The 72,089-nt window shown below is 39.7% G+C and overlaps 2 protein-coding genes across 7 annotated transcripts; one reads left to right on the forward strand and one right to left on the reverse strand.

Annotated features, from left to right (window-relative positions):
- The first annotated feature begins 24,115 nt into the window (after positions 1 to 24,115).
- On the forward strand, positions 24,116 to 27,520 carry LOC104245089 (uncharacterized). 6 transcript variants are annotated; one of them, XM_009800656.2, is made up of 3 exons: positions 24,116 to 24,539; positions 24,649 to 24,768; positions 24,928 to 27,520. In XM_009800656.2, the coding sequence occupies exon 3, from the start codon at positions 25,098 to 25,100 to the stop codon at positions 27,294 to 27,296; it is 2,199 nt and encodes a 732-aa protein (XP_009798958.1). In that variant the 5' UTR covers positions 24,116 to 24,539; positions 24,649 to 24,768; positions 24,928 to 25,097; the 3' UTR covers positions 27,297 to 27,520. The 6 variants fall into 6 exon arrangements, with proteins under 6 accessions (XP_009798958.1, XP_009798956.1, XP_009798960.1 ...); XM_009800654.2 differs by having other exon boundaries at positions 24,931 to 27,520; XM_009800658.2 differs by having other exon boundaries at positions 25,092 to 27,520.
- A 9,660-nt stretch (positions 27,521 to 37,180) lies between these two features.
- Positions 37,181 to 47,467, reverse strand: LOC104245087 (flowering locus K homology domain). The gene is made up of 7 exons (XM_009800651.2): positions 47,301 to 47,467; positions 44,652 to 45,098; positions 42,634 to 42,886; positions 39,655 to 39,803; positions 39,245 to 39,574; positions 37,794 to 37,988; positions 37,181 to 37,594 (listed from the first exon to the last, which is right to left on the reverse strand). The coding sequence occupies exons 2-7, from the start codon at positions 45,087 to 45,089 to the stop codon at positions 37,418 to 37,420; spliced, it is 1,542 nt and encodes a 513-aa protein (XP_009798953.1). The 5' UTR covers positions 45,090 to 45,098; positions 47,301 to 47,467; the 3' UTR covers positions 37,181 to 37,417.
- Between the last annotated feature and the right edge of the window lie 24,622 nt (positions 47,468 to 72,089).

The following is a 72,089-nucleotide window of genomic DNA, read 5'->3' on the forward strand; positions in this document are numbered from 1 at the left end:
ACGAAGCCATTTGTCACTATTTTTATTTTCTTTTGGAGCGAATGTCCGTAAAGCAAAAATCACGTGCTTACAGCTGCCCCTCTTTGCACGGAGACACGAAGGGTTTTCGCGCAAAGATAAAGCGAGCGATTTTTGCCCGTCCGAATACTCCGTGTGAAGCATTTTTGAAAAAGATTTGACCGAACCTTTGCTTCGGAGGTTTCCTACATATCCTGGGCTGAACAGGAATCAGGTCAATGTAGTTCGGGAAATTTTGGTAGCTGGGACTACCATGTGACTGTATTGCTTGCTGTTGTTGTGCGCTGTTGCATGCTGCTGTAGGATGCTACTGCTCAACCGATCTCCCTATTACATTGCTCTAAAAGGAAAAACAAGAAGTTAAGCTAGAGTATGAGGTCTCATCTATCTCCCACTTGTTCTTGTTGTCTTGCTTTCTTGTCGGCTAATGCTTTCCTCTGACGCCTGTATTTTGTGAACTTGGAGATGATGCTGATCCTTCGCTGACGTTTGAATGCCAGTTTTCGTCACTTTGCTTGACCCGCTGGGGATACGACTTTCTTCTTTAAATCTTTCAATGGTTTCCTCAGTGGTATGGCTTTTCATCAGAATTGTTATGTTGGGCATGCCATAGCGTTCCCAAACTGCTCTTTTGAGACGCGTTCCTTCTTCCCTTTGAATGTGCGCTTGCTTTTGCAGTTGTCTGCTTCTTGGTGCTGAGGATTTTATTGTTTCCCGTTTGGGGATCTCTGTCGTAACCTTCCGTCTTCAGGTGGGGTGACTGATTCCAAAATCTAGAGCTGAATGTATTCCCGCATTATACTGGTGGGCGACCTAGAACTTAAATGTATTCCCGCATTATACTGGTGGGCGACCTAGAAAAAGTATTCCCGCATTATACTGGTGGGCGACCTAGAACTTAAATGTATTCCCGCATTATACTGGTGGGCGACCTAGAACTTAAAAGTATTCCCGCATTATACTGGTGGGCGACCTAGAACTTAAAAGTATTCCCGCATTATACTGGTGGGCGACCTAGAACTTAAATGTATTCCCGCATTATACTGGTGGGCGACCTAGAACTTAAAAGTATTCCCGCATTATACTGGTGGGCGACCTAGAACTTAAATGTATTCCCGCATTATACTGGTGGGCGACCTAGAACTTAAAAGTATTCCCGCATTATACTGGTGGGCGACCTAGAACTTAAATGTATTCCCGCATTATACTGGTGGGCGACCTAGAACTTAAAAGTATTCCCGCATTATACTGGTGGGCGACCTAGAACTTAAATGTATTCCCGCATTATACTGGTGGGCGACCTAGAACTTAAAAGTATTCCCGCATTATACTGGTGGGCGACCTAGAACTTAAAAGTATTCCCGCATTATACTGGTGGGCGACCTAGAACTTAAATGTATTCCCGCATTATACTGGTGGGCGACCTAGAACTTAAAAGTATTCCCGCATTATACTGGTGGGCGACCTAGAACTTAAATGTATTCCCGCATTATACTGGTGGGCGACCTAGAACTTAAATGTATTCCCGCATTATACTGGTGGGCGACCTAGAACTTAAAAGTATTCCCGCATTATACTGGTGGGCGACCTAGAAAAAGTATTCCCGCATTATACTGGTGGGCGACCTAGAACTTAAATGTATTCCCGCATTATACTGGTGGGCGACCTAGAACTTAAATGTATTCCCGCATTATACTGGTGGGCGACCTAGAACTTAAAAGTATTCCCGCATTATACTGGTGGGCGACCTAGAACTTAAATGTATTCCCGCATTATACTGGTGGGCGACCTAGAAAAAGTATTCCCGCATTATACTGGTGGGCGACCTAGAACTTAAATGTATTCCCGCATTATACTGGTGGGCGACCTAGAACTTAAAAGTATTCCCGCATTATACTGGTGGGCGACCTAGAACTTAAAAGTATTCCCGCATTATACTGGTGGGCGACCTAGAACTTAAATGTATTCCCGCATTATACTGGTGGGCGACCTAGAACTTAAAAGTATTCCCGCATTATACTGGTGGGCGACCTAGAACTTAAAAGTATTCCCGCATTATACTGGTGGGCGACCTAGAACTTAAAAGTATTCCCGCATTATACTGGTGGGCGACCTAGAACTTAAATGTATTCCCGCATTATACTGGTGGGCGACCTAGAACTTAAAAGTATTCCCGCATTATACTGGTGGGCGACCTAGAACTTAAATGTATTCCCGCATTATACTGGTGGGCGACCTAGAACTTAAAAGTATTCCCGCATTATACTGGTGGGCGACCTAGAACTTAAAAGTATTCCCGCATTATACTGGTGGGCGACCTAGAACTTAAATGTATTCCCGCATTATACTGGTGGGCGACCTAGAACTTAAAAGTATTCCCGCATTATACTGGTGGGCGACCTAGAACTTAAATGTATTCCCGCATTATACTGGTGGGCGACCTAGAGCTTAAATGTATTCCAATTGTTTCCCCGTTCTTCCGAGAAAATTTCGACAATCGGCAGAAAATTTTCTGCCCCGGTTTTTGGTAACTTCCATGGCATTGCATCTTGTTGCCGTCATCAATTCTTTGCTCTCCTGCAAAAGACAAAAGGTTTTAGTCAGTTTTAATCGTGGGGGTAGAGGGTGCCTTTCTGGCGAGCCATTTTTCTCTCTCCCCTTTTCTTGCTCTTTGTCCCCATAATGGGTTGGCAGGCAAAGTTGCCTGTTGGGGATCTCTAGCCTGCTGGGGATATGGTTTTCAATTTATCCCCTTTTCTGCTTTCTTTTAAAACACATGATGTGGGAGTCTGCTTCTAACTCCCGAAACCACTCCCTTTGGAGCTTACTTCTTCCAACATTTCCGAGCACAGTCCCTGCATCGCCTGGGGCCGGCCTTTTAAGACTGTTTGTATTACCCTGCATTGGGTGAATTTCCCTTCGGTTTCTGGTAGTAAGCTTTGAAAAATCCTTTAAAGAACACTTTTTTAGGAAAAGAAAATAAAGATATGGAAAAGAGAAAATCTTTCTGAACCAATCTTTTGTGGGAGAAGACAATCAAAAGAACTTATCTGGATGACACAACTGGTCCCCGTGATCATGACATGCACCATAGATTCCCGACCCAGTCTATTTGTATCAATTGATTTGTCCGACGGGCTGACTTGCTGGGGATGATAAATGGATGTTCATCTTGTTGCGAATGTGGTAGGTTTCGCTGCTCTATCTTGTCGCCTCATAGTGCCCTTCGAGGGGTTTTCACTAATGAGACTCTCTCTTTTCTCTCATCTCCCGGCGCCTTATGGTGCCTGTGAAGGTTTTCACCAATAAGACTCTCTCATTTCATTTCCCTCATCTTACATCGCCTCTCGGTGCCTGTGAAGGTTTTCACCGATGAGACTCTCTCATTTTATTTCTTTTCGAGGAATCGGGGTGTTGTAGATATGATCCTCTCTTCTGGAGATTCTTTTGACTATCAACTCATTCCCAGTCTTACGATCCTTTTCTTTGCTGGGGATCGGTGTATCATTCTCGGCCTTATTTGCCGGATTTGGCATCTCTCGAACATTGATCGGGAGGTCTTTTGGATGTCGATGTTGGTTTTGGTGTGGGATTGAAGGAAGGCTGAAAACAACTTGGAGGGTGATGTGCTACAACTTTTGGAATCAAACCTTTGTTGGAACTTAAAACATAACTTCTGCCCCAGTTTTCTTGCTTGGGGAATTTATTTATTTTTTACTTTTATGTTGTGCTACGTGCATTACGCACGCTGTGTCTATTATGCATACTATGTACATTATGCATCCTATATTTATTATGATGCATACTATGACCGAGCCGTGAGGCGCCTACGTATCCTCTTTGAGGAATCAGGTCAAACGTAGTTCCCACGGTTTTGTATTTCTTTATGATTTCATCTTCTTTTTCTTCTTCTTTTTCTTTTCTTTTTTTTTTTTTTTTTTTTTTCATGTCCTTTCCATTAGTGATTCCAAAAGAGGGGTATGAAAGGATTACTTAAGGCTCAAAGGGGGAAGCAAGGGTTAAACAGTGTTTGGATAGAAGAAAGAATTGCCTCCGTCATCTCATTATCCATCAAATGCCAAATACAAACAAATAAACCAAAAATTGCCATAATTAAAGAAATTACGCATAATATCTCTTGACTGCATCTGAATTGATAGCCATGTCGACACATCTACCTTCGATATCTGTCAAACACAGAGCGCCGTTGGACAATACTCTGGTCACGATATAAGGCCCTTGCCAATTTGGGGCGAATTTGCCTTTTGCTTCGACCTGATGTGGGAGGATCTTCTTTAACACCTGCTGCCCTACCTCAAACTTCCTGGGGCGCACCTTCTTGTTATATGCTCTTGCCATTCTCTTCTGATACAGTTGACCATGGCACACTGCTGCCAATCTTTTCTCATCTATCAGGCTCAACTGTTCCAATCGAGCTTTTACCCATTCATCATCATCAATCCCGGCTTCAGCGACAATTCGGAGGGATGGAATTTCGACCTCCGTTGGTATCACGGCCTCAGTTCCATACACCAACAAATAAGGAGTTGTGCCTATGGAGGTCCGGACGGTAGTGCGGTACCCCAACAAAGCAAAGGGTAATTTCTCGTGCCATTGTCTGGACCCTTCCACCATTTTTCGTAGTATCTTCTTGATATTCTTATTGGCTGCTTCGACTGCTCCATTCGCCTTGGGACGATATGGGGTGGAATTGCGGTGTGTAATCTTGAATTGTTGGCACACCTCTCTCATCAGGCTGCTATTAAGATTCGCGCCGTTATCCGTAATGATCACTTTTGGGATCCCAAATCTGCAGATGATATGGGAGTGAACAAAGTCCACCACCGCCTTCTTGGTTACCGATTTGAAGGTTTTAGCCTCCACCCATTTGGTGAAGTAATCAATGGTCACTAGAATGAACCTATGACCGTTGGACGCTGCTGGCTCGATGGGCCCAATGACATCCATGCCCCATGCTACAAACGGCCAGGGTGCTGACATCGTATGTAACTCTGTTGGCGGAGAATGAATCAAATCTCCATGTATCTGGCACTTATGGCATTTCCTTACGAAAGTGATACAGTCGTGTTCCATGGTTAGCCAATAACACCCTGTTCGAAGGATCTTTCTTGCCAATACATATCCGCTCATGTGTGGCCCACAAACTCCGGCATGTACTTCCGCCATAACCGTCGTTGCCTGCCCGGCATCTATGCATCTCAACAACCCCAAATCCGGGGTTCTTTTGTACAATACTCCTCCACTGAGGAAGAAACCATTCGACAAACGCCGAAGGGCTCTTTTTTGGTCTCCAGAGGCATGTTCTGGATATATCCCCATTCTGAGATATTCCTTGATATCATGAAACCAGGGTTCGCCATCTGCTTCTTCTTCTATGGTATTGCAGTAGGCGTGCTGATCACGGACTTGGATATGCAGAGGATCAACATACATTTTGTCAGGGTGGTGCAGCATTGATGCTAAGGTGGCTAAAGCATCTGCAACCTCATTGTGAACTCTCGGGATGTGTTTGAACTTCACCGATCGAAATTGCTTGCTCAGATCATGCAAGCATTGTCGGTATGGTATGAGCTTCAGATCTCGTGTTTCCCATTCACCCTGAATTTGATGTACCAAGAGGTCCGAGTCTCCCAAGACCAAGACGTCTTGGACATCCATGTCAGCAGCCAAGCGCAGACCCAGAATGCAAGCCTCATATTCGGCCATATTGTTAGTGCAATAGAAGCGCAGTTGGGCCGTAACAGGATAATGCCGTCCTGTTTCAGAGATGAGTACTGCCCCTATTCCCACCCCTTTTGCATTTGCCGCTCCATCAAAGAAAAGCTTCCAACCCGGTTCCTCGGGTAATTCCAACTCATTTGTATGCATCACCTCTTCGTCAGGAAAATACGTTCTTAAAGGCTCGTATTTTTCGTCAACGGGATTCTCTGCCAAATGGTCTGCTAGTGCCTGGGCTTTCATGGCCGTCCTTGTTACGTAGATGATATCAAACTCTGTGAGCAGAATTTGCCACTTTGCCAACCTTCCCGTGGGCATAGGTTTCTGAAAGATATACTTCAATGGGTCCAAGCGGGATATGAGATAAGTAGTATATGAGGACAGGTAGTGCTTCAACTTCTGAGCTACCCAAGTCAGGGCGCAGCATGTTTTCTCGAGTTGAGTGTACTTGACCTCATGCACTGTGAATTTCTTGCTAAGATAGTAGATGGCCTGCTCCTTCCTTCCTGTGTCATCATGTTGCCCCAGTACACAACCAAATGAATTTTCCAAGACTGTCAGGTAAAGGATTAGGGGTTTCCCGGGCTTAGGCGGGACCAACACGGGTGGATTAGACAGATACCCTTTGATTTGGTCGAAAGCCTCTTGACACTCTGTCGTCCAACCTTCTGCAGCATCCTTTCTCAGTAGCCGAAATATGGGCTCACAAGTTGCTGTGAGTTGAGCGATGAACCTGCTGATGTAATTGAGTCTACCCAGCAAACTCATTACCTCTGTTTTGTTCCTTGGCGGTGGCAAATCTCGGATGGATTCAATTTTGGATGGGTCTAACTCAATCCCCCGTCGACTGACGATGAATCCTAGCAACTTTCCTGATGGAACCCCGAATGCGCATTTGGCCGGGTTAAGCTTGATATCATACCTCCGGAGTCTTTGGAAAAATCTCCTTAGGTCTGCCACATGGTCCTCCTGACGCCAAGATTTGATGATCACATCATCGACGTACACCTCTATTTCTTTGTGTATCATGTCATGAAACACAGCAGTCATTGCTCGCATGTACGTTGCCCCAGCGTTCTTTAAACCGAACGGCATTACCCGATAGCAGTAGGTTCCCCATGGCGTAATAAATGCTGTCTTCTCAGCATCCTCCTCATCCATTAGGATCTGATGATAACCCGCATAGCAATCCACAAAGGATCCGATCTCGCGCCCAGCGCAATTATCGATCAGGATATGAATGTTGGGTAACGGGAAATTGTCCTTGGGACTTGCTTTGTTGAGGTTGCGGTAGTCGACGCACACCCTGATTTTTCCATCCTTCTTTGGGACTGGTACCACATTGGCCAACCATTCGGGATACCGAGTGACCCGAATGACCTTCGATTGTAATTGCTTGATCACTTCTTCTTTGATCTTTACACTCATTTCTGTTTTAAATTTCCTTAGTTTTTGCTTGACCGGAGGGCATGCCGGGTCAGTGGGCAATTTGTGAACCACTAAATTGGTGCTCAATCCAGGCATATCATCATATGACCATGCAAAAACATCTTTGAATTCCCTGAGAGTTTCGATCAATTCTGCTTTGACATTTGGCTCAATGTGGATGCTAATTTTGGTCTCTTGGATGATATCAGCGTCTCCTAGGTTCACAGCCTCAGTGTCATTTAGGTTAGGCTTGGGTTTCTCTTCAAATTGGCACAGTTCTCGATTTATTTCTTCGAAGGCTTCTCCTTCGTCACATTCGGATTCATTATCACAAACGACCTCTTGCATTGTTGAGTCAGATTCAGATTGATTTATTAGACTAGGTCGAAGATCCGCTGTGCATGCCATGTCATTAGGACCAGTAAAAAGAGAACTGTTCAGAAAGAAAAAGAACAAAACCAGAAATTAAAATGGGACAAAAGAAAAGAACTTTATTAAATTTGCAGGATAAAAAGGGTTCACACTTTTACAAAACGAAAGTAAAATTGGGATTACACCCTTGAATAATCCGATCAAACAAACAAACAAACAAAACATTAATCAAAGCCTACTACCAAGACTCCCCTCGGACAGGAAGAGGAGTAACCGTCCAATTGTTGGTCTTGGCCTCAGGCCCCACAAATTGTATCTCTGCCCTGCTGGAACCCTCTCCAGCTTCCACCACACTGACATCCGCGAATAGTCTCTCAAAACTCTGATTCAGGTCTTCATTTATGCCGATCAAAGGTCCTTGAATCTTTGGGATCGCTGACCCCTTGGCACTAGCTTTAACAAAAGACCTCGAGAGTCGTGGTACTGGTTTAGGCAGAAACCAGACCCTCTTCTTCATTTTTCGCGCTTGCTTCCTGTCTGCTGGGGTTGGTTTGAACCCCAACCCGAAAGTTTCCAGATTCTTAGGAAGGGAGACAGGTTGGACTATCCCTTGAAGTTCAACTCCCAGGCCTTTTCCCGGCACAAACCCATTACCCAGCATCTCCGATACCATCATGACTGTCGCGGCAGCTACCCTAGGGTGCGGGATGATTTCTCCTTCAGAGATTTTGTTGGCCGACCCTGTATCGAGAATCTGGTAGACCCAAGGACCCTTGTCATCAGTGGTCTCTATGAAAGGCACAATGGTTCCGCCCATGGTGCATGTTGTATCCTCACCGTGCAACACGACCTCTTGTCTTTCCCACTCGAACTTCACTGCCTGATGTAGGGTGGAAGGCACCGCTTTAGCTGCATGAATCCAAGGTCGTCCTAACAGCAAATTGTAAGATACCGTGGCGTCCAATACCTGGAATTCCATGGTAAACAGGACCGGGCCAATGGTTAGTTCAAGTACAACATCCCCCACAGTGGCTGTTCCGTTTCCGTCAAACCCTCGGACACAGATGCTATTCTCCCGGATTCTTCCATGGTCAATCTTTAACTGGTCCAGGGTGGATAATGGACAAATATTGGCGCTTGAGCCGTTATCCACTAATACTCGGGTTACCACCGAGTCTTCACATTTGACAGCTAGGTATAGAGCTTTGTTGTGCTCTGTACCTTCCACCGGCAGGTCATCATCTGAGAATGTCACTCTGTTCACCTCGAAAATCTTGCTGGCAATGGTTTCCAGGTGGTTTACAGAAATCTCACTGGGTACATGGGCCTCGTTCAATATTTTTAACAGGGCTCGGCGATGTTCCTCGGAATGGAGGAGTAATGACAATAGTGAGATCTGGGCAGGTGTTTTTCTCAGCTGCTCAACCACAGAATAGTCTTGCACTTTCATCTTCCTCAGGAAGTCTTCGGCCTCTTCTTCTGACACTGGCTTCTTGGTTGCCACTGGGTTGGTTTTCCTTAACTCCATCGGAGCAAAACATCGACCTGATCGAGTCAGCCCTTGCGCTTCACAACTGACTTCTTCCACCTGTTTTCCTTGGTACGTTACCACTGCTTTTTCATATTTCCAGGGGACAGCCCTGCTGTCAAGCATTGGCAGTTGGACCACCGGCTTTATGGTTACCCGTTCTCTACATACCCCTATCAACACGACCGCCGGTGTGGGCAGGATCCCTGGTATTACCAACTTGCTTGGCTCGGGTTTGCTTGCTATGACGGACGGGTTCTTCCCCCATAATACTACCGGCTTGACACCTTCTCCCTGCGACTGTGCATTTGTTCCTCCCCTGGTTAAGACTTCTTTTGGGGCAGCTTGGATCATCATCACTGTTTGTGAGGGTTTTCTTAATTCACCTCCCTCACATACCAACTCAATCATGTGAGCTTCGTGGTGCGCTGGCAGTGGATTTTGGTTGATGTTAGGAGTCTCCGGTGTCTGGACCTCGATCTTATTGGTGTCAATAAGATCCTGTATGGCATGCCTTAACTTCCAACACTTCTCGGTATCGTGCCCGAGCATCCCTGAACAGTATTCACAACTGATTGAACGATCCAAATTCTGAGGCGGGGGATTTGGTTCCCGAGTATGGACGGGACTAACCAAACCCAATTGCCGCAGCTTGTGGAACACAGCGGTGTAGGTTTCTCCCAGTTCGGTGAAGGTTCTTTGCTTCCGCAACCTGTCATTTCTGGCATCTGGATTTCCCCGGAAACCTGCCCCTGAAGGATTTCTATATGCCCTTGGTGGAGGGTAAGTGTTTTGTGGTGGTGCATATATGTTCTGGGGAGCCGGTGCGCGCCATTGTGGGCGAACCGGAGGCTGAGTGTATACCTGGGCTTGGTGTACGGAACAATGTGGTTCTCGAGGTGGATAGAAATTTTGTGGTGGGTTGTATGGATAGTTTGACCTGTGAGGCCTGGGTTGGTTGTAGTGTGGCCTGCCAGCCCTGGACCAACTGCCTGCCTCGATCGTGGCAACCTCTTCTTTCTTTCTTCTTAGCGCACCTCCCGTGCCGCTTTGAATAGCCTGGGTCGTGGCCTTAAGTGCCGAATAGTTTAAGATCTTGTCCGACCTCAAACCTTCTTCTATCATGACCCCTATTTTGACTACCTCGTTGAAAGATTTTCCAACCGTTGTCACCAAGTGACCAAAGTAGGTTGGATCCAATGTCTGCAAAAAGTAGTCTACCATTTCTCCCTCTCTCATGGGAGGATCGACCCTAGCTGCTTGTTCTCTCCAACGGAACCCGAACTCGCGAAAACTTTCCCCGGGTTTCTTCCCAGTCCTCAATAACGTGAGACGGTCAGGGACTATCTCTAGATTGTACTGGAAATGACCTGCAAAAGCCTGTGCCAGATCATCCCACGTGTACCACCTGCTGAAATCCTGCCTGGTATACCATTCCAGCGCAGATCCGCTCAGACTTTGGCCGAAGTAAGCTATCAAAAGCTCATCCTTGCCTCCTGCCCCTCTCATTTTGCTACAGAACCCCCGCAAATGTGCCATGGGATCACCGTGCCCTTCATATAAATCAAACTTGGGCATCTTGAACCCAGCCGGGAGTTGGACATCTGGGAAAGGGCACAGATCTTTGTATGCCACGCTGACTTGATTGCCCAGCCCGTGCAAGTTTCTGAAGGATTGCTCCAGGCTTTTGAACTTTCTTAACACTTCATCCTGTTCTGGGGCCTTAACAGGCTTCTCAACCTCTGCCGGTACTTCCAAATGGGGATTGTAAACCTGTGGTTCCGGTGCGTGGAATGTAGGCTCAGGGGGATAGTACTGTGTATCGTGAGCCTGAAACAATGGCTCACTGGTCGTTCGCTGCAAAGGGGCTGATGCAGGTCCCACAAAAATGGGAATATTGGATGTTGGGAGAGGTTGGTGGGGTGGTGGAGCTTGGGAATCATGAGGGCTTCTCTCTTGATGATAGAGGGGGTTTGGGCGGCTTGTGGAAGGGCCAGAGTGAGGGTACTCCGGTACGTGTCCCAGTGTCTCAGGGCTCTTTTGCGTTTTGGCCAGGGCTAGCTGCATGGCATGCATCTCCAGTCCCATCCTCTCAATCTTTTCCATTGCCTCTTTTAGCAACTGGCTCATCGGCCTTTCTTCCTCATTACTATTCTCAGAAGTGGTCATGCTTGTTGCTACCGGTCCTTTGGATCTGGTTTGGTATGAATGTGTTGCCAGAATTCTTTAACAACTAACTGTCTGGTATCAGACAACAACAAACTTTGTTAGTGTTAGAGCTTAACAGATTTGATCATAACACATAGAGGATGCAATGCACCTAGGCAGTTGACCGTTTCTACATGCTTTGCTTCAAACCACATGCGTCATCCCGGTTTGTTCATTCGTCTCTTTTTTAGAGTATTATGCGAAACCCCGCGTTTTTATTTTATTTACATTTTCTTTTCTTTATTTAAAAAGCGGTCGAATCTTATGGGGATTGCCTACGTATCACGTCCCCGCGTGAATCAGACCAGGCGTAGTTCTGCCTTAAAGTAAAGACACATAGAAATTCTTCCGGAGTCACTTAATTTCATTATCAAAATTTGCTATTACACATTGCTTCAAACAACATAGCAACAGTACAGACTCCATGGTTCTTTGACCCTATTTGATTGAAGAAAAAATGGAAAACAACATATGGGAAAACATCAAAGCTTAACTAAAACAAGACTCGGCCGGAGGTTAATTTTCCAACTTAGGGACTCGCGAGGCATCGTTCGGCCTTTTCGCGGTTCTAGGTGCGAGATCCCTTTCGAGCTGCTCCAACTCGTGCATGGTCTGTTTGACATAACCCATCACTACTGGGAGAACGGTAACACAGGTCATGTTTTCACACCGTCGACACCTTCTGATGATGGCATGGGCAATGGCCCTGATCTTGTCTCTGGTTTTTTTCTTCTCTATGAGTAGGTGTCTTATCTGATCACTGCACGTCTTGAATACCTGTGAGTCCTGTATATGCTGATCCCTCAGCTGTCGCACTTCTTCCTTCATTTGGGCCAACAAGTCGTAACAGTATCTACTCTCCGATTGGAAATCCCCGGCCTGCTTAACTGCTTTAAACTCGAGTGTAGCCATCTCCCTCTTTATTTTGGCCACAGTCTTCTCGTGGTCACGTTTCAATTGGTTCAAACACCGGCGATGCTTATCTACTCTTGTTCCCCACCGTGCCTTGAACTCTGTCATGACCTTTTCGGATTCTTCTAACCTGTCTCGCCATTCCGCGATCTCCCTTTTCAAACCCTTTATCAACCGCTGGTCTGATCGACTTCTGGGCTGCTCGTCGAGAGACAATCTCAATTTTTGGATTTGGGCCTTAAGCTCTTCGTTCTCTTGGATCAATCTATTCTTTTCGCTTCGATCCGCCGCGACTTGTACGCTATTATCGAATTTCAGACTATCCATTTGTAGCTTCAAATCGCCAATCTCTGCCCGATAACCCTTCTCTTTTGCTAACCAGTTCCATTGCCCTTGGGATGATTCTACGAAATCTTTGAGATGCGGCCTCTTAGCCGGTCTTTCGTAGGACAGGCTACCTCTAAACCAAGCGTGATATTCTGGGGCGACTTCCCCTTGTGCCGTATTAATCACACAAGTGTTTGCTGTCAGATGTTGGCATTCACTCCATATTTGGCGGACTTCTTCTTCAGGGAAATGACCGTTCGGACTGATTTCAATCACTTGGGTACTCAAATCTTCATCTTTCGGTACCACTTGGTACCTCCCAAGTTGCCTCAAAACCCGATATGGTGCATAGGGTTGGATACTTTTCAGTCCCATCAACAGAAAGTGAGGCCGGGTTGCCGGCATGTATATGATTTCCTCGATAGGTGACCATCCGAGCGTCCACTGGATTTGGCTGGCAGTGAGAGTTCGGAGAAATGCGGTCCATGATGTGACTCCCTTAGGTAAATTGAGCCCTTTGATTCTCGTGTAGAATTCTCCAATACAAGTTTTTTCTGGCGAACCATAACCCAAAAGTGAGGAGCGATGGCATAAATGATCGGTCATCCACATTTGCAACAGTAGGTTACATCCTTCGAAAAAGTCGCCCCTGGCTCGACAAGCAGTGAGAGCCCGGAAAATGTCAGCCATAATCATAGGCGCCAGAGTACTTTTATCTTGGGTAAGCAAAGTATTGACAACCCCGGCTATCCTTAGATCAATGTTTCCATCTTTCCTAGGGAACACTATAAGTCCCAGAAAGGCTGTCATAAAAGCCACTAGCCTGTGTTCGTCCCACTTTTGTCGGTTGCCTCTACTGCATAGCTTGAAATCCGGCTTATTGAACCCGCCCATGTGACCGTATCTAGCATATATGAGGTGGAGACTGCAGAATCCTTTGGCAAGATCTGGATGGTGGAATGTCCGAGGTATTTTTAGGAAATCCAGAAACCTGTGTACCGTGACAGCTCTAGGTGCAATTAAGTATTTGAATCTAAAAGGGGCTTCATCAATCCCGATGTACCCTGCTATTTCTTCCAACGTCGGGGTGAGCTCGAAGTCCGAAAAATGGAACACGTTGTGTGCGGAATCCCAACAAGTGACCAATGATCTGATGATATCACCCCGAGGCTGAATGTTTAGTAGGTCCGGGAGACCTTTCAGATATTTCCTTACTTTGTCTTGCCCTTCTTTGCCTAAGTCGTTCCACCATAACCGCAACTCAAACGGGATCCTGGTCATTATTGAAAAGGGTTCGTTTTGTACCGTGCTCATCCTGCACATTTATTGGGGTGATTATGCCTAAGTGAATAATAAAAAATAATAAAAAAAAAAAAAAAATAATAAAACTTTATTTAGACGTCTACTTTTATAAAACTTTATGAAAAACCCTGCACATTTATTACTTTCATGACTTTTGGCAAAACCAGTAATTTTGCCACAAATAAAGGCGTATTTTTATATTTGTATATATATATGTAGAGATATATATATATATCAAAAATAAGACTCTTTTCCATCTTCATTTTTGCGACAGGACAAACCATATATATATATATTTAAAAGTATATAAAAGTAGAACGACGACCCCTTTTTTCTTCTTTTCTATTTTTCCTTTGCAATTAATTAAAATAAAACTAATAAGACATTTTCCTTTCATTTTCTCAAAATTTCAGCAGAGTTTTGACTGTATTTTGGCATTGGCTTTTTTTTTTTCAAAAATAAACAATTAACTCCTTAACCGCTATTCCTTCCCCTTTTTTTTCGATTTCCATTATTCAAACACTGGTCAGCATGCGGGCTTGAGACAAATAGATGCACGGAAAACAAATGGGATGCATTAGGATGGTCCTTTCATACCAGGTTGCTAGTCCTAGACGGACCCAACCCCTGTGTTGAGTCCCCTAAGTCATATGCAACATGATGCAAATAAGCGCTCCTACTAGGGATCCGGCATGAAGTCACGTTATTCTATGTTCAAAACCTGGGTCAGTGTTCTAGACAGTGTACCCGAGCAGACAACTCGGGCCGAGGAGGGGCAACTTACCGGGAACCAAAAGGCCGTCCGGCTTCGTAACTTATCCGTCCTCTTTCTTATTTCGGGTATTGACACTAACAGAATAGGGAGTCTCGACCAGCGAGCTTCTCCCCGGAGGTAAGAAGAGAAGGGTTTCGGCACAGTTTATATATACAGTCCAAATAATATCAAAGCAGTAAAAGCAGCATTTAGCACATTAGGCTCAAACACGTAAAAAACCAGATAATAAATAAAGCCAAATAATAACAATTATTTTAAGCTCGAATTCTTAACCCTGAACCAGTGGTTCTGGGTTACAGATCCCCAGCAGAGTCGCCAGAGCTGTCACACCTCCTTTTTACGCGCCCGCGGGGGCGCAGGGGAGTTTTTTCCAATTAAAGGACAATCGAAACGGGATTGGTTTAATTATTCAGAGTCGCCACTTGGGAGATTTAGGGTGTCCCAAGTCACCAATTTTAATCCCGAATCGAGGAAAAGAATGACTCTATATTATGGTCTGCGTACCAGAAATCCGGATAAGGAATTCTGTTAACCCGGGAGAAGGTGTTAGGCATTCCCGAGTTCCGTGGTTCTAGCACGGTCGCTCAACTGTTATATTCGGCTTGATTATCTGATTTTATACAAGTGTGAACTTATGTGCAAAATTTAACTTTTAACCGCTTTTATCATTTACTGTTTTTATCAAGAATTGCAACGTTGTGAAAATGTATCTCGAACCGCGTTACAATCAATGTACCCGTGGTCGTCGACACACTTTGACTCCGTTGAGATTTGGATTTGGGTCACATCAATGTGCACCCGAGTTTAAGGAAATTAAATTATTAAAGGCGCGCCTAAAGCGACTAGCGTATTTATTTTGGGTAGGACCGTGGAATTTTACTAAACGGTCCATCCCGAAGCCTAAACAATTTTTAAAGCAATATTTATTGAGGGCCCCGCAATTTGTATTTTTATTTGGCGAGGCTCACCTCGTTCTTTATTTCTAATGAATTTGCAACGTCATGGACATGCATCTCGAACCACGTCACAGTCAATGTACCCGTGATTAGAGAGGCATTTCGAATCCGTCGAGATTTGGATTTGGGTCACATAAATGTGCACCCGAGTTTAAGAAGGTAAAGTTTATTAAAGCGTATCCTAAAGAGACTAACGTGTTGTCATTTTAGGAAGGTTGTGAGATTTGCTAAACAACCCGTCCGGGAAACTAAATGCTTCAATGATTTACATTTAACAAGGGCCCCGCATCTGCGTGTTTTGTTTATTTTCATCGAGGCTCATCTCGTTCTTATTTTAAAAGGATATCCTATAGCAACTACGTTTCTTGTCGTGTTCGTCTCTATCAATTGAAAACGGTAGACAGTCCTAATTAATTACATGATTGCGAGTTTACTTATAACAGGATTTAAAATGCTTTTACAGAATAATAAAATGTGACTGCGATTATGGATAACTAGCCGAAAATTATGGGCCCAAACCTAGCTCATGCGAGATGGCCAGACTTAGGCCCCCTTTTTCGATATGGGCCTAACTGATTTGTTTCGATTTGGGCTCGGCCTTCATGAGATTGAGGCCTAGGACTGATTCTTTGTTCTGTGAAATGAGTTTATCAATTTATATGGGACAATCTGGCAAAAGGAGAAAGAATTTTAACTAAAGTGGATAGTTTTCCTATTTGGCTTACATTAGAGAATATATTACACCCTCAGACTAAGTCTAAAGGTACAACTTATTACACTGGGAATGTTTTTTTCACCTAACAGCACACATACATGACTAGCATGCATTAACCTGCATTGATACACTAAGCATGTAGGCTACTTCTATTATCCAAACAAAAATGTAACTACTATATACTACATGACATTTAACACAACAGTCCACGTGTATATAAACAATCTGCAGGTCCTCTCTTTTGCATTTATGTTCAAACTCTCAGTTACATTAGTGGTATCGATTGTGTACCTGGTAAGGAGGACAAAGAAGAAAGGAATGATCAGCTAAGCAATATGCAGTGAATACAGCAACAGCAGATAACACCAACAACACAGCAACAACAACCAGCCACAATGATGAAGCTCACAAGTGGTCGAGCAACAAACAAGCAGTCCCAGAAACAGAATGATGAACCAACAGAAAACCAGAGTATTCAATATAACAGCACCAGCAGTTCAACAATCACAAACAGCTCGGCAAATAACCAACAACAATTAGCAAAGACAGCTTGGCTAACTTGAACTCCTAAGCAGTTTTCAGACAGTGTTTTGTTACAATATTCTGAAATTTTCTTTTTGTTTTTTTTTTTCTTTCTCTCCAGACTCAAAAATGTCCAGCCTAAGACCCTTAAACTTCCGCCCCTGTTTTAGTTATCAAATGGCCTATTTATAGGCCAAATGCACCATTACAGCTGAGCTGCCCTGCCTGCCAATTGGCAGAATGCCCATACTCTTTTAAGCCCATGCTCAGCATGCTTGGTGTCAGCTCCCTTTATTCCCCACGCCTGGTTTTGTTTAATCCAGAATTATGGGCTCATTTGTTTATTCATTTTGAGCCCCCATACCCTTGTGTCTTGTTCCCCCATTGGTATTAGTTTAATCCTAAGTTAGTACCCTTTTTGTCAGCTCACTTAAACTAATTACTTCTGTTCTTTTTAAACACCCCAGAATACCCCCGTTAACCTTGATTATTACTGCCCCTGCCTATTGCAGCATTAGGGCATTTTTGCACTGATGAAAACTCGAACTCAGGACTGCCTAGACTGAACCCTTTTAGTCATTTTTATAATGCCAACAGACCATTTCAAACATTACTAGGTCATCCAGCCAGTGTCCGAGTTTAATTAGTTATGTGAAACTCCTAGCTCCTTCGATCCATTAGTTATAGAAAACTAATCGACGACATTTATCGAGTCGACTATACTAATTATAGCAGGTAATAATCAGTCGCTCATATAAACAACACGTTCGGGGACCTAAAGGGTATCAGACAACTTTTATTAAATTACTGGGCCTATATGAATTAGTTCCTTTGACGATTAATCTAACTGACGATCATGTTTATCACAGAGTGTATTCAGAACAAACAGAAGACAATCGACCAAATAAAGGGTCTTTAACAGAGATGAAAGAAATCTGGAAGAAGTAACAAAATAACAAACAAACACAAAGAGATATGCTGACAACTTATTTGGAAATAAAACAAAAGAACGGAAAACTTACCAAAATGTTTAAACCAAACAGACCCAAATCAAACTCGACTTCGAACCTTTGAGGCCGAACAAACCTTAATCAGGGTGTTCTCACATGAGAACACCTTGGTTAAGGTCTATTAGACCTCAAACCTATGTCAAAACTGGCCGGGTTCCCCAGGTGCATGTGCTTCAGAAGTCTGGATTTCCAGATCTGGATTTTTGGGAGTTGTGGGTGGATTCGGACCAAACCAAGCTTGGTTTGGTCACGAGGAAGGTCAGGAGAGTGTCTAGCATGAAGATGGGGTGGTTTGGCATAGGTCCAGGTTCGACTCAAATCTTCAAACGAAGATTCGAGACGAACGGAAGTGATTCGAGGCTTGTGGTTAGTGGATTCGTGTTCAGGATGGTCGGGTGCATCGGGGGTGTTATTTTGGTGGTCATCGGAACTGTGGTTGCCAGGCTTATGGTGGGAAACCTAGGCTGCTAGGGTTTGAGAGGAAAGGGAGCCTGGGGAAGATGGTGAATAGTGGCCGAGGGGGGGGTGTGGCTTGGGGCGTGGGGTAAGGGGGTTAGGTTTATATATGTATTGAGGGTTTAGATCCTGGCCATTGGATCAATTGAGATCAAGGGCCAGGATCTAACCATTGAGGAGGGACGACGTCGTTCGGGAGATGATAGTGGGTTATGACCGGGTAGGGGATTGGATCGGGTCATGTTGACGGGTTTAGAGGAAGGCCTGGATCCGTTGGATCAATGGGAATGAACGGCCCAGATTAACTTGCCTGAAACGACGTCGTTTCGACTTAGCAGGGGCTGTATTGGACCGTTTGATTGCCATGAATCAACGGCTCAGATTGAGGCGCTGATACGACGTCGTTTGGGACGTGTCCGGGCAGCCTGTGTTTGGACTGGATCTGTGTCCTGGTCTTGGGCCTATTTTGTTTCATTTCTTGGCCCAAACCGATTTTCCCTACTCTTTTGCTTTTGTTTTCTTTCTTATTATTTTTTCTTTTCTTTTAAACAAAATAAAAATAACAAATAATAAGGTAACGGAATTAAACAACAATGCAACATTTTAACACAATTATCACAAAAATATTTACGTAGGTTAGCTAAGAGCCTAGGGCGAACGGTGCACATATATATTTTTTGAATTTTCTTTTACTGACCGAATTATGGTTTAACCATCCTAATACATATATTTTGTATTTTGTTTGTTAATGATTAAATGCAAAAAAAAGAATGGACAGATCCACAAGTGACTAACAACACATGAAAACTCGAACAATTGTACAACGAAGCCATTTGTCACTATTTTTATTTTCTTTTGGAGCGAATGTCCGTAAAGCAAAAATCACGTGCTTACAGGTGTAACCGCACCTGCAAGGTTAGGGCTGCAGGTGTGGAGCCGCAGAAGCGGCCATGAGGGTCGTAGAAGTGACTTAGGCTAGAGAAGACTGGGACCACAGATGTGGCCGAGTTCCATAGAAGCGGGACCGCACCTGCGCATGGGGAGCCGCAGAAGCTAAGGCGCAGAAGCGGATGGCAATCGCAGATGCGGAATCGAGGGGTCTGGTGGAGGACCGTAGAAGCGGTATTTTATCCGCACCTATGGAACCGCAGAAGCGGTAAAGTGACTGCAGGTGCGAAGAATCGTTGGGCAGTGTGTTTATTTAAAAAAATGGGTTTTTGCCCATTTTCTTTCATTCTTCTCTAGGTTTGGGCGATTCTTGGAGGGTTTCAAGAGGGGGTTTTCATCATCAATGACAAGGTAAGATATCCCCATCTATTATGAGTTAAATACATTGATTATGTATAGATTTTAACATGAAAATTAGTGAAAATTTGGGGGGTTTTGAAGAAAAACCTAGAAATTGGTATTCTTAGATTTTGACCATGAAATTGGACATAAAATTGGGAATAAATTATATATTTGAGTTCGTAAGATTATGGGTAATGTTTATCTTCAAAAAAATTTGGAATTCGGGCACGTGGGCCTATGGGTGATTTCTATCGACTTCCCGAGCGAAGTTGGAAATTATTGTAAAAAGAATTGTTATGAGTATTAGATGTATTTTAATTTGTTTGAGCATTGTTTGGCTAGTTTTGGAGCGTTGGACACCGGTTTGAGGTGTTAGAGCAATGTTGGAGCTGGTGATGGAACTTCAAAGCGAGGTAAGTCTCCTTTTTAACCTTGTAAGAGGGAATTAACCCCGTAGGTGAACTAAATTATTATGTGCTTCTATTTGTGGGGACTATGTACGACCGAGGTGACGAGAGTCTGTACGTAGCTACTAGCTATGCCTATGTCTGGGTAGTTTTAGGCTTATATCATGCCTCGTTGATATTGTTATTGATTTATGATATTGTTTGTTTTGAGAAGGAGCGAGATTGAGTTTGCTTATTAAATGTATTGAGAGGAGTTGAAATTGAGGAAGTATTTGGGATCTTAAATGTTTTCATTCGAACTTCGTATTCCGTAAAGAATGGAAAAATACTAAATAATAACTTAATAAATCTATGTGTAACCGCGTCGCAAGTATGAATCCGCGAGCGGGGTAATTTTTTAACTATATATTTGACCGCGTCGCAAGCATGATTTGCAAGCGGGGTAAGTCCTTAAACTTATATTTGACTGAGTCACAAGTATGATCTGCGAGCAGGGTAACTCCTTCTACTACTCTCATGAGAGTGGGTCGATCGCCTCGGCAGGTTAGTTGATGCATCTATGGTTCGCGTCGTTCGACCCTCGGCATTGCACAATTTACTTTTATGTTGGATCGGGCCGTACGGTTCGGCATTTTCTATATATAATATCCTCATGGAATTGTGAGTAATATTTTGCAAGAAGCTAGTGTATCTGAGGGTTTTTTCCCGATTTCAATTATGACAACCTCTTTGATGAAATTCACTATATCTATATATATGCTCTGGTTACGGAAGGAACTTGCAAGTTGAGAGCTTGAGTAAATTATAAAGAGGAAATTTTTACCACGTATTTTATACTTGTTTGTTTCATATATTTACTATGTTTCATATTTATTCACTTCTTTACTATACCTGATATTATGGACCACTAGTGAGTGTCGAAGTCGACCCCTCGTCACTACTTCTTCGAGATTAAATTGGATACTTACTGGGTGCGCGTGATTTTCGTACTCATACTACATTTGGTGTACATTTTTGTTGCATAGACACATGTACGTCTAGTGGCCTTGTGGGCGCATCGGCGTGACTGATATGGGGATTTAGGTGAGCTGCATCTTATGAGACGATCCGCAACCAGTAGAGTCTCCTTCATAGTACTTGTATTTTTCTTTTCTGTCCAAATTTATATTCCAGACAGTTATTGTATTTTATTTTAATTCCTAGTAAATGCTCATGCACTTGTGACACCGGGTTCTGGGATGATGATGAGATATTCAGTATTGACATTGGAAAATATTATTATTGTTCTGTAAAGTTCATCTTTTACTAGTTAAGTTGAAGGAAATTTATGATCTCAAAAATATAAAAATGAGAATTTAATTAACTATTTAGTGTTGGCTAGCCTGACAGTGGTGTCCGGTAGGGGTGTTCGTCGGTCGGTATGGTACGGTATTTAGACATTTCGGTTCGGTATTCGGTTTCTCAAAATCCTATACCAATACCGTACCTAATTAAATTCGGTATGGTTCGGTTTTTCTCCTTTCGGTTTCGGTTTATTCGGTTGTGTAACTTCGGTTTGAATACTAACTAATACATAGAGCCATATACTCTAATATTCTTAATTAAAGTACTCAAAAATATAAAATTAAAAATGTTTGTTGACAAAAATTTTGTCCAAAACTAGCAAATATCGACCCAAATAGAGAAAATTGTACATAAAAGAATATTTTATCGTTAGAAATGTCTTGTTACTTGTTTAGAGTTAATTGATGAACTTTGAGAATAAAGGAAAGTAAAATTTTAGATTTTTTTATTTATGTTATAATTGATAATATGTGTTTTGTGTAATAAAATATATATTTCGGTACGGTATCGGTATTTCAGTATTTTATCTTAAAATACCAAATACCATACCTAATACCAATTTTTTTTAAAACTTAAACCAAATACCATACCAATTACCAAAATACCGTATACCGTATACCAAATACCAAAATTTTTGATTTCGGTACGGTAATTCGGTATTTACTAAATTATGCCCAGCCCTAGTGTCCAGCGTCATCATGACCTTTAATGGATTTTGGGTCGTGACAGTATTCATCATTTTCATAAGCTCATTTTAATTTTATCTATATATCAAACGTATTATTTAAAACTCTTTATCTAATTTTCATAATCTTATACTCATTATCATAGGTTCATGTGTCGCGCGCGTACTCTAATACTAGTAGTAATAATAATAGAAGAAAAGAAAATCAACGTATTAGTTCTGATTTGATAAATCTCATATTCGCTTAATCTATACTATATTAAAAGTATGAACGTTCGGCTTTTTTATCCTTTAAAAGTTAATGCTGGAAAAAATAGTAATTTAATTTATTTTCCTAATATTTAGGATTTAAAAATTAATTACATTTTGAGTGTTTAATTATTCCTTATTTGAACTAGGTAGGGGTTGTATAGTTTTGGCAAATCCAAGCTTCAAACCGAAATCTGAATTTTTTGGATTTTTGATTTGGATTTTTCAATTGCGGATTGGATTTTGGATTTAATTTTTAAAAGTTTGGATTTTGGATTGGATATTAGATTTGGTACTTCAGATTTTTGGATCCGAAAATTTAAAATGTTTATACTTATATTTAGTCCATTATCCACATGCCGGTAGTAATAAGTTCAATACTCTACCCATTATATATTATCTCATATATTCAATATTAGTTATTAAGTTACTGTCAGAATACTTTCTATTTGGACATGATTCTACTATTGCTACTTCTTATCGCCCGTATTAGTGTCTCCGTTGTATTTTTTAATAATAATTTCATTACTTGAATAATTTACTTGGATGATTGCAGCAAGAATGAGGAACTTTTCAGTAATTTAACATGAGTACTTCATTTAGATATTCATTTTTGTAAAAAGTAGAAACATCTCAACTTATACGTTCAAAATCGAAAATTCATAATATTTAACCCGATTAATCCGAAACAAAACTTTAAAAATCTGATCCAATCCGAACTTATTTGGATTGAATTTGAATTGTCATTTCTTCAATCTAAAAATCGAAAATCTAAACCAAAATTCTCATACCCAATCTGAATTCCCCAAATGCCCACCCCTAGAAGATATGAAATCCTAATATTTAGGATTTCAAGTTCAATTATAATTTTACCTTGTATAAATCATTAAAAAGACTAGCTTTATGTAATAGAATTAGTTAATGAGTGAAAATTTCATATTTCTACCCAAAAAAACAAGAGATACATAGTTTAAATTCTAAATTACCAATAAAATACTATTGCCAATAAATTAATATTTACGTAGAACAGAAAAATAGAACTTAAAACTCACGGCTTTTATCTCATTCAAAGTTTATCTTTATAAAAAAAATATGTAGTTCATTTAAATATGGGTAAATTATTATAAAAAACACTTCATATAATGGTCGTTTAATTACTTTTTTTAATATTTAGGAGTTTGAAATTAATTAAAGTTTTATGTATTAAATTTTTCTTATTTGAACTAAAAGTCCTACTATTTGAAACTTTAAAACATTAAAAAATTGCTCTATACAAATCTATGTTTAAGGGTTTAAAACCATATTAGTATATTTTTTTCTTATTTAAACTATATAAAAAAATCCAAAAAATTAAAAATATTAAGAGTTTACTTATGTAAATGTACACCGAGAAATATTCAGTAATTTGTTATGAAGGAAAATGTGACACCATAGTATTTTATTTGTACTTGTGTTTTTTCCGCAAACGCATAGTTAATATTTCAAAAATATTGTGAGCACTTTTATGAGATAAGATTTATTTCTTTGCTGAGTAGTTTAATAACATAAAAAATGATTATTTTCGGGACTTAAATTTTTTTCTAACTCAAATACATTCTTTTATTATTTTTATGTAGTTTTTAAAAAGTCACTTATCATGATAGGCGTACCTAAAGACTAGTGCGGACAAAGATAAAGTCATTATTTCAACAAACAAAAGTTTAAAATATTTTAAAAACCAATGAAATATGAATAATGTTCCTTTTTGAAGGTGCAGGGACAAAAACAAGAAAATAGGGGAAATAGAGAAAATAAAAAGGGGGTAGTATGGTAAGTACGAAATGGGAAAGGAGAAAAGGGGTACCCCATTATGACCTAAATACCCATCGTTCTCAAGGTAAGCCCATAAGGCTGTAATACCCAACACAACCCTCAAATCCCTTTTGCCCCTCATTCCCTCTATTTCTCCAGCCTCCTTCCATTCCCTTCCTTGCCCTTACTCCTCTTTTCCGATTTTCCCCTTTCTCTCCTTCTCTCTCAGTCTACCCCTTTTACCCGCCATATTCAAATATTTCTCACACCCTTTTCTCTGATTTCAATTTGGAGCCCTTTTCTCCATCCTTTCTCCTCATTTGGATCAATTTTGGGCGAAATCTGTGATGGGTTCTGATGGGTTTAGTGTTTTCCTGGTGTTTTGATTGAAAAAGCTCGAATCTTTGAGTTTTAGTTCAGTTTGGGTTTTAGGGCTGCTCGACGAAGTCTTGATCTTGATTTCAAAGAGTTAGTCTTTTGATTTTTGGCTCTCTCTAAATTGATGGTGAGTTTGGTGTTTTATTCGGTTCCTGTTACTAGTTTGGTTTGTGGTTTTTGATGTTGTGATAAGTAGATTGTTGGGACTAACTCTTTTACTGTATTGTTTGTTTTAGGGATTTGTACAGTTAAATTATATTGAGACTTGTTGGTTTTAATTCATTCTTGTAGCTGAAAGGAGCTGCTATTTCACGGAGTTTGATCAGTGGTTTGGACTAATATAGTGCTGGGAGCAGGTCAGACTGTATTCTTTTAACTTTTGGGTTTTGATTTATCCCGTCTTTTATTTTTATGATTTTGAATACTGATAATAGGTTTTAGGTTATTGTGCTTACTTCTCCCTGCACACTCTCTAGTTCAATTAGCTAAATCATGAATTATGTCCACTTTTGAAGCAGGCCTTAGTGAAGTCAGCTGAAGTAAAAAGTAGCGATATTTGTTAGTCTTGAGTTGATACTTTATCAAGTGAGAGAAGAGTTTATCTTCCGTTGGTACATTTGGTGCCCGCATATTTCTCAGACAGGACAGCATATTGATAGAAGTGTAGCTACTTTTGCAGAAATAAATGGCAAACCATGAGTTGATCCTTGGCCAAAATCACAATTTAGGTGTTGGTGGTGAGAACCAGCAAATAGTGTTTGACCATACTCATGATATGGGCATAAGCCAGAACCATGGATTGGAACTGGCAGAGAACCATAACGATGAGGACGAGATGGGTATAGTGCAGAGCCAAGATCATGACGGGAACCACGAGCATGAGTATGAGCACGAGAATGGTTTACCAAATGAGCGGAAGCCTGAGCATGAAAACCAGGAGTTGCCTAATGAAAACAATGAGTTAGATATTTCTGAACAAGATGAGTTAGGCATCGAGGAAAACCAAGAGCTTGGTGATAACATGGAATTAGCTGTGGTTGAGAGCCATGATATGGGTGTTGAACAACCTGAACATGTATTTGAAGTCCATGATGGCCAGATGGTTCTTGCTTCGTCAGGCCCTGTCATTCAGGCCCGAACTATTTCAGCAACACCTGATTATGAGCTACACGTGGGACAAGAATTCCCTGATGTCAAAAGCTGCCGAAGGGCTTTACGTGACACAGCCATTGCTCTTCACTTCGAGATTCAGACCATAAAATCTGATAAAACTCGTTTTACTGCTAAGTGTGCCAGTGAGGGCTGCCCTTGGCGCATTCATGCTGCCAAACTTCCAGGTGTACCCACATTCACTATCAGAACAATTCATGACAACCATACATGTGGAGGAATCGCTCATCTTGGCCACCAGCAAGCCTCAGTTCAGTGGGTGGCCAACTCTGTGGAGCAACGGCTTCGGGAAAACCCAAATTGCAAGCCAAAAGAGATCCTTGAAGAAATTCACCGGACTCATGGAATCACCCTGTCGTACAAACAAGCTTGGCGTGGAAAGGAACGAATAATGGCTGCTATGCGCGGTTCCTTTGAAGAAGGTTATCGCCTTCTTCCTCAGTACTGTGAACAAGTTAAAAGGACCAATCCAGGGAGTATAGCATCAGTTTACGCAAATCCTGCTGATAATTGCTTTCAGCGGCTTTTTATATCATTTCAGGCTTCTATTTTTGGTTTTCTAAATGCTTGTCGCCCTCTTCTTGGGCTTGATCGGACGTTCTTGAAAAGTAAATATCTTGGTACTTTACTTTTAGCTACTGGCTTTGATGGAGATGGCGGCCTTTTTCCGCTAGCATTTGGTGTTGTTGATGAGGAAAATGATGATAATTGGATGTGGTTTCTCTCTGAACTTCATACCTTGCTAGAGGTCAATACAGAAAACATGCCAAGGCTTACCATCTTGTCTGACAGGCAGAAGGGCATTGTAGATGGTGTTGAAGCAAATTTCCCCACTGCTTTCCATGGTTTTTGCATGCGTCATTTGAGTGAAAGCTTCCGTAAGGAATTCAACAATACAATGCTTGTTAACCTGTTGTGGGAGGCCGCACATGCTCTTACAGTAATTGAGTTCGAAGCAAAAGTTCTCGAGATTGAGGAAATATCACAGGATGCTGCATATTGGATTCGGCGGATTCCTCCACGATTGTGGGCCACAGCTTATTTTGAGGGCACAAGGTTTGGTCATTTGACTGCTAACATAGTGGAACAATTGAATAATTGGATTCTAGAGGCCTCTGGACTTCCAATAATTCAGATGATGGAATGCATCAGGAGGCAGCTTATGACTTGGTTCAATGAACGAAGAGAGACCAGTATGCAGTGGACGTCAATCCTGGTGCCTACAGCGGAGATGCGAGTTGCAGATGCTCTTGAGCGTGCCCGGACTTATCAGGTTCTTCGTGCTAATGAAGCTGAGTTTGAAGTGATATCTCATGAGGGTACCAATATTGTTGATATTCGGAATCGTTGCTGCCTTTGTCGGGGCTGGCAACTCTATGGTTTGCCCTGTGCACATGCTGTGGCAGCGCTACTTTCTTGCCGGCAAAATGTCCACCGGTTTACTGAGAGTTGCTTTACTGTTGCAACGTATCGGAAGACATATTCCCAAACAATACATCCTATTCCAGATAAATCATTATGGAAGGAGTTGTCAGAGGGAGATCCAAATGCTGAAGAGATTGTTATAAACCCACCTAAGTCACTTCGTCCTCCTGGCAGGCCAAGGAAGAAGAGAGTTAGAGCAGAAGACCGTGGTAGGGTGAAGCGGGTTGTGCATTGTAGCCGCTGCAATCAGACTGGCCACTTCAGAACGACATGTGCAGCTCCAATTTGAGTTGTCTCTGCAGACAATGAAATCTGTGTGATACCCTCTTCCTGTGCAGAATTTATCTTATGTTCTGTCAAAGGATATTTCTAGTTAGCTTCTCAGTCCATAGTGATAACTTTTCATCTACTAGTCTAGTAAGCTTTATCTTTTTGGATTTGTCTTAATAATACATTGCAACAGAGGTTGAGTTTGGTATTATAACAATGATAGCATGAAAATTGATTTTCTTAGGTTGTGGATGCCACATGCAATTTACAGTCTTTGCCCCCCCGTCCCCTCTCAATTGGCTGTTAACCTGGTATTTTATTACTAAAAAGATGCCAAGTGCAGGTGCAGCAGTTCCTTCTTTTGCTGTGTTCCAAACGATCGTTTGGTTAATGCTAATGTCTAGTATCAACAGTAGAAGTTTCCATTTTTGTAGTTGGTTATAATATTGTGTATGCACACGTAGACAAGTATTGTGGTCAATGCTTATCACGTCTTGTATAGGATTTCAATGAAGCTAAGGTAAGGTTCATTGAGTTGATTAAATTTAACTTTTAAATTTTGAGTTTTGGGTCAGTGAAACTAGCTATGAACCACCACATTGTTGCTGGTTCTGTATATTTGTAGGGTTTTGGCTATGGCTGGTTGACTGGTTAGAGTCCATGACATTGCCTTGCCCCAGTATTGCTGTTTTCTTCTAGTTGGTTGTCTATTTTCTTTGGCTTTGTCAATCTTTTTCCTTTTTTTTATTGGTTAATCTGTGTTTCAGATTGACAAATTTGAAATGGCTCTGATAGCATTGCATGAAATTTAAGAGATCTTTACTTGGTTGTCATCCACACAGTGTGGTCCAACCTGGATTCTGGACTATGGTTCAAGTTACCAGTTTTATGCCGCACCTAAGAGTGTGGTCTAGTTGACAATGAAATGAAAATGCTATAGGAGACCAAGGTTCAAATTTCAGCGAGATAAAAATCACTGAGTGATTTCTTCTGTCTACGCATTAATAGGTAACTCTATCCCATCGGGTAGAGGTAAGGTCTACGTATACACTATCCTCTCCAGACTCCACTTGTGGAATTATACTGAATCGTTATTGTTGTTGTAAGCATTAATAGGTAAAGCTTTTAGTTACCCGTGTTAGTGGGAGGTAATAAGTGTCCGATAAATTAGTTTGAGGTATACGTTTAAGATCGTAAAACAAAAAAAGTTACAAGTTTGACGGTGAGCAGAATGGCAGCCTCCACTGTCAACTGAGCAAAGTTGTAACTAAAAACAAACATTCGGGTTATAAAATTCTCAATTTCTCAACTGAGCAAAGTCATAAAGCACCATCTTTTAGCCCTAATTAGTCATTTATAGATACCCTTTGCTATATTACTTGTTATAGATACCTTTTATGTTTTTATACAATGTATTTCATGTATTTAAGCAGTTGTATTCATTAATACAACCAAAAAAATAGGCGTAAAAACGGGAACTCCAGCTAATGGGTATCTGTATTCAAGCTGAATACAAATAAAATACAGTAACATTTTTGCGCAAATTCTGGGAAGTTAAACTTGTTAAAAACGGAAGGAAATAAATTCACATGATAGTCTCCTAATTTAACTCAAAGAAATAATACGAGTACTAATGTATTCTATAGGTTGTAAAATTTCCTTTATTTTTCGTTTGTCTCAAAATACTGGACTTTTCTTTTGTGGTTGTCCCAAATAACAGAAATAATTTCTCTATTTGTATATATAGAATGTTGTACCTTTTACATTTGATATTGTATAAATTGAAATTTTCTGCCTTTTTCTTCATCTTATTAAAAATGGACATTGTTGCTTCTTTTTCTTTCGCTCTAGTATATTTCTGTATATGTAAGTTTTCCTCTCAATTTTACACCTTTGGTGTCATGTTTGATGTTTTCGAGCAGTTAATCCTGCTGACGCTGATTTAAAAGTTTTTTAAAAATGCCAAACAAAAAAGTAGAAACTAAAGCTAACTATTGAAGGCTGTAGCAATGAAAAAGTTAAACATAAAGGGGATTTTAACCCAAACAATTGAAGTGTTTTGCATTGAGGAAATAGAAGCCCACATAGCCCAAAATTATAATTTATAGTAACATCTTTTATGTAGCTTCATATTATGTAAACTTCATTTTCAAACATTTAAATATTTATATTTGAATTGAGACTGAAAAAAGAAGTGTCGTCTTTGTATTCTGTCCTCCATTCATTTTTAAAATTACAACTAAGGATATAGTAATTACGTGAGCGACAGAAGGGTGTTTAGGACCTTAGGTAGCAAGTACCCTGAGGTAATAAGAGGTATGCACAAGCGCCCGGACACCATGATGATTATTTATACTGCAAACAGAAGGGGTGTCTTCGTATTCTGCCCTCCATTCATTCTTAGAACCAAGGATATAGTAATTACGGGCAGGGGTGTTAGTCGGTCGGTACGGTATTTAAATATTTCGATTCAGTATTTTCGATATTCGGTTTCTTAAAATGTTATACCAATATTGTACCTAATTAAATTCGGTATGGTTTGATTTTTCTACTTTCGGTTTCGGTTTGAATACTAACTTGTGCATAGAGTCATAGAATGTAATATTCTTAATTAAAGTACTCAAAAGTACAAAATTAAAAACGTTTGTTGACAAAAGTTTTATCTAAAACCAGTAAATATCAACCCAGAGAGAGGAAATTATACATAAAGGAATAAATTATTCTTTTTGGTAACTATCATTTTCATTAATTACCAAGTATCATATTTACAAGCTAGGCTATACAACTCAGCCCCATGTACATAATTCCTACCTCTATTTCACTGAGATACTCCTATACTACTATCATATTGCTAGTTTGGAAATCTATTCTCCATCAATCCATGTAGCCCTTCATCTGTTCGTACATAACAAATATAGGCAATATCTCTAGCAAGGAAATCTCCGGATTTCTCCTTCTTCATGAAGATTCTGGCATTTCTTTCTATCCATATTGCATACACAAACTTTGCATATATCAGCTTCATTAGCCTCCTTGCTTTGACTTTCTTTTCGTCTTCTGTTCTATCCAATCTTGCATTTGTCTCCATGTCTTCGCCTTTTGCCAGCCACTTTTTATCCAACTCATAAGAGTACTCCATAGTCTGTTGCTAAATTCACATTCAGCAAATAGATGTTCCCTTGTCTCCTCTTCTTTTTTGCACAAATGACATGTGATATCAACCTGTTGTCCCCATTTTTGTAATCTTTTTGCGGTGAGAAGTCTATCTTGTAGCTGAAGCCAAGTAATGAAAATAGCTTTTGGTCGAGCTATATTTGTACACATAATATTCTTCCATGATACTCTTGGCAAATCTTTCATCATATTCATATATATTCCATTTATTATGCTCTTTCTTCCTTGTACCATCTGTTCTGCATGCTCTAGTGACTCCCGAGACTTGAGTATTTTCTTCACCATCCAACTCGCTTGTTGAGGAATGACCATATCAGTTAATTGTTGTCCTTTGATATAATACCCATGGATTCATTTGATCCACAGGTTATCCTTCTTACTATGCAATTCCCAATAAATTTGATCATTAGAAATGTCTTGTTACTTACCTAGAGTTATTTGATAAACTTAGAGAATAAAGGAAAGCAAAATTTTAAATTTTTTATATTTATGTTATAATTAATAATGTGTATTGTGCAATATAATATATATTTCGGTACAGTATCGATATTTCGGTATTTCATTTTAAAATACCAAATACCATAACTAATACCTTTTTTTAAAATTAAACCAAATACCATACCGAATACCAAAATATTGAATACCAAATACCAAATTTTTTTGTTTTGGTACGGTAATTCGGTATTTATCAAATTATGCACAGCCCTAATTACGTGACTATTATATTAGTGACAAGAGGTGTTGAGGTAGCAAGTAGGAGTGTCAATGGTTCGGTTTGGCCGGTTATTTTACAAAATTTATATCATGTTATTATTCGGTTATTCTATTATGTATAACCAAAAAATTTCTTTTCAAAACAGTCCCAATCATGTCGGCTTCTTTTCGCTTTCGGTACGGTTCGGTTATTTTTCGGTATTTTTCTTAAATGTCATGTAACTGTCACTACTAAAAGTAGAATGCAATAACATACATACTTTTATAGGACTTGGCAAAATTTTCTAGACAGTTTTATTATTTGAATGGTGATAAATTAAGATAACGTGAAAGATGGCTGGAATATAGTTCCATCAACTACTCTAGAGTAGCATAAAAGAAACTATGCAAAGACAAGAAAAGATAAATCACTCGAGTAGAAAGATATTAATTAAACAAGCTGGGACTCAAAAATAAAGTTTATAAAAGATTAAATATTCAAAAAGATAAATATAAATTATACGAAAGAAAACATATTCAATATATTAATGTAGTTTGCTACTCATAATCGCTAGAATACTTTGTGTTTTGCTAGTGATATGCTAGAAATAATTTAGTTTCAGTAGGAGTAGCTTAATAGGTTTGGAATTAGGATTTTGATTTTAATTACTTATTGGCTTGTAACCATTTTCATAATTTTAAGGCATAAGGAAAAATTATTGCTTTATTATTCTTAAACTTATTATATAAATATATTTTTCACATGTAAATTATTCGCTACGATTTGATATTTTCGGTTTATTTTCATAAAATAAAAAATCTATCCTAATTATTGATAAGGTTGTAGATTCATATAAAAACCTACCATTTTATTAAAATAAACCTAAAAATCGGTTCGATCCGGCACGGTTCGATCGGTTTAGTCGATTTTTAAATATCCATTGACACCCCTAGTAGCAAGTATACCAAGGTACGCAAAAGCGAGAAAAAATATTACACAATAGGAATATGTTACAAATAAAATATAATATTTACTATTTTTATAATATTTATTAATATTTTTTTCTTATGCAACCAATCAAGTACAATCAAACCTCTTTAGAACAGTTTCATTTGTTCCGAATATTTTTGGATGTTATAGCGAAGCGCTATTATAGAGAACATATATTACAACACAATATAAAAATTAGTTACAGAAAAATAAAAAAAATTCTTATGCAACCAATCAAGTACAGTCAAACCTCTCTATAATAGTTTCGTTTGTTCCAAATATTTTTGGATGTTATAACGAAGTGCTATTATAGAGAACATATATTATAACACAATATAAAAATTAGTTACAGAAAAGCTTGGTTTTTATAATGAAAGTGTTATTATATAAGATGTTGTTATAGAGAGGTGTATTTACAACTTGTTTGGATGATTGTTACATATCGTTTTATAATGTATCGTATCGTATTGTCTTGTACTGTACTGTATCATTTGATGAATATAATATTTGGATAAATTGTATTGTTTTGTCGTCGTTTCATGGCATCACGCACTAGTAATATGATGAATAAACTTGCAATATTATAAAGAAAAATTATGATACGGTATATAAAAAGGTAGGGTAAATGATAAAATAAAATTATTTAATAATAACGAAAGGTGAGATTGAGATAAAAAGATAAGGTAACGATGTGACCACACCAAATCGATCGTTACATAAAGTGACACATTTTATCGTTACTTAATAACGAATTTAGCGATACGATATAATAAAATTTAAGTAATAATTAAAACAAATATTATATTTAAAGTAACAATACTATACAATACAACAGGTAACAATCATCCAAACAAGCTGTTAGAGTCAATTTGACTTGGCAAAATGATACTAGTAAATGAATTTGAGAGGCCCACTTGGTTTAGGACGCCTTGGGCAGTGTATTTCTTCTCCCCAATTTTGGAGTCTTTTAGAATTGGGATTAAAGAGTTTTTTACGGCTAGAGAGAGAGAGAGAAGCAGAAGCGGAAGGAGAAGAGAATATAGGAAGAAGGATGATACACAGGAAATGGAGTTTGCTGACAGGCCCCGCAGCTATTCTCGGCGGTATCGTCGGTGCTATCGTCGTCGCCAATTTTATCTTCGTCCAAAATGTATGCTCAGCTCTCTCCATATTTTAATTTTTTTTTTCCCTCTCCTGTTTGTTCTAGTTATTCTTTGTGAGGCCATTTCTGGATTTGTGTATGTCGTGTCATCCTTGCCCACTGGCCGTGCTAATCTTCTCTCTGTTATTTGGAATGATTGTTGAGGCTCTTTCATCAGTTCTTTTAGATCGGGATTAGATTAGGGTTTCTCGATATAGTCAATTTGGTAATCTTCAAAATGAAGAATTTGCATCTCAACCCAAGGGAAAAGGTAAATTTTGGTTTGACCGAATTTTCACAACTATTGTAATAGATCCGAGACCTTCAACCCCCCCCCCCCCTATTTCCCCAAGAAAAGAAAAGCGCTTGGGTGTGTTAAACTTTACTTTGAGGGAAGCACCCATATCCAATATATGTAACTTAACAACACAAACGTGTGGAGGTGAACCTCATTTATAGTTCATTGTGTGCAAAGTCTACAGATAAGCTGAACTGCTGGCAGAGCCGTAAAAACTCTTCAACCTGTAAAAGAAAATTTACAGGGGGATGGCTTTTTCGTCTGGTTAATAGCTTGTCTTGGGTGTGGAGAAAACAGTGGTAGCTGGGGAGGTGAATGGATTTAGAATTTATTTTTGTTCATAGACTGGGATTGAAGCTATAAATGAGCTACTCAAATTATCTAGCTTTGCTCTGCATTTGGTTCCAACTCCACGAACGAGAGGGAATGGAAAGGAGAAAGACAATCATAGTCGTATATTCCTAATAATATACTTTTGCTTCCACTTGCTTTACAAGTGTAAGGGAAGTGAGGGACATATGCGTTTTTTCAATAGATCCTATTTCAAATGGGCTGATATAGCTGCCCAACCCCTCTAATTTTACTCCTTATGAAATAATGGTCCTATTTACTTTTCTGCCTCTTTCTGAATCCTTTCACCTCAAGTAAATATGTTGTTGTTGGATTCAGATGGGGTTTGAGCTTGTTCGAGTAGTTTTCAGCTGAATTTCAGCTCATATCTGTTGAATGAGCAGAATTGGGAGCTTAAATAATCCTAGGTCATATAAATGTAGAAATCATGTCTTGTTATGGATGTATGATGTGTCTCACCTTATTTTCAGAACAAGTACCATGCTGTCTTACTTGATTAGGCCTATGTATAATAATGAGATAGGAGAAAAGACTTCATCAAAAAAAAAAATAATGAGATAGGAGAAAAGTTATTAAAAGGGATGCCCAATCTCCATTACTAGACCAAGTTACTATTTGCTCATCTGTGAATAGAAGGCCATAGGATAAAAGGAGGAAGCCTTAAGAAGAAGAAGCTTAAGTTTTAGTAGGATTATGAGAAAATTTCCATTTTTTTTTGTTTATAGATGTGCGTTTTCTTCTGATCCTGCGGAAGTTTGGTTTGCTTTCGCTATTCAATCTTGAGCTACGCCTGACCCTGCTGGACTATCTTCTGCTTCTACTTTTTCGTTGTTTCTGAAACATTCTACTAGTCTTCCTACTTATTACTGCAACTCTTTTGTCCTTTGCTACTGTTTAATCAACAGTCAACATCTTGATAGCCCAACGATAAGTGGTGGTCAGTTATCATTATTAAAAGAAAAGTGATAGTCAGTTGCTCAGTTCACCTATTTCTTTCTGCAAAATCTTGCAATTATTGTTAATTTTCAGTCATGTGAGACCGTGGAACAGTACTGCTGTGTCCGAGATGTAAGGCAAAAGTCACCCATGGGTTAAATGTAGGGTTTCTATCATTAATCCAGTGCCTACTTTTATTCTACTAAAATGGCAACCTCGTCAATAATGGAAAAACAAAAAAGGGAAATACAGCAAGCAAGGCAGTCTGTGAGTTTTAATAACTTGGATACTGGTCTCTGTTAAGCTGCAGCCTAAAGGTACATACACTGATGTAGCCTGAAGATGTGCTATTAAAAGGTGTAAAGGAACTTGTCATGGAGCAAGTATATATTTAGGAGATGAAAAAATGGAGGTGACTACCCACCTTCTTTCCCTCCCCCTGGGGTGGGGAGAGGAGGTGAGGTGCGTGATGGAATGAATTGAAGGTGACAACTTTTTGTTTCATTGTTGTAGACTCTATAAGCTAGTGGCAAACTCCTTTTCTCAGTTAAAAACTTAAAATCTCATGGGCAAAAGATAATATATATTGCTGCTTTCTGTTATAAAATTTGGTGTCAGGAAGTGTTATTCATTGATAGATAAATAACTGAGTATAACATAGTGTGCTTTCTTTTGCTGCAAGTTTTCTATTGTGTTTCCTTATTTGGTTGCTAAGAAGTTGTCTAATGCGCTTTCTGCTTTTTGATTGCTATGTATTACTATTATAAAGGTGGAGTTAATATTTGGCTGCCTTCTTCGTTTGATGTGTTTTATTCAAATGTTAACTTGCAGGACCCGTTCCTTAAGCCAGATCGGAAGCAGGAGAAAGCACCTTCAAACAAGTGAGCAATGTGTGTTTTTCTCTGGGGGTTTTCTGTTGGTTTGATTTGTCATACATTACGGCCCAATAAACTCAAATTTTGAGCATCAGCTTGAATGTAGGTCTCTTTTGTTGGCTTTCTTTCTGTACTCTTTCTCTTCACAGAATATGAAAGTATGCTCCAAACAAGAGTCTTAGGTTGGGAACTGGTCATCTCCTGTTTCGTGATGCTTTATTCAGGTTATGAATAGAATAAAATGTGGAGATGCGACAAATTTGATATTGTGCAGAAAGTAAGACGGGTGCTGTTGCATTATAGGTTGGCAAAAGACGAGCTTGTTTATTATCAAATTTACCTTTATCGTAATACTTATTTTTTATTTTTGGGGGCAGTTTTTTGATGGGTTTGCTTTTATGTTTGTGTGCGCGCGCTTATGTTGATGCAATGGGGTCAACTTGAATGAAGAATATGGCCATGGAGGGTATTGCCTTCTGCTATCTCTGTCTAAGGGCTTGGTCCAGCCAAATTAGCAAGCAGAGTGAAAGGCTTCATTATTCCATCCGGCCACCATCTAAAAACAGTCTGTGAGAGCTGTGGGATCAGCAAAAATAGAATATAATGGGCCAAGTAGACATGTGCCTCCTTGATATTATTCTCTCTTTGGGGGAGACAAGTTTCAAACTCTACTTCCAAAAAAATAAAGGCAAAAAAAAAAAAACGAGGGAACAGAGATTTGAACTCTAAAACCTTTGGACTTGTCTTATGACTTGGTATAGGTCATGACTTGCCGAGTTTGGATTTGACACGTATTTGAAAATATTCACCAAGAACAGCCAAAAAGAAAAGGTATTTGTTTTTGAAAAATCAAACCCACATGTTTTCCGTAAATTAAGAAAAGTTAGAAGGTAGATTCTAGGTGTATTATTTGGTTGTTAATCGTAATATTTTACAGTTATTATCCAAAAAAAAAAACATCAATGCCAAACGCCATATACTGTTGGGTTCAATTGAAAGTTTATGGGATCTTATTATATTACATCCGATGTAGCCTTAAATAGCTGTAGAAGCCATTTTGTTCCATCAGAACATAATATGATACTAATGTAAAAGAGCTTTCTTTGTTATTTCATCTACAATATGGATGGCTGCTTCAAATTTTAAAGAAAAAAAATAATAGTCCATAAAGCAGAGCATGTTTCATTAGTTTTACCCTCTACCTCATTACTTATTCTTTCTCTTCTTCTGTTAACACTGATATGATCGCCTGTGACCAGCCCAATGCCCCAAGGGAGAAGTACTTCTGTAAGGACGACTTTTATACAATCCCAACTATTTGTGTTTACGCAGCTGCAATACTAGTTGCACAGAGAAACCGCCAAACATCCTCGAACACCATGTAGAGTCATAATTTTTTAAATCCTTGAGCGCTGTGGCAGCTAACCGAGCAAATATGAAAATATTCAGTGTTAAAGATCATATTAGTCTTGGAAAAAGTAGGAAGGTGAGATAGAGACAAATCAGGAGAAAAATGAAATAGACATTTGGTAGGTACATCGTTGTGACGAGCCTAATGCATATACTCTCTACCTATAGGAGTTCCATGTCACTAGGCCTAAATGAAGGTACAACAGTACAAAGCACTCTGATGAAAGGATTATTAGTTTTGTTCACCAAATGAAATGCATAAGGGTCCAGCTCAATAGCCATAGTTGGTACCATACACTGAACCATAGCCCCCTGATTGACCTGGAACGCCTGGATTTGTAGGGGCAGATGAATACATAGAAGTAGGAGGAGCTCCATAGGAGTTGTAGCCTTGGTCAGCTGGTGGAGCTGTCTGTGCCTGAGGCGCCCCTGCATCTGCCATGAAATTCTACGACACACAAATGAAGAATAAACAAATACATTTCAAGATAGGCTATGAGAAGCACGGATATTGGCTAAACCAAAAGTCAAATGGAAAAATAAAAGACTGGCATTTTGCGCTGCCTCAACAGAAACTCATATGCATATGCACATACCAGAGGGAAAAAAGAGTTTAAATCCTATGACAAGTGAAGCAAGAATTTTACCTGTACCAATTGTTGTGCTGTTTGGACTTGAGAAGCAGTTCCACTGATCTCAACAGTCATCTCCCCAGGAACTCCCCTTGTTTCCTGTATGGTAACAGTAGCACCACTAACCCGCCGGATGTAGCTTATGCTCGCACCATTTGTTCCAATCACAGCATCAGCATAGGACAATGGGATCTGCATATGCTGTGTAATCTGCAAAACTATGCCCTCAGAACAAGCAAAAACTCGCACATGAATATCTTTTTTTTTCTCAGTTTGTTTACTAGCACTTCATCGTGACCATATTAGGTTTGCTTAGGATGTCTTGCATATAAATTGCCAATATTTTTGCAACCTAAAAATATTTCTGAAGGGCAATCCTTAATTCTCAGCTAAGTATCCAATTTAATAAAGTATCAGTGTAAGGCCAAGGATATATGCTATTTGTGCGTAATGCAGTGATTCAGATTGGCACCAACTGGAAACAACAACGCCATTACAAGCCCTTACATCTCAAAAAATGCTAAAAGAAAACCATGATACATCAGGAAATCAAGTTTGTTTAACCAACAAAGTACCAACAGAGGTCACAAAAGAAGCTCGGAGAAACAAGAAATCAAACGATACAAGAGCAGGCAAAAAGAAGCCTATAAGATCAAGTAACTGATGGAGCAGTCTTTGCGGGAAAAAATGGACGAAAACAATGATTAAGATTGGAAGCGACACGTCACTAAATGAGTGAAAATTATTGGAAGCGACACAAGTTACAAAATGAGTCCTAAAATATGTTCTCCCTGTATCACATCAGAGTAACACCTATTACTATTTCGGAAGTCAAAATTTTCTTCAACTACAATTTTCTCAAACAAATAAAAATATTTTAACTATAGAATTGTGATTTATAAGTACATTAACAAAATCTCCAATCAAGCAAATTTTCTTTTTCCAAAATTAAGAAATGTATGTCCAAAGTCAAACAGAAAATTAGTTATGTTGATCCTCTAACTCCAAAAAACCCGGCAGGGAGTACTTCTCAAGTAAAGCTAGGAGTTGCCCGACTAGCCATGGTTAACAGAACTGCCTGGGAATATACAAAAGCTACCCTACAGCTTATGCATTTCTTGCTTCGCTAAATAACCTGCACTATAGTGCATCCAGATTGCATCAAGGTATCACCCAATACAATTTGATACCTATTACTGAAGTGCATATAGGGTGTGTAGCAATTTTCCCTTTTTTGGTAATTCCCACCTGTCTTTTAGTGAATGACTGCCAGCCTTTTGGTTTCTTTCAACAGAATGGTGGGAAAGATGGACATGTAGAGTTGAAGCTGTAGCTAATTTCAAAACTAATGAACTATTCTCCTCGGGTAAAACAACAATAAGAAGCTTAACAAAGTGCATTAACACAAAATCCCACCCATTTCTCTTTAAATACTGACTCAGTGTGCTTAGAGTAACAGAACATACCTGAGTAATCAGAGACGGTGCGGCTGTGTTGTTTGATGATGAATGCATTGACATTGGAGCTTCTCTTCCATATGCAGAAATTCCCTGATGAGGTTGTTTCTCCAGTGGAGGTGGCATGTCAACTGGAGCATAATAACTATCATGTTGCCTCGATGGTGGCATGTCAGCTGGAGGGTAATAACTATCATGTTGCCTTGATGGTGGTGGCATGAAATGAGGATTAGATCCATATCCCGGACCTCCAGCAGCGCTTGGGGGGAAAGCTTGGGGAGGAGGACCCCAAGACTGTGGAGGTGGCATGTGTTCCACTGGTGGATTTGGCATTTGCATCTAAACAATAAATAAGTTCATTATCCATCAAAAGATGCTAAGATACAGTCCTAAATATTTCTAATTGAAATGAGGCTTACTTGCATCTCAAATACTGGGATTATGCTGCGATCAACCAAAAATTTCCTCAAGTGATTAGCAATTAACTCAACTGCCTTGTGTACACTTGCAGGCTCCCCTACTACTTCAACTATCCTATCATCTTGAAGTGCAAAAACAGGAAGATCCTCTGCAATGATATGCAGCATCACAAGAAGGAAGTAAGACCACATGAACTAGTGATAAAATTGCAGTTAAAAACACAAATTGAACAAAACAGTCCCAAAGAATAGTTCATGATGAATGCAGAGAGGCTATAGTACCAATTAAGGACCTCGCAATCTCCAAATCCAACCGAACAATTTAACCACAGGAATTACCGTACTTAACTCCTCTAGTATTAAGTTAGACATACAAAAGTATACACAACAGGAATATGACTTTCCACATTCCAGTTTATTTTATGTTTTAGCTTTCCACTAATCTGTTATTTCATGTTTTTTTACCTCGACTCCAATATGAGAAAAGTTTTAGTTTAATCTGAGTTTAACATTTCCAAAGAAGGATGAGACCAAATTCAATTGGAAAAAGTTCAAGTCTTGAAAAAACGTCTAAGCTTGGCGAATTTTAATTCAGTGTGCTCAAGCCTACGCATACAAACAGGACACATACCTAGAGTACAAAAAGATTAGATGCCTCCTTGAGCTAGGAGGATCACCACGTGCTCTTGAGCCAAAGTGTGGAACAACGTAGTCCTACACGCAACGAGATGTAAGAGGTCCTGACTATAAATCCAATATTAGACCAAAATGACCAGCGAGCAAAACCACATCCTTGGCATCAAATTCATTCAGTGAGGCTTCACTAATGTTTTCATACTTAATGGTTGCTTTCACTTGTTCATTCAGGTATATTTTGATAAATAAGAACAACAATAATACTCCCTCCATCCTATTTTATGTCACTCTTTTCTTTTTAGTCAGTCCCACCTCTTTGGAAACAATTTTTATCACAGAATCCCCATTTTACCCTTAATGACATGATTTTATAGCCACAAATATCTCATGGCATGTTTGAAACCACAATTTTTGGTTGATCGCAGCATAATCATTTTTTCTTTTGTAAATTCCATAACCATCAAGCCCCTTCACGTAAAATGGGAGGGAGGGAATAATTGAATTTTTTTAAGAAAATGCATTTTATTCGGTGACTCTTACAGCTTCTCAACGGTATTTGATGATCTGCATTTGGATCCCATCGACCCACTCAAACTAACTCTTCTTTGATAAGACACTTACCGTGTCATCAACTCCATAAGCTTTTCCAAGCAAAATACTCTTTCCTGGAAGGAATTACATGTTTTGAGTCAGAGAATTACAACCCTGTAGCTCATTTGCAACTTCTCATAAAGAGGACTACGCCTTCTAAAATGACTAGACACATGGAGACCATAAAAAGTCTAGTTTGGACATATTGCACTCGTTAAAATTTATGATCTTAATTTATCCTTTGGTTAAGATAACTCATTATTTTCTTTTTTCCCCATCTTTTTATTAGATTTCTATGTCAATGTGAGTGAGCTGGGACCTAGAGAGTCTAGTTTTAGTTAACCCTACTATGCATTAAAAGAACATTATTTAGTATTTAAATGAAATGGACCTGAATAAAGATAAATGGGTATAAAATATTTATATAGTTACCCCAACTAATTTAGATCGAGGCTCAATTAGTAGTACTAAATTTTAACTTTGATCTAGAAAATTTCCTGAACTTCTGCTCTTGGTTTGCTACTTACTACAAGATTTACAGCATCTGGATTACATTGTACAATGACAGTATATATCTGGAACATCTTTATCTCCGTTTTGGACTCAGCAGGGTTATGCCAGGGAGTGTCAAGGATGCATCTGGAGCACTTGGAAGGTTGGCAGCATCATCAGAAAAACCTGGAGGATGATACCTACTTGCATATTTTGATGTGTTTGGGCCGAAAGAAACAGATGTTTTGATGAAATATCAACTCCAAATCAGTCCCTGAAAGCTGAATTCTTAAGTTTATATAGCTGTAGCAACTTATTCCCAGTAAACTCTCCTGACACCTTTTTGGATTTTGGTAACTCCCTATCCCTAGCATAGGCCTCACTGTATGGAGTAACAAAATCTCTTTTTCACCTAATATCTTTTGTAATAGCTACACGATTTGCATCTTTTGATGCCATTAATGACGATGTTTACTTCATCAAAAAAGATTTACCACATCTGGATACCACAATTATATTTACATGAGAACAAGTTTTATAAACCTGATTCAATTCATACAAAACAAACTACGACGTATTAAACGTGCTATTAATTTATTATTACTAGAATGAAAAGGATAAGATCCGACAAATATTCATTAAAAGGCCTTTGGCCAAAATTCTTCTATTACCCTTTAGATCTCTTCTTTAGTTGTTGGAAAGACTTACAGGCTTCAAACTCTTGCTATTATTTTTTTGAGTAAATACTTCAAACTCTTATTAATTTTATTCTTACATGATTACCACTTAAATTCCTTATTCTACTATACTAAAGTAACTTCCTCTCCACAAAGAAACACACTCACCATGCATGGTTTTCAAGGAAACATTGCAGGGAGTACTAGCCAAGGCTCAGATGATCTATTGAAATGACTAAATCAATACAAGAACCTGAAACGTTGATGTGAATTATTCTGAGTTGAAACTTTGCCTGCATTAAAAGCTAACCTTTTTCCTGAACAAGAAACTCAAGAAAATCGCCCCCTCCTTGTCATTTTAAAACAAGCTAGAAGGCACGAGTAATTTCATGCATTTATTCAAATAGAGCCAAGAGTACAAACCAAGACCACATAGATAAGATAGTTGATCGCAGAAGGGGTATCAGAGTTCAAGAACAAAAGAACTCAAATGCAAAATGGATGTCCCTAAAACACAGACGAAAATGCTAAACTCTAGCTCCTTGGTTGAATAACAGAGATATCTAAAAGCAAAGGAAAGAACCTGTTCCAAGAACTCTAACAATACACTGGGATGCTTCTTGAATGGTCTTGACAGTTGTCCCTTGTTTTCCAATAAGACTTCCAGCCTGTGCTGCTTGCACCAGCAGCTTTGTCGAGACCTTTCCAGGTATACCTGGAGGAGGATGAGAAGAATCACTATCGAGCCCATCAACAACACGTTTATGAACCCTCAGAAGACCATCTATAGCAGGTGGAAGAGAGGCATCGGGATCCTCCTTGGCAGATACCATTACCTATCCGCATAGCAGCAATTCATTACAATAAATTATAACTTAACTGTACTTAACAAAAAAGATGTTATAACTTAACTGCAGCGATACAAGTTTCGAATCATGAACTAGAAGAATGTGTGCTCTCTTCCATTAGCAAAATATATACATCTACATAAAGTATTTTGTCTTTCATTAGTACAGACTAAAATACTATAGCGAGAGTGTGTTCGCTTTCATTAGTATGAACCATACTCTAAGAATTGTGTTATTGTAAAAGACAAATATTTTAGAATTCTGGTTAATAAAATATTCATGTGCCAAATCATCTGCCTTACATCTACGTTGGGTTGTTCCAGATTGTCTCCCTCTTCCAATAATAGAAACGTTTTCTCTACTATTTTAGACACCTGTGGTTACTATTACAGAAGCGCACTTCCATCTTATTCTAAACATTGAAATTGCCAAAAAGTCAATGTTGTCTCTACTTTTGGACCTTTAAATTTAGAAATAATAAAGCTGTTATTCTTATTACAATAATGAATTTTCATATTATTTTAAACGTTGAAAGTTATCAAAAGTTAACGTCATCTTTACTTTTGGACCTGCTTTAGTTAAAAGAATAGTAAGGCTTCAACTCTTAAATGAAATTCATGTCCCAACTAAATGCGACGCCAAACCTGGGACGGAGAGAGTAATTACAAAGCTCGTGCCCAAATATTGTGGTTCGCCTTCTTACATAGTAAGGAATTCTCTTTACTCAAATTAAATATATACCGTCTGCATTCAAACTTTTTACCATATGTTCCATTTCTTAACAATTCAAATTAGAAGGTTAAGGTTACTGTTAGTGTTAGAGATAGAGTGTTAAGACAGTAATATTCTTATGCTAGATATCGTCCCACATTGGCAAATATCTTATGTGCCTAGTGTTTAAACTTTAACTACCTATTGCCCTGCCTTGATCAAATCATCAAGCAATCAATATATCACCTCTATCGAATTCTTAAAGGGTATCAGATTCGCATTCTCACATGGTATCAAAGTCTCTATGATCATTGTAGAGGTTCAAGGAACTTCCACCTAATAATGAAGGGCCACACACTGCCTGCCTGCTACAAATTTTTCCCTTATATTCTTTCCGGTGAATGCTCCAACGGCACTTTTGCTGACTTTCTTGAACAGACATTATAAGCTTCTTGTTTCACTTTCCATCAATTACCAGATGTCCGCATTTCTCTTAAACCCAATAGCAGTCACCCAACTCTACTTATAAAAGCGCAGCAGTTTTAAATACTTTGACCAACTACACAAGCAGTTTTAAAGAGGAAATATTAGTTAACACAGGTCCATATCGACCAACAGTTAATTTCACCCAATGTTAGTTAACACAGGTCCATATCGACCAACAGTTAATTTCACCCAATAAGTATCATACCTAGACAACCACAAGAAAGGAAGAGATGAGATGGGGAAAGAGACAAATAACAGCAAGAGGTTACGATCGAACAACTCAAATCCTTGATGTTTAGGACTTCCCAGAACCCTTTGACTTAGTTATATATCTGTTTTAAAAGAGTGTGTGTGTGTGTGTGTGTGTATATAATTTTTTTATTTTATTTTGGGGGGGGAGGGGGGGGAGGTATACTAAGTTTTTTAAAGGTAGAAAAGGAAAAACATGGATTAGTAAGCAACGAAACAAAAAGTAACAGAAGAAAACAGGGTGGAGTTTGATAAGTATCTTGCCTACAGGAATGTGTATATATACAGTAGAAAAGCTGGGACTTACTGCTCTCTCAGAAGTCCCTGGAGGACCATCGAGAATCTTGATACGAGCTTTTGATTCTTCAACTGTTTTTTTTATGTACTCTCCTTTGCGTCCAATAATACTACCTACTTTTTGTGAAGGGACCAGCATGCGGAATACACTTTCCCCTGGCCACCCTGGCCACCTTTCACCACCACCCGCAGTAGCAGCAACATCTTCTTGTTGTAGTTCTTTTTCCTGTTCCTGTTCCTGTTCCTGTTCTTGTTCCTGTTCCTCTTCTTGTTCTTGTTCTGGTTCCTGCTCCTGCTCCTGCTCCTGTTCTTGCTTCACCTCAAGGAGTGAAGGTTCTTCTTTCACCTCAAGGAGTGAGTTCTCTGGTACTCCCTCATTCTCGTGTTGATTAAGGCTTTGATCTAGTTCCTCCGCATTCTCTTCTTTGATAAAATTAAGTTCCTCCATATCCCTTTACTGTGAAATAGAGATAATTTTCAAGGGGCGTGTGCACAGGTATATAAACACAAATATCACTTTAAAAAGTACATTAGATAAACAATCTTTTTTCTTGATAAGTTCATTACTTAACGGTTTTAGTTAGCACCATCAAATTGACTAGTTTTGTTTTTGCAACCATTGCTACCCAAAAAAGCCCAGAAAGTTAAAAACTAGGAATTCATTTTAAATAGCAACAACTAAACTATGTTTCATTTTAAAACTAGAAGAGAATGTAAGGGAAAAAATGGTTCCTCTTCCAGAAAGCTTTATGCTTAAACCGTAAAAGAAATTTCATAAGGTTCACAGGGTGAGAGCAAATAAGAATCGTCAAGACTCATGATACTTGGAGTGAGACATTCTTGTCACAGAAACAAATCAAGTTCCTTAAATGCCCCATGTTTAACATGACAAACGTTAGAACTATTTGGCACATTAGTAGAGAACACGACAAAAGATCAGATCTAGAAAGAGGAGCTATGGAGTTACAATCAAGTCTATTTTGAACTGTACATCATTCATTAACAATTGGTCTTTCAAGTATATATAATTCACACTCCATGATCAGAGAATCAATGCATGTCCCTTTCTTGTCTGCCAGAAAATGAAGCCCATTTTCTCACAGTTTATAGCATACTACCTAACGCAAGTATTACATGGGATCCAGTTGCTCACTTCCAATTAAATTTATTCTCTTTTCTAGACCAAGCTATAAATAATGAAGAAGCAACCAGTGACCCCACTTAAAATTCAAAAACAAAATACGTCTCACTCAAAACAGTTGACTCTAGGCACTGTTGACAAATGCATCTTTCTTTATTTTTATTTTTTATTTTTGATCAGTGTTCTGCACATGCATCTTAAGACTATATAGTTTGGCATAGACATATCGCAAACTACAATTTTCTTTCATGGAACTACAACACAAAAGGTAAAAAAGCATTGCATATCAGATCAAGACCACAGCTACCATATCAGCTCTATGAAAGCTCTCTTCTTTTGTACTTCTCCTCATCTATAACTCTTAAACATTATCAGTCTAACGTAATCTTATCCAAAAACTTACTAGTCTAACCTAATATGAAGAATGAAAAGATTAGTGTTACACAAACTTGCTTTATTTACCAGAATATTTATATTAACAAAACAAGATGCTGATTCTTTCAAATCCATAGCTCATATCATCCGTAACAAAGTCAGTAACAAAGTCAGTCCAGTAAAAAGTTTTGATTCAAGTAGTTTTTTCCACCCAAACATGTCCTGAATGAAAATCTACCACTGTCAAAGATCCTTTTTTTTATAAATAAGGTCTCACGTATCACTTCTTCTTGATGAGTTATGACTAAGGTAATAGTTACTAATCAGTGTTACTTTCATGACTCTTACCTGGTTTAATTTTAGCATATAACCCATAAACCAAATTGACCTCGAAAGTTAAACTATAATGAAACCCCACCATGAATCTAGCATGAAGAGATGGGCACCTTGAACCTGCTCAAAGGAGATTAACTAATCATTCTTTCTCTTTACTCCATTCTAGGGTCCGTTTACCAAAGAACTCAAAAACCATACGGACTTGTAGCTAAAAGTACAGGAAAACCCCATCAGAAAACTAGTACAAAAAGACAAGGCACCATAACCCAGTTTTCGCAATACCAAAAATCAAACTGAGCAAAAATGATAATTAGAAAACCATGTTTCGCAATGCAATAGTTATTAAAGTAAGAAAGAATTTCAACATTGACACAAAAAACTCATGCAGAAATTACCAAAACTAAACCGAGCAAAAGTGAGAATTAGAACACTAAAAGCATAAAACAAACACTAATTGAAAAAGAGAATTATAATCACTGCATAAAATTCCAATATCACAAAAACTTAAAACTTTAACAAATTCCTCATGAAATCTCCCCAAGCATTTCAACAAGTACCAAAATCATAATGGAGAATTAGAACATTAACACGGAATGGAAGAGCAATTAAAGAAAGAGATAGAGCAAAAATATCTCAAGAAAATAGTGACCCATCAAAAATTAAGCAACAATCTCTTGAATTGACATACCCCGAATAACTGTAAGAATTGGAGCTAAAAATCAACATACCCGCAAGCCCTAGAAACCTAATTGGGAAAATGTATACATATAGTGATGTAGAGTTCCATAAATTTACTTTATTACTTACATGGGTTTCAGTGATACAGTACTTTAGAGAGAGAGAACAACAACTGAACACGAACTCGTTTTGTTGAAGAATAGAAGACTGCTTTTGGCTTCGACCAAATTTAGGTTTTGGGTGGGTTTTCTTTTTTCCTCTGGGTTTTTGGCAGGTTTATTGTCGTGTTTATGTATTTTCAGTAGGTATGTTTTTATTATATGTCTTTTGTTTGTTTATTTTGTTCTTCAATAACAAAATATTTCAGTAGGTATGCTTTTGGTAATATACTACCATCTATTTCATATTTCGTATTTCGTATTTCGTATTCTGTATTTCATATTTCATATCTCTTATATATTGTTGTTATTTTATTACGCATTTTTATGGTACTAATATATCATCTCCTATTACTTTTTTGAGCCGAGGTCTCCTGGAAACAGCCTCTCTACCCTTCGGGGTAGAGGTAAGGTCTGCGTACATATTACCCTCCCCAGACCACACTTGTGAGATTATACTGGGTCGTTGTTGTTGTTGTTGTTGTATTTTGTTCTTCAATAGTAGGAGGAAAATAAATACTCGTTGGTTTTGCCCTTTTTGGGGCATCTTTTCCATAATTCAATTACTGGACTTCTCCGAATGAAAAATAACCTCAATATAAATTTAACATCGTTAATATGGTAACATTTGGTTTACAACATTATTTTTTCTTTTTACTACGAGAAAAGGATCAAGTTTACCCTTCGTTACATGTTCTGTCTAAAAATACCCCTGCTGTTATACATTTGGATCAAAAATCAAATATACCCTTCCTCCGTTAAAATTGTCCAAAGTGTTACCTGTCAAAGAAAGGAACAAGAAAGTAACTTTTAATTTTTTTCGCATGGATTTAAGTTCAAAATACAATGCAAAGATTACTTCAGCTAGCAAGGACTTCTAGAGCTATCGGCCATAGCCATCTCCAAACTGTTTTTTGTTTCTATCTTTTTAATTTCTCTGCTAGTTGTTTATCTTGTGAAGCTGATAGTCAAGCGGTACCTTTTAAGTAGCTTCTTGAGTGCTGAAATGTTTTTGATGATGCTATTTTTAAGTTTGTGATTGTTTACCCTAAAAACTAGATACCAATTAAACTTATAATGTGGTTTTAAGGATACGTGATTTCACCTAATATTAATTGATTAACTTAAAGATAAGTGATGGGAATTGACAAGAATGTAAAACAAACCAATGCTTGGACGGTGCCCTCAAGCTGATGAACCCTCGAGCTTAGTAAAATAAAAATAATTAAAGAACAACAAGTTGATAAACCTGAGATAGAAATGTTATATTGCCTTGATCAGTATGAATGTAAGATGATTACAAATCATGGGGACCCCCCTTTATATACTAGAGGAGTCCTAATTATAGTACAATTCTAATTACGAAAGTAAATCTCATGATTGATCTGTTCCGAGATTTCCGTCGTGGTCTTCGACCGGTTACGGATATCTCGCCTTTCCGTTATTGCACTCCCCTCGAAGTCGGTCATACTTAACCTCGATTATTGTTGGCTTCGGTCTCAACGTACACTTCGATCTTTAGACTCGATACCTCGTCTTCGAGCTCGGGTTTGATTCATTACGAGGCTACCCTCGATGCAACTCCGTTGTCTCGATCAAATAGGCTCGATTTTGATCGTATATAGTTCATGGAATTGGATATGATTCATGGAATTTGATCATTCAGCACGTGAGCATGCATGTAAGAGAGAGTTATTACACCCCAAAATTAGGTACTCATATCCAGCTGCTTCTTTCTTTCCTCCTCAGAAACGGCAGCCACTGGGGGCGATTGAAAGGCTTCAGCACTTTTGTTGCATTTGCTTCATTTTCACTTAAAAGATCCAGGAGATGCTTGTTCTTCATTCTGTACCAATGTCAAGAAACTAATTGTCTTGTCTCCGCATAAAATTATTGCAGTATGTCTATGATTTCTTCTTTAGACCGCCTGTTAAGGCATGAAACTGATCATATTGATCGTAGTTTGTTGGAATTAAGGACAAGAGCATGAGATCTAGCATTTCTATACTGACATGCCACGTGTCTAATGATGTGGCATGTCACGTAGCCAAAATGTCAATGTCATATGGGATTGGGCGTGCATCTTGGACAATTTTAATGAAGGAAGTGTATATTTGATCCAATTGTATAACAGCAAGGGTATTTTTAGACAGAAAGTATACAGAGGGTGAACTTGATCCTTTTCTCATAGTAGAGGGGTATATTTGACCCTTCTCCCTATAATATTTACATAATAGTATTATGTTTGATTTTGCTATAAAATTGTTCATAAGTAATGCAATATTTAATTTTGGTATTGAACTCTTCGTCACGACCAACCATGATAACTTACGTAAAAATTAATATATTATTTTAGGTAAGATAAAGCAATACTTGTATTATAATATTTAGGTAAAATACATAAAGGCCCCATTAAACTTGTTCAAAAAATATGTCTGGATACTTTAACTAAACAGGCGTTCTTTTACCCCTAAACACATTGGAAGTGAATTTTGTTCCATCCTTCATGACCCCAGACCTAGCGCGTGGAAACATTTGATTTGTGAGCGCGTTTTACACTAAAATTAATGGATAAAATGAATTAAAAAAGAAAAATTATTATAAAATAAAGAGACCCAACGGTAAAAGAGACTCTTTACTTTATAAGGAGGCCGAACGGTAAAATTTTCAATTATCCGATCCAAATCCTCTTCCCTTTTTCAAGAAACCTAAGTCCCCTCTCCTTCAATTACTCACAAATTCTGGCTAAGACCTACAATTTTGAATCCTTTTATCGGAATCAAAGCCTTATTCTTCTATATAATCTTTTGGTTTATCTGATTTTAGGGCTTATTGAGTGTTTCGAATTTCTTCTTATTTGAGAGGTTCATCTAATTTTAGGGCTTAGCCGACAATACGGTCAACTAACTTGGCTAGGCTTTGCATGGAAGATGATGATCCTGGGTCGAATGAAGAAGTTCGTTGCAACCATGGTTATATGCTGTCGATAATGACTGCTTGGACCCCTCAGAACCCCGGTATAAGATATTGGGTGTGTCCATACTATGAGGTAAGTTTAATTTTGGTAAATTAGTTGAAGTTGTCATTGATTGACCTTAATTAAATCGTTGTGTTTCATTATTATAGGGTCCAAGATCTTGTGATTTTTTGCGTTGGAGAGATGCAGAAATTGATCCAAGATCGAAATTTGTTATTCCTAAACTGGTGGAGAAAATTGGTGAACTTGAAAGTGCATTGGAAGTGTATGAAAGTGTTGAGAATCCTAGGGAAAAAATAAGTGGAAAGGAAGATAAAGATGCAATTGGAGAAGTTGGAGGGAGAGATTGAGAATATGAAAGGAAGGGAGGAGAAGTGGAGGATCAATTTGTTAACTCCAAGATTAGGGAGAAAGTACTTTGGTTTTTTGTGTTGTGTGGATATGTTATAGTTACAAGCTATTGGTTTCATCTAGTATATGTGAAGAATCATTCAATGAAGTTGCCTTAGGATCTGTTGTCTATCTTTAGTGTTTCTTACCAAAATTGCGGTATATTTTGTAAAAATTTGGTGTAACTTTTATTGTAATATAATGCACCTTGTTGATAAGTTTGTATTGTGAAAATTGACAATATGTCTATTACAAATACATGCTTTACATTAACTTAGAAATTTGCAGTCACTAGTGTATATTAGCAGCACAATTATGCAGAAAAACAGATTAACAACTTTGCAGTCACTGCTGCATATTAGCAGCATATTTATGCAGAAAACAGATTAATAGCCCGTTTGGCCAAGCTGCAAAAATTAGCTTATTTTGAGAAGTACTTTTTTCAAAAGTGCTTTTCTCAAAAGTACTTTTTTCAAAAGTGCTTTTCTCAAAAGTACTTTTGGTGAGAAGCAGTTTCTGTTTGACTAATTAGTTTGAAAAGCACTTCTGAGCAACAATTAGTGTTTGGCCAAGCTTTAAAAAACTGATTCTAAGTGTATTTTTCTCAAAAGTGCTTCTCAAAAAAGTGCTTTTGGAGAGAAGCTATTTTTTCTACTTCTCCAAAAATGCTCCTGTTTCTCCTCAAAAGCACTTTTTTCCTTGCAAAAGCTTGGCCAAACACCTCAATTTTTGGCCAAAAAAGCACTTTTGGCCAAAAAGAAGCTTGGCCAAACAGGCTATAACAACTTTGCAGCAGACTTAAACAAAAAAAAACTAACTTAATAAACTTGCAGTCATTGCTGCATATCATTTCCAATAAACAAACCTACAAATTTGCAGTAACTGCTGCATATTGCAGAAAAACAGACTTAAACATAAAAATATAGAAATTGACTTAACAAAATTGCAGTCATTGTTGCATATCATTTCCAGTAAATAGACCTACAAATCAACAGTCATTGATGCACATAATACCATAAACTTAGAAACTTTCAGTCATTGCTAAATATAGTTATATACCAAAACAGAAATTCATATTGTCTTTACATATACCAATTGCCAAAAGGCAAACAAAAATACTGAAGTTCTAATATCTACTGGGTAATTGATTGTGGTGCTGATGAACTTGTTTGGCTCAAACGAACTCTTTAAGATGTCTTTGACATTGTCTCCATTCTTTTCTTAGCTTGAATATGTTGAAGATTCCTTGAGGTGATAGCTTCTTTACCTTTTTATTTCACCCATGTTCTTGGTTTGTGTCCAATATCTCCAGTCACTACTGCAGAGTTCATGGGCATAATTGACATTTCAGGCTATATTCACAGAAACAAACTTAGTTTACATCCAAGTTTGATCAAAATGCGTTCATAGTCACAATTGACATTTTATGCTTACATTATAGATGGAAGCTCCACTTTCTGTTTGTATAATTCCCATACCAACCATTCTTGGTGTCACGACCCAAACTGGAGGGTCATGATTAGCACCCGGTCCATACTTGCCTAGCACCAACGTACATTTTATCTAACCTTCTTTATTATCTTTAAGGGCCAACGAGATCAATAGAAATGGTAGACATGGGTCATGAACAACGAACTATGAAAGATAATGGCATGAACATACATAACATGGGATGACCAGACAGTCAAGAACTATATATAAGGTAACCATGCTGCGATGAATGACTATACAACAAAAATCAGCCGACAAGGCATTCCAAACTATACATGAGTCGACACTTGTCTATGAGCCTCTAAAGGAACATAAGTGCTGCAACATTGCCGGAACAAGGCCCCGACATACCCATAATGTCTATAACAAAAATGCATACCAAGACCACGGTAAGTTCGAAGAAGGAATCTCGCCAATAACCGCTGAACTAGGCAGCTTATTGTGGTGGGGGAGCTATGCCTACCTATCTATCAGGACCTGCAGCACGACATGCAGTGTCCACAAATAAAAAAGAACATTAGTACGAATAAAGTACTAAGTATGTAAGGCAGGGAACCATAAGTATGAACATTAATATAAGCAGGGATATAGAATATACAACCTGTAACATCTGGGTACCTCTGAGGGCTACTAACATGAAATGCATGATACATATGTATATATACATAAACTTTTAAAATATACGCCTCTGCGGGCATCATCATCATCATATCGTACCCGACCATAATAGGCTCGGTAAAAACGTACTAGGCCATCATAAGGCTCGGTAGAATCATACCCGACCACGTGGAGCTCGGTAAAACTCAACTGATCAGTGATTGCACAATAGGTGTGTACCCATCCATCTATAGCGTGGCTCGGTAGAGTAAAATAGATATATATATATATATATATATATATATATATATATATATATATATATATATATATATATATATAATGCATGTTGGACTCATGTGACGACCCGTCCGGTCATCTTAAGAATTAACGCCTCAATCCCTATTAACTACTTTTCCCAAGTTTATTTATGCTAATGTGATTTTCCGGGATGTTCGGTTTTGAGTTTCGGAGAGTTTTGGGACACTTAGTCCCTAAATGAGAGCTTAAGTTCTGGAAAGTTGACCGTAGCCGGAACAGTATGAAGACGGCCTCAAAATGGAAATCTGATGGTTCCGTTAGCTTCGTTAGGTGATTTTGGGGTTAGGAGCGTGTTCAGATTATGTTTTGGAGGTCCGTAGCTAATTTAGGCTTGAAATGCCGAAAGTTGAATTTTGGAAGTTTCCGGTTCGATAGTGAGATTTTGATCAGAGGGTCGGAATGAAATTTCGAGAGTTGCAGTAGTTTCATTATGTCATTTGGAATGTGCGCGCAAAATTTCAGGTCATTCAGACGTGTTTTGGTTGAGTTTTTTATCGAAAACGGAATTCGGAAGATTTTTAGAAACTTAGGCTTGAATCCGATGTGTTTTGGTTGTTTTGATGTTGTTTGAAGTGTTTTGAAGATTTGTACAAGTTTGAATAAGGTTTTAGGATATGTTGATGCCTTTGGTTGAGGTCCCGGGGGCCTCGGGATGAATTCAGATGGTTAACGGAGAAAATTTTGGAGACAAAGTTGTGCAGCAGCTGGCCTTCTGGTATTTTTGCATCTGCGGTTTGGGAACCGCAGATGCGGAGCTGCAGAAGCGAAAATTGGCCATCTCTCTAGGAACCGGACATGCGGTATATTTTCCGCAGAAGCGGTACCGCACCTGCGGGTAAAGGGCTGCAAATGCGGAATGTGGCCTTAAGTGGGAAGTCGCAAATGCGACATTTGTTCCGCAAAAGCGGGCCCGAAGATGCGGTCCCAGGACCGCAGATGCAGAAACTGCTGGGCATTATTTTAAAAGGGGTTCCACGACTTGGGAGTTTATTTCCACCATTTCTAATTGTTTTTGAAGCTTTTGAGAGTGATTTTTTAGGAAAACAAAGGGGAATCAGTTGGAGGTAACATTCTTGACTTCATAAATCATTTTATGTGATTAAAGACCTAATTAGTGGTGAGAAATTTGGAAAAAATGGGTAATTAGGGCTTGAGTTTAAGAGGCCTTTAAATGAGGATTTGAGGGGTCATTTGGACTCCGATTTTAGTGTTCTTGTTATGTATAGACTCGTGAGAGTACGAGGTTTCTGAAAATATAAATTTCACCCGATTCCGAGACGTGGGTCCGAGGGGCATTTTGGTCATTGTACATAATTTCGCGTATTAGCTTTGAATTTAATTGTAGAATCAGTTACTTGAAGTGTTATTTACATTATGAAATTGAATTGAATAGATTTGGACCATTTGGAGTCGAGTACTCGTGGCAAAGACATGATGTTTGGTTGATTTTGAGCTAGTTCCAGGTAAGTGCCTTGTCTAACCTTGTGTGGGGGACCTTCCCCTTAGGATATGATATATTTGGTAATTGAAATGCCTTGTACGTGAGGTGACGAGTGTGTACTTGATCTAATTGTTGAAAATCCAGTTTTACTTTAAGTATTTCAATTGAGTTCCTTTTTCCTGCTTTATTCTACTTGCGAATTTAGCCTGTTATAGTTTAGAAAAGCATGTTTAGTTGATTTAATTACCTATCTGCTTAAACTGCATTAGTTGCATTATGTGAAGCATGTTGGGCTAGAATTAACTGTTACTTGGTACGAAATTTCGCATTTAATTGTGTATTCTTGTGTTGCTTCTATGTGTCTTTAATTTGGGACTACGAGACGGCATCCCGGGAGATCCCTTATACATATTTATTATCTGGACTAAGGTGCGGGATACCAAGAGATCCCTGGCACGTGTATTGAGGATACCAAGAGATCCTCGGGATACCAAGAGATCCCTAGCATTTATGGAGGATATCAAGAGATCCCTAGCATATATTGAGGATACCAAGAGATCCTCGGGATACCAAGAGATCCCTAGAATATATTGAGGATACCTAACATACATTGAGGATCTCCCTGATATATATTGAGGGTACTAAGATATCCTCGGGATACTGACAGATCCCCGGTTATCATCCTTGTCATGAGAAGTACTTCCTGGTGTTTGCCATTATTTCTGTTTCCGTTATTGTACTCCTCATTATCCTGTGTAGATTCTTACTGTAGATTTTCAACTGTACTACTTATCTTATACTGTCATGTCTCATATTCTCTATATTTATTTAATCTCAGTAGGGCCCTGACCTTCCCCGTCACTACCCAACTGAGGTTAGGCTTGGCACTTACTGTGTACCATTGTGGTGTACTCATGCCTCTTCTGCGCATGTTTTTCATGTGCAGATCCAGGTACCGCTATTTAGGTCTACTATCCTTGAGGGAGGCAACCACTCTAGAGACTTCGAGGTACATCTGCCGCGTCCGCAGACCGTGAAGTCCCTTTCTATTCCTGCTTTTAGTATTTAGCCCTTTTGTACCTTCCTGTTCTTATTAGGCATTCCGGAGTTAGAGCTATATATTATTGATCTTAGCTTGTGATTCATTGGTTTTTGGGTCTTGGATTTTTGTTTGGTATTGAAAGTTAAACATGGTGTATACCGAGCGGCACATTTAAACACTATTACTGCTTTATTTATGTTTAAATTGTTTACTTTCGCATATTTTGGTTTTTCTTCCGCAAATTAGGCTTACCTAGTCATAAAGACTAGGTGCCATCACGATGGTTCACGGAGGGCGAACCGGGGTCGTGACAAGTTGGTATCAGAGCTCTAGGTTCATATGAGTCATGAATCACAAGCCGATTTATTAGAGTCTCGTTGATTGGTACGAAGATATCTGTACTTATCTACGAGAGGCTATGTAACTGTTAGGAAAATTCCACTTCATTTGATTTCCTTATCGTGCGATATTTTGACATCACAATTCTAAACTTTTGTCTTCTATTCTCTCACAGATGGTGAGGATACGTGCTACTCGAGATGATCAGGCACACGCGCCCCCTATTGTAGCCGTCAGAGGCCGGGGCCGGGGTAGAGACCGAGGACGCGCACATGGTGCAGCCAGAGCACCTGCGCAAGCTACCGCCGAGGTACCGCCAGCAGATCCAGCCGGAATCCAAGCACCTGACACGCCTACTGCTACTACTACTACTCCAGCTCTTCAGGAAACTTTGGCATAGTTCATGAGCATGTATACCACTTTGGCTCAGGCAGGGTTGCTTCCCCTTGCTGCAGCTACATCTCAGGCCAAGGGAGGAGCACAAACTCTCGCTGCCCGTACTCCTGAGCAATGAGTGCATGTTGAGCAGGTCCTTGAGATTATTCATGTACCGCCTGCAGTGCCAGTTCAGCCCGATGACAGGGCAACTGCTTCCGAGGATGAGCAGCTGAGGCTTGAGAGGTTCAAGAAGTACAAGCCTTCTGTATTTAGTGGTCTAGCATCGGAGGATTCTCTGGGATTTCTTGATGAGTGTTACCGCATTCTCCGTACCATGAGTATTTCAGGATCGAGCGGGGTTTCTTTCACTACCTTCCATTTTCGAGGAGCCGCCTATGAGTGGTGGCGCACCTATGAGTTAGACAGTCCAGATGAGGCTGCTTCACTGACTTGGGCTCAGTTTTCAGATCTGTTCCTGAGGGAGTATGTTCCTTAGAGCCTCAAGGATGCATCGCGCACAGAGTTTGAGCATTTGCGCCAGGGTGCTATGACTATTTCAGAGTATACTGTCCGTTACACCAGTTTGGCTAGGAATGCACTAGCCTTGGTTGCTACTATCCGCGAGAGGGTTCGCCGGTTTATTGAGGGCCTTATTCCCAGCATCAGATCTAGCATGGATCATGAGTTGGAGATAGATATTTCTTACCAGCAGGTGGTGAGCATTGCTAGGAGGATTGAGGGTATGCATTCTAGGGAGAAAGAGGAGAGGGAGGCCAAGAGGTCTCGAGAGTCGGGCCATTATTCTGGTGCCCGTACCCTAGCTGTAGGTCATCATGGTAGGGGTTATATGAGTCGCCTTGTTCATTCAGCTCTTCCAGCAGCCAGTGGTATTCCAGCTCCTCCTAGACCTCAGGAGCCTTATTATGCACCTCCGATTTCTAGCGCGCCTCCTGCACGGGGTGCTTTAAGAGATTAGTCCAACAGACCTTGCCCTAGCCAGTCATAGCCACCACGTCCTCCCAGATCTTGTTTTGAGTGTGGTGATACATGCCACGTGGTGAGGGATTGCCCTAGACTTGGGAGGGGTGCACCTCCACTGACTTCTCAGCCACAGCGTGCCCCGCAGAGTTCTCAGGCTATGGTTACCGCTCCAGTTGCTACCCCACCTACTCAGCTAGCTAGAGGTAGAGGCCGCCTTAGAGGGGGAGGCCAGGCCAGATACTATGCCCTTCCTGCCCGTATCGAGGCTGTTGCCTCCGATTCTGTCACCACAGGTATTATACTGGTTTGCCACAGAGATGCACCGGTTCTATTCGATCCAGGCTCTACTTATTCTTATGTCTCTTCTTATTTTGATCCATATTTGGGTGTATCTCGGGATTCTTTGAGTTCTCTTATTTATGTTTCCACTCCTGTAGGAGATTCTCTCGTTATGGACCGCGTTTATCGGTCGTGTTTGGTTGCTCTTAGTGGTATTGAAACCAGATCCGATTTATTGTTACTTAGTATGGTTGACTTCGATATTATCTTGGGCATGGACTGGTTGTCACCCCATTATACTATTCTTGATTGTCACTCCAAAACCGTGACGCTGGCTATGCTAGGTGTACCGCGTGTTAAGTGGAGGGGTACTTTAGATTACACTCCCAGTAGAGTTATTTCTTTTCTTAAAGCTCAGTGTATGGTTGAGAAGGGGTGTGACGCGTATTTAGCTTATGTGAGAGATGTCAATATTGATACCCCTTCAATTGATTCAGTTCCAGTAGTACGGGATTTTCCCGATGTGTTTCCAGTTGATCTTCCAAGCATGTCGCCTGATAGAGATATTGATTTTGGCATTGATCTGTTGCTGGGCACTCAGCCCATTTTTATTCCTCTGTATCGTATGACTCCTTTTGAGTTGAAGGAGTTGAAGGATCAGTTATAGGAATTGCTTTATAAGGGTTTTATTCAGCCTAGTGTATCACCTTGGGGTGATCCTGTCTTGTTTGTGAAGAAAAAGAATGGTTCTATGCGTATGTGTATTGGTTATCGCCAGTTGAACAAGGTTACAGTGAAGAACCGTTATCCCTTGCCTCATATCGATGATCTGTTTGACCAATTTTAGGGTGCACGGGTGTTTTCTAAGATTGATTTGCACTCAGGTTACCATCAGTTGAATATTCGGGATCCAAATATCCCGAAGACCGCTTTTAGGACTCGGTATGGTCATTACAAGTTCCTTTTTATGTCATTTGGCCTGACTAATGCCCCAGCAGCCTTTATGCATTTGATGCACAGTGTGTTCCGGTCGTATCTTGATTCATTCGTCATTGTCCTTATTGATGACATTCTGGTGTATTCTCGGAGTCGGGAATATCATGAGCAGCACCAGAGGACAGTGCTTCAAACTCCGAGAGAGAAGAAGTTATATGCTAAATTCTCGAAATGTGAGTTTTGGTTCGATTCAGTGGCATTCTTAGGCCACGTGGTATCGAGTGACGGTATTCAGGTGGATCCGAAGAAGATAGAGGCCATGCAGAGTTGGCCCAGACCATCCTCAACTACAAATATCCGCAGTTTTCTTGGTTTGGCAGGTTACTACCGTCGTTTTGTGGAGGGTTTTTTATCGATTGTAGCCCCTATGACTAGGTTGACCCAAAAGGGTACTCCGTTTCAGTGGACGAAGGAGTGTGAGGTGAGCTTTCAGAAGCTCAAGAAAGCTTTGACCACAACCCCAATTTTGATACTACCTATAGGTTCAAGGTCTTATACGGTCTATTGTGATGCCTCGAGGGTTAGCCTTGGAGCGGTGTTGATGCAGGATGGTAGGGTGATTGCCTACGCATCCAAACAGTTGAAGATACATGAGAAAAACTACCTTGTTCACGACCTTGAGTTAGCTGCCATTTTTCACGCCTTGAAGATTTGGCACCATTATTTATACGGGGTTCCCTGTGAGATTTATACTGACCATCGGAGCTTGCAGTACTTGTTCAAGCAAAAAGATCTAAATTTGCGCCAGAGGAGGTGGTTGGAGTTGCTAAAGGACTATGATATCACTATTTTGTATCACCTAGGCAAGACCAATATGGTGGCTGATGCTTTGAGTCGCCGGGCAGAGAGTTTGGGGAGTTTGGCTTATTTACCAGCATCACAGAGGCCTATGGCGATGGATATTCAGGCCTTAGCCAGCTAGTTTGTGAGATTGGATCTTTCAGAGCTCAGTCAGGTTCTAGCTTGCGTGGTTTCTCGGTTTTCCTTATTTGATTGTATCAGGGAGCGTCAGTATGATGACCCTCATTTGCTTGTCCTCAAGGACAAGGTTCAACACGGTGATGTTAGGGATGTGACTATTGGTGATGATAGGGTATTGAGGATGCAGGGTCGGATTTGTGTACCCCATGTCGATGGGCTTCAAGAGTTGATTCTAGAGGAGGCCCATAACTCGCGGTATTCCATTCATTCGAGTACTGCGAAGATGTATAAGGATTTGAGATAGCACTATTGGTGGAGGCGGATGAAGAAAGATATAGTTGGATTCGTAGCTCGGTGTCTCAGCTGTCAGCAGGTGAAGTATGAGTACCAGAGACCGGGTGAATTGCTTCAGCGGATAGAGATTTCGGAGTGGAAGTGGGAGCAGATCACCATGGACTTTGTAGTTGGGCTCCCACGGACTTTGAAGAAGTTTGATGCTATTTGGGTGATTGTGGATCGGCTGACCAAGTTCGCTCATTTCATTCCTGTGCGTACTACTTATTCTTCAGAGCGGTTGGCGGAGATTTATATCCGGGAGATTACTCGTTTGCCTGGTATTCCAATTTCCATCATTTCGGATAGAGGTACTCAGTTCACATCATAGTTTTGGAGGGTCGTTCAACGTGAGTTGGGTACTCGGGTAGAGTTGAGTACAACATTTCACCCTCAGACGGACGGACAGTCCGAACACACTATTTAGATTCTTGAGGATATGCTCTGTGCGTGTGTGATTGAGTTTTGGGGGGGGGGTCTTGGGATCAGTTTTTGCCATTGGCGGAGTTTGCTTACAATAACAGCTATCAGTCCAGCATTCAGATAGCACTGTATGAGGCTTTATATGGGAGACGATGTAGATCCCCGGTGGGTTGGTTTGAGCTGAGTGAAGCCGATTATTGGGCACAGACTTAGTTCAGGATGCTTTGGAGAAGGTTAAGGTGATTCAGGATAAACTCCGCACAGCCCAGTCCAGACAGAAGAGTTATGCGGACCGGAAGGTTCGCGATGTTTCCTATATAGTTGGAGAGCAGGTTCTGCTTCGGGTTTCGCCTATGAAGGGCGTTATGAGATTCAGGAAGAAAGGGAATTTGATTCTGAGGTTTATTGACCCTTTTGAGATATTGAGGCGTGTTGGGGAGGTTGGTTATGAGCTTGCCTTACCTCCCAGCTTGGCAGGAGTTCATCCGGTATTTCATGTTTCGATGCTCCGGAGGCATCATGGTGATCTGTCGCACGTGTTGGATTTCAGTTCAGTCTAGTTGGACAAGGATCTATCTTATGTTGAGTAGCCAGTAGCAATATTGGACAGGTAGGTTAGTAAGCTGAGGTCAAAGAACATTGCTTCGGTAAAGGTTCAGTGGTGGGGCCAGCTAGTCGAGGAGGCGACATGGGAGACCGAGTAGGATATGCGCAGCTGTTACTCTAATCTTTTCACTACTTCAGATATGTCTCTATGCTCGTTCGAGGGCGAACAAATGTTTAAGCGTAGGAGGATGTGACGACCCTGCCGATCGTCTTAAGAATTAACACCCCGATCCCCTATTAACTGCTTTTCCCAAGTTTATTTCTGCTAATGTGATTTGCTGGGATGTTCGATTTTGAGTTTCAGAAAGTTTTGGGATACTTAGTCCCTAAATGAGAGCTTAAGTATTGGAAAATTGATCGTAGTCGAAATAGTGTGAAAACAGCCTCGGAATGGAAATTCGATAGTTCTGTTAGCTCCGTTAGATGATTTTGGGGTTAGAAGCGTGTTCGGATTGTGTTTTGGAGGTCCGTAGCTAATTTAGGCTTGAAATACCGAAAGTTAAATTTTGGAAATTTCCGGTTCGATAGTGAGATTATGATCCGAGGGTCGGAATGGAATTTCGAGAGTTGCAGCAGTTTCATTATGTTATTTGGGATGTGTGTGCAAAATTTCAGGTCATTCGAACGTGTTTTGGTTGGGTTTTTGATCAAAAACGAAATTCGAAAGATTTTAGAAACTTAGGCTTGAATCCGATGTATTTTGGTTGTTTTGATGTTGTTTGAAGTGTTTTGAAAATTTGTACAAGTTTGAATAAGGTTTTAGAATATGTTGATGCTTTTGGTTGAGGTCCCGGGGGCCTCGGGATAAATTTGGATGGTTAACGGAGAAAATTTTGGAGTTAAAGTTGTGCAGCACCTGGCCTTCTGGTATTTTCGCATCTGCAGTTTGGGAACCGCAGATGCGGAGCCGCAGAAGCGAAAATTGGCCATCTCTCCAGGAACCGCAGATGCGGTATATTTTCCGCAGAAGGGGTACCGCACCAGCGGGTAAAGGGCCGCAGATGCGGAATCTGGCCTTAAGTGGAAAGTTGCAGATGCGACATTTGTTCTGCAGAAGCGGGACCGCAGATGCGGAAACTGCTGGGCATTATTTTAAAAGGGGTTCCGCGACTTGGGAGTTTATTTCCACCATTTCTAATCGTTTTTGAAGCTTTTGAGAGTGATTTTTGAGGAAAACAAAGGGGAATCGCTTGGAGGTAACATCCTTGACTCCATAACATGTTTTTATGTGATTAAAGACCTAATTAGTGGTGAGAAATTTGGAAAAAATGGGTAATGAGGGCTTGAGTTTAAGAAGCCTTTAAATAAGGATTTGAGGGGTCATTTGGACTTCGATTTTAGTGTTCTTGTTATGTATAGACTCGTGAGAGTACGAGGTTTTTGAAAATATAAATTTTACCCGATTCCAAGATGTGGGACCGAGGGGCGTTTTGGTCATTTTACATAATTTCGCGTATTAGCTTAGAATTTAATGGTAGAATCAGTTACTTGAAGTGTTATTTACATTATGAAATTGAATTAAATAGATTTGGGTCATTTGGAGTCGAGTACTCGTGGCAAAGACGTGGTGTTTGGTTGATTTTGAGCCAGTTCGAGGTAAGTGGCCTATCTAACCTTGTGGGGGGACCTTCCCCTTAGGATATGATATATTTGGTAATTGAAATGCCTTGTACGTGAGGCGACGAGTGCGTACTTAAGCTAATTGTTGAAAAATCCAGTTTTACTTTAAGTATTTCGATTGAGTTCTTTTTTCCTGCTTTATTCTACTTGCGAATTTAGCCTGTTATAGTTTAGAAAAACATGTTTAGTTGATTTAATTGTCTATCTGCTTAAACTGCCTTAATTGCATTACGTGAAGCATGTTAGGCTAGAATTAACTGTTACTTGGTACAAAATTTTGCATTTAATTGTGTATTCTTGTGTTGCTTCTATGTGTTTTTAATTTGGGACTACGGGACGACATCCCGGGAGATCCCCTATACATATTTATGATCTGAACTGAGGTGCGAGATACCAAGAGATTCCTAACATGTGTATTGAAGATACCAAGAGATCCCTTGCATTTATTGAGGATACCAAGAGATCCCTAGCATTTATTGAGGATACCGAGTGTCACACCTCCTTTTTCACCCGCGCGCCGCATAAAGGGCGCAGAGGGAGTTTTTCCAATTAAAGGACAATAGAAACGGAATTTTATTTAAAGATTCAGAGTCGCCACTTAGGAGATTTATGGTGTCCCAAGTCACCGGTTGAATCCCGAATCAAGGAAAAGATTGACTCTGTATTACAGTCCGCGAACCAGAAATCTGAGTAAGGAATTCTGTTAACCCGGGAGAAGGTGTTAGGCATTCCCGAGTTCCGTGGTTCTAGCACGGTCGCTCAACTGTTATATTTGGCTTAAATTATCTGATTTTAACAATTATGAACCTATGTGCAAATTTTAACCTTAACCGCTTTTATTATTGTTATTTTTAGCGAGAATTACAACGTTGTGAAAATACATCTCGAACCACGTCACATCAATGCACCCGTGGTTATTGACACATTTCAACTCTGTTGAGATTTGGATTTGGGTCACATAAATGTGCACCCGAGTTTAAGAAAGTAAATTATTAAAGACGCGCCTAAAGCGACTAGCGTATCATTATTTTGGGTAAGGCCGTGAAACTTTGCTAAACGGCCCATCCCGAAGTCTAAGTAATTTTACCAACACGTATAGAGGGCCCCGCAGCTTGTGTATTTCTGTTTGTCAAGGTTCGTCTCATTCATTATTTTTAAAAGGAATTTGCAACGTCGTGGAAATGCATCTCGAACCACGTCACAATCAATGTACCCGTGATTAGCGATACATTTTGACTCTGTTGGGATTTAGATTTGGGTCACATAAATGTGCACCCGAATTTGAGAAGGTAAGATTAGTAAAATGCGCGCCTGAAGCGATTAGCGTATTATTGACTTTGCGGGAAGCCATGAAATTCGCTAAATGGCACGTCCCGAGGTCTAAATACTTAATGTGAACATTTAAAGAGGGCCACGCGATTTGTGATTTTATTTGGCGCGGTGCACCTTATTTATTTTAAAGCCAACCTAAAGGACTACGATTTTTCTATCATATATTGTCTCTAAGAAAAGGCCCTAATTAATTAGCATGTCACTGAACCGTGATTAAGTACTCAAATAGATTCAGTTCAATTTGATAACCAGTCCATCATGGGCCTCTGTACAGGCCCAAGTATAATCAATGAGCCTAAATTGAGACTTCATGATCTTAGCATGAGGCTGGCATGAAGCTTTTGGGGCCTAGGCTTTGGGGCAAGGCCCAAATCGTCAGAAGGTGCAAGATGAATTATGGCAGGCCCAAGTTCACAAGATACAGGACTCAGCGTTTGAGCTTTCAACTTGAAACAAAAGACTGAGAATGCAACGAATTTAATTTACAGGCACAGGGTTATCACATGTGTAAGCAAACTGGTGATTTCTTCCAACCTAATAGTGACTATCAGCAATTAATTGATTTTTTACAAAGTAAGCAATTCAACTCCATATAACCATGGCAAATGGTATTACTTTTATGCAGTCCGTATGATTAATATACTAAAATAGCCTAGAATGTTCAAATATTACATGTCTACCATTATTTCAAAATTAACTACAAGTCATATCATTAATAATTTCAGAATCAGATTTTTACTACTAACTATCACAAACCTCTCATGCTAAACTATCATAGGCCAAATATCAGATCTAACTACAACACGAATTAAGGAGTAAACCAAATTAAAACTTGTGTTTCAATTCTTCACACAAATCAAATAACAATCCTACACGACCTCAAACAGTCCAATTATACAAGTGATATGAAATTTGAATAAACATAATTGCTCTACACTTTTGAACTAAAACAAAACATGAGAAATCAAAAATCATTTCAAGCGGCATTTCATTTCATGTCCACAAGCTTGAAGGTTACAGGATGTGTACCTGGATGTTTGAAATATAAGAAGAAGAAGAAGAAGAAGAAATCAGCAACAGCAGAAATGCAAGCAGCAATACAACAGCAGTTCACAACAGCAATTTGAAATTCCAAACAGCCACAAACAGAACCAGTTCAGCCCAGAAATATATTTGTCAATCCGGGAAGAGTTCAGAAATGTTTTGAACCAACAAGATGAATAGATTAACCCAAAACTGATTCGAATAAACCCAAATAACCTTCAAACTGACCCTAGAAACATACCACAACAACAAAACACTCAAACTTATCCGAGAAGGTCTCGACTGAAACCAAAAGTCTATTGGAAAACTAAGTAGGAAACACTACTGATTCCAGTAGCTAGCAATCAGCTGATTTCTTCAGGACTAGTGAAACTCCCAAGAACTCTCTCTATTTTTATAACACTGACCCTCAAAAGAAAGCCCAGACCATACTCCAAAAATTCTAGTAGGGTAAACCTACTAGAATGAACCAAAAATTAAACTATTATCATGCTAATCTAACATTCAAGCATACCAGACTAATCGACCACACTTATTCAATCGATTACACAAATTATAACATATAACAATCGACAACAAACAGAAGAAATGATAAGATTGGACCAAATAAAAGGTCTGACTGGAGAAAGAAAAGAGTAATCGATAAAATACGAATTTGAACTCATCTTAACAAACAAACAACGAAACATGAAAAACAAACAAGGAAACAGAAGAAATAAATCCGAACTCAGAAACTAGACGACCCTGACTTGGACTCTGACTCGGACCTTTAATTGAGGTCAAACGGACCTTAATCGAGTGTTCTCAACTGAGAACACTTCGATTAAGGTCCACTGGACACCCAACTTCCTTTAATTTGGACAGATTTCAACCTTTGGTTTTCTAGGGTTCTTGAGGGTTCGACTTAGGGTTCGAATGGTTCTGGTCTGATTCGAACCAAACCAACGGTGGTTTGGTGACGAGGGAGGTCAGGGAGATGTCCGGTATGAGTTTGGGACTGGTTGGGGTAGGTTTAGGTTCTGCTCTAATTTTCGATCGAAGATTCGTGAAGTTGGAGGTTGATTCGAGGCAAACGGTTAGCGGATCTGTAACGAGGGTGGTCAGATGCTCTAGGGGTGTTAGTTTCATGGTCATCGGCGTTGTTGCCGCCGGGTTTACGGCGAAGGGATTTGGTGGCGACTAGGGTTTGGGGGGTCGTGTGTGAGATAGACGATGAACAGGGGGTATGACTTAGGGGGGTGCGAGGTGAGAGGTTGGATTTATATACGGAGGGGGTGGTTTAATCCTAGCCATTGGATCAAGCACGATCAACGGCCTGGATCAATTCACTTGAAGGAAACGGTGATGTTTGGTCATGCCTCGGGAGTGGGTCGACCCGGGTTGAAATGGACCGGGTTATGGGGGAAGGCTGGGACCGTTAGATCAAGTCGTATCAATGGCTTGGATCTATTAGCCAAATGTGACGTCGTTTGGATATATCTGGGACCGGCCGGTTTGGGCCTGGATTGGGCGTGTGAAGTGTGTGAGGGTTTGGGCCTGGTTTTGGTCAAAATAAAACGGCTCAGTTCTGATTTCCTTGGATTTTTCATTTCTTCCTTTTCTTTTAACTTCTTTTTTAATTAATTTTTCAAAATTAAAAACCTAAATCCTAAATTAAATTATAAAATTGACAATTAACTTAAAATATCAGCTCTTAATGATAATTATCACACGAAATTAAACACCAATAAAGATAAAATCACACAATTTTGGACATTAAATGCTAAATATGTAAAGTACATATTTTTGTGATTTTTTCATTTTGTAAAACAAACTTGATTGTTTAATTAATTCCTAAATTGTAAAATTAAATCCTAAATGCACATGCAACACATATTTTTTGTATTTTCTTAATTAAAGTAGAAATAAACATGCACAGAAAAAATTCAAATAAATCACAAACAACACAAAACCATTTTATTTTGAATTTTTGGGAGTAGTTCTCGTATGGCAAAAATCACGTGCTCACAGCTGCCCCTCTTTGTCCGAAAACACGAAGGGTTTTCGTGCAAAGATAAAATGAGCGGATACGAGCGATTTTTGCCCGTTGGACTACCCCGTGTGAAGCATTTTTTGAAAGATTTAACCGAACCTTTGCTTCGAATGTTTCCTACAAATCTCTGGCTAAAAGGGAATCAGGTTAATGAAGTTCGGGAAGTTTTGGTAGCTGGGACTACCATGTGACTGCAATGTTGCTGTTACTGCTGTTGCATGTTGTTATTACTGCTTTCCGACCTCCTTATTATACCATTGCTAGAAAGAAAACAAAAAGCTAGACTAAACTAATAATTATAGAATCTTATCTATCTTCGACTTGCTCTTGTAGTCTTCTTTCTGATTTCTGAAATGGGATTCATGCTGGAGGTATTTTGTTGTAACCCTCCGCATTACGAACTTCTGACTTGATCTTGAAATGTATTCCTCTATTTTGCAGGCGGGCTCCTGACTTCAACTTGACTTTAAAAGATAATACGGCCTCCATTCTCCAGGCGGGCTCCTGACTTCAACGACTTCTTAAAAATATAACACCTCTATTCTCCAGGCGGGCTCCTGACTTCGACTTAAAATTATAACAACCTCCGTTCTACAAACGGGCTCCTGACTTCATCAACTTAAAATTTAACAACCTCCATTCTACAGGCGGGCTCCTGACTTCTTTGACTTAAGATTATAACAACCTCCGTTTTACAGGCGGGCTCCTGACTTCAGCAGCAATTTAAAGATAAAGCAGTCTCCATTCTCCAGGTGGGCTCCTTACTTCAACAGCAACTTGAAATTTAGCAACCTCCATTCTACAGGCGGGCTCCTGACTTCTTTGACTTAAAATTATAACGACCTCCGTTCTACAGGTGGGCTCCTGACTTCTTCGACTTAAAATTATAACAACCTCCGTTCTACAGGTGGGCTCCTGACTTCTTCAACTTAAAACATAACAACCTCCGTTCTACAGGCGGGCTCCTGACTTCTTCAACTACAACTCAGAATGTAATACCTTCATTCTCCAGGCGGGCTCCTGACTTCACTACTTCTTAAAAATATAGCACCTCCCTTCTCCAGGTGGGCTCCTAACTTCAACTATAAATTAAAAATATAACACCTTCATTCTCCAGGCGGGCTCCTGTCTTCAACTATAATTTGAGATATAACACCTCCATTCTCCAAGCGGGCTCCTGACTTCAATACTTCCCAAAACATAATACCTCCATTCTCCAGGCGGGCTCCTGACTTCAACTACTTCTTAAAAATATAGCACCTCCCTTCTCCAGGCGGGCTCCTGACTTCAACTATAAATTAAAAATATAACACCTCCATTCTCCAGGCGGGCTCCTGTCTTCAACTATAATTTGAGATATAACACCTCCATTCTCCAGGCGGGCTCCTGACTTCAATACTTCCCAAAACATAATATCTCCATTCTCCAGGCGGGCTCCTAATTTCAACTACTTCTTAAAAATATAACACCTCCATTCTCCAGGCGGGGTCCTGACTTCAATTATTAATTAAAAATATAATACCTCAATTCTCCAGGCGGGCTCCTGACTTCAACTATAATTTGAGATATAACACCTCCATTTTCCAGGAGGGCTCCTGACTTCAATAGCTTCCTAAAATGTAACACCTCCATTCTCCAGGCGGGCTCCTGACTTCAACTACTTCTTAAAAATATAGCACCTCCATTCTCAAAGCGGGTTCCTGACTTCAACTATAAATTAAAAATATAACACCTCCATTCTCCAGGCGGGCTCTTGACTTCAACTATAATTTGAGATATAACACATATGTTCTTCAGGCGGGCTTCTGACTTCAATAACTCCCTAAAATGTAACACCTCTATTCTCCAGGCGGGCTCCTGACTTCTATTACGACTTAAAAATATAGCACATTCATTCTCCAGGCGGGTTCCTGACTTCAACTATAAATTAAAAAAATAACACCTCCATTCTCCAGCGGGCTCCTGACTTCAACTATAATTTGAGATATAACACCTCCGTTCTCCAGGCGGGCTCCTGACTTCAATAGCTTCCTAAAATGTAATACCTCTATTCTCCAGGCGGGCTCCTGACTTCTATTACGACTTAAAATTTAACAACCTCCATTCTGCAGGCGGGCTCTTGACTTCTTCAGTAATCACTTCCCTCATACTGGTGTTTTCACTTCTCTGAAACCTGCCGGGGATAACACTGCTGAGGAATTATCTTCCTTCTTTAAGACTAGTTACTTTCCTCCTTTTAACAATGGTGGGGATGATACTGTTTCAAAGACCACTACCCTTAAAACTTGGGTTATCTTGCTTCTTCCAAGATTGCTTTCTTTAAAACCTGTATTGCCTTCTCCCGTAAACTACTGGGGATTCCACTTCCTTCAAAACTTGTGTTATCTTCCATCTTCCCCAAGTGGGTATCTGATTTCAAGAAAATTTTCGCAATGAGAGAAAATTTTCTGCCCCAGTTTGATAATCTTCTTTGTGGTCATGTCTTCCTGCTGTCAATAGCATTTTCTTTCCCTGCTTCAAATCAAAGAAAATTTTGTTAGTTTAAAACGTGGTGAGTGGTCGTGCCACTTCTGCTGGGGGATGGTTTTTCCCTTTTTCCTTTCCCTGCTTTACGTTTTATTACAAAACTTGTTGGGGATGATATTATTTGTTGGGGATGATATTCCTGCTGGGGATGGTTTTTCTTTTCTCTTCCTTCCCCACTCTGTGTTGTCCGACCATCGCGGAACTTGGTCGATAATCTGTCGGAGTTGTTCCTGCATTTCGCAAATCTGATGGGGATCCTCTTGGAATGTGATATATAACTTTTCAACTGTTGTTTTTTTTCCTGTTTTTTCTCCAACTTCCCCTGGAAATTTGGTCCTCTTGGAATCTAGACTCATTCATCATTTGGTCTTGCAACAAACTTCTTTTCGCTTTGTCGCCTTATCTTTGGCCTGTCCTATTCGCATTTTGCTTTGCACTGTTTTTGCACCTGGTAATAAGCTCTGAAAATCCTTTTCAAAAAACAAACTGCTGGAGGAAAAATTCTTAAAACAAAAGAAATGAAAAGGTGATGATTTCAAAAGATGGAAAAAGAAGAAGTCTCTCCGAACGAATGCTGGGGAGAAGAAAAGGAAAATGACTTATCTGAATGATATAACCGATCCCAACGATCATGTCGTGCAATCTGGATTAATCAACCTAGTCTACTTGTATCAATCAATCTTTCGGACGGACTCATCTTGCTGGGGATAAACAGGCACTCAACTCTTTGCCAAATGCGGATCATTTCCGCCAATCTTGTTTTGTCGCCTCATAGTGCCCTTCGAGGGGTTTTCACTACTAAGACTCTCTCATTTCTCTCAACTCCCGTCGCCTTATGGTGCCTGTGAAGGTTTTCACCGATAAGACTCTCTCATTTTATTTCTTTCAACTTACGCCGCCCTATGGCGCCTGTGAAGGTTTTCACCATAAGACTCTCTCATTTTATTTTCTCTTTCTCCGCTGGGGATTGGAGTGTTGCCGATAAGATTCTCTCTACTGGGGATTCTTTTGGCTATCAATTCATTTTCAGCTTATGATCCTCTTCTCTGCTGGGGATCATAGTGTTATTCCCGACTTCTATTTGCATGACTTGGCACTTCTCGGATACTGATCTGGAGGTCTTTTTTGGACATCGATATGGGTTTTTGTGTATGGCTAAAAGAAAAGGGGTATCAAAAGGTTCAAAATAATTTTGATGGGTAACACATTACAACTCTTGGAATCAAACTTCCTTCCCAAAATTACAAACACAACTTCTGCCCCAGTTTCTTGCTTGGGGATTTTTATTTTTTGTTACACTATGACCGAGCCGTGAGGCGCCTACGTATCCTTCTTGAGGAATCAGGTCAAACGTTGTTCCCAATTCCTTTGTTTTTCTTGTGACTTTTATTTTGGCTTTATTATTTTCTCTTCTCTTTTTCTTTCATTTTCATTACTGATTCCAAAAGAGGGGTATGAAAGAATAAATAAGGCTCAAAAGGGAAGCAAAGGTTGAAGTGTTTGGATGGAAGAACAAATTGCCTCCGTCATTTCATTCTCCGAAACCATGCCAAGTGCAAACAAACAACAATTACAATCAAAAGAAATCATACATAATATCTCTTAACTGCGTCAGAATTGATAGCCATGTCGACGCATTTCCCTTCGATATCTGTTAAACACAGAGCGCCATTGGACAACACTCTAGTTACAGTGTATGGCCCTTGCCAATTCGGGGCAAACTTGCCTTTTGCTTCGGCCTGATGTGGCAGGATTTTTTTCAACACCTGCTGCCCCACTTCAAATTTTTTGGGGCGCACCTTCTTGTTGTAGGCTCTTTCCATTCTCCTTTGATACAATTGGCCATGGCATACTGTTGCCAATCTCTTTTCATCAATCAAGTTCAACTGCTCCAATCGGGCTTTGACCCATTCATCGTCATCAATCCCAACCTCAGCAATAATCTGAAGGGATGGAATTTCAACTTCTGCCGGTATCACTGCTTCAGTTCTGTATACCAACAACTAAGGAGTTGCACCTACTGAAGTACGAACAATAGTGCGATAACCCAACAATGCAAATGGTAATTTCTCATGCCATTGTCTGGATCCTTCTATCATCTTCCTCAGTATCTTCTTTATGTTCTTGTTGGCCGCCTCGACCGCTCCATTCGCCTTGGGACGATATGGTGTGGAATTATGGTGTGTAATCTTGAACTGTTGACACACTTCTTTCATCAAACCGCTGTTAAGATTAGCACCATTGTCCGTGATGATCACTTTTGGGATCCCAAATCTATAGATGATATGGGAATGAACAAAATCTACCACTGCCTTCTTGGTTACCGACTTGAAAGTTTTAGCTTCAACCCACTTAGTAAAATAATTTATGGTCACCAGAATGAACCTATGACCGTTGGTAGCTGCCGGCTCAATAGGTCTAATGACATTCATGCCCCAGGCGACAAATGACCATGGTGCTGATATTGTATGCAATTCTGTCGATGGAGAATGAATCAGATCTACGTGTATCTGACACTGATGGCATTTCCGCACAAAACTGATACAATCGTGCTCCATAGTGAGCCAATAGTACCCTGCTCGAAGAATCTTCTTTGCCAATACATATCCGCACATATGTGACCCACAAACTCCAGCATGTACCTCTGTCATAACTGTCGTTGCTTGACTAGCATCTATACATCTCAGCAAT

The sequence above is a fragment of the Nicotiana sylvestris genome, chromosome 1, assembly GCF_000393655.2.
Source record: "Nicotiana sylvestris chromosome 1, ASM39365v2, whole genome shotgun sequence".
Taxonomy (NCBI): Eukaryota; Viridiplantae; Streptophyta; class Magnoliopsida; order Solanales; family Solanaceae; genus Nicotiana; species Nicotiana sylvestris.

Excerpts from the sequence above, each read along its gene's own strand:
- LOC104245087 (XM_009800651.2), bottom strand. The coding sequence starts at position 45,089 with ATGGAGGAACTTAATTTTATCAAAGAAGAGAATGCGGAGGAACTAGAT. Across the intron at positions 39,575-39,654 it reads TCCCAGTATTTGAGATGCAA|ATGCAAATGCCAAATCCACC; the intron begins GTAAGCCTCATT and ends TTTATTGTTTAG. Across the intron at positions 37,595-37,793 it reads CAGCACAACAATTGGTACAG|AATTTCATGGCAGATGCAGG; the intron begins GTAAAATTCTTG and ends TGTGTGTCGTAG.
- LOC104245089 (XM_009800656.2), top strand. The coding sequence starts at position 25,098 with ATGGCAAACCATGAGTTGATCCTTGGCCAAAATCACAATTTAGGTGTT.